Source organism: Protopterus annectens, chromosome 8.part0 (genome assembly GCF_019279795.1).
Source record: "Protopterus annectens isolate FY-2018-M chromosome 8.part0, PAN1.0, whole genome shotgun sequence".
In the NCBI taxonomy this organism is placed as follows: domain Eukaryota; kingdom Metazoa; phylum Chordata; order Ceratodontiformes; family Protopteridae; genus Protopterus; species Protopterus annectens.
The window spans coordinates 1,387,319,720-1,387,391,808 of record NC_056741.1 but is presented as its reverse complement, the minus strand read 5'-3'; positions in this window follow the sequence as shown (position 1 = coordinate 1,387,391,808).

Here is a 72,089-nt window from a genome sequence, read left to right as displayed (position 1 = left end):
GTTTTGAAGTGGGTGCATGATGGTACAGAGGTAATTGTGGGTGGGAGGGAGTTCCATAATTTGGCTATGGCACAAGAGAATAGTGCTTCACCAGCAGAGTTATTGGCTTTAGTGATCTGCAAGTGATTTTTGTTGCTGGATCTTAGTGGTCTAGTGGTGTGATAGGGTTGGAGTAGATTCTGGAGGGATGGGACATTTAGTGGATGGTTTACTAGTTTGTGGGCGAGTGAGAGTTGATACCAGTGAAGGAAGTGAGGGAGTTAAAGCCAGCCCAGTTCAGCAAGTGAGAGACAGTGGTGACTACGGTAGGATGCCCCTGTGGCAAATTTGGCGATTTTGTTGTAGCAGGTCTCTTGCTTGTTTAGATCACATTGCCTTAGGTTGGTATATATTGGAGAGGCATAAAGCAGGGTGGAGATAAGGTGGGAATTTGCTATTGAAATCTTTGCTGCTTTGGTGAGAAATTGCTTATTTCTGTATAACGCTCCTAGTTTTTTGTGGACTTTTTTTATGGTCATCGATATGTGAATGTCAAATTTTAGTTTATTGTCTATTTCCACTCCTAGCAATTTAGTGTGTTCAGTTGGGTATATAGTGGCGTTGTGTTTTGCTGTGATGTTAAAGTGAGAGTTGTTTTGAGTATGTTTGGTGGGTTGGAAGATGAGTAGTTTAGTTTTGTTTGGGTTGAGTATTAATTGGGCATCGGACAACCAAGTTTCAACAGAGGAAAAGGCTTCCTGTGGGACTGTTTGCAGTTTGGGTAGGGACTGGGCTGAGCAGATGATGGTTGAGTCATCTGCGTATTGTATGAGTGTGCCATGTTTGGTGCCAGAGGCTAGATTATTGGTGTAAACAGAGAAGAGTAGGGGTCCAAGGATGGATCCTTGGGGAACCCCTATGGAGACAGGTAGTTGGGGAGATATGTCATTCTGCCATACAACGGACTGTTGGTGGTCAGACAGGTAACTCTGAAACCAGTTGGTTGATGTATAGCGTTTGCTGCTGAGGATGTGCTGATCTGGTTTGTTTTCATAATGGTGATAGGAATGGTGAAGGGGATATGTGTGTGGCTTCCAGGTGTGTGATGGAGTCTGGAAGATCTGGAATCTTTACTTAGAGGTGTTTTCACAGGTATTTTTGTGCCCAAAGCAGACTCCAAGGAGTTCTTCTTCAGGTGGATTGCAGTTGGAGGTGTGATGGGGATAACAGAGTGGTTGGGAGCATGTTTTTTGGAGGTGTGATGAGTTGGTGTATTTTCGAGATTCCCTGTAGACTGCTCTGTCAGGGGTGCTGGGTGGGCAAATTGGTATAGCTAAGGAGGTGATTTTTTTTGAACTGCGATGCAAGGTCCGAGTTCCTTATCATGGTGAGGCCTTGCTGAATTTGGTTCTAATGGCTGCTAAAGGGAAGATTGTTAGAGAGTGGGGGCCTGCATCTGGGCCAACTGTTCTAGAGGTAGTGAATGTGTTGACAGAGATGGAATGGCAGGGGTGGGGTATCTGGAAAAAGGCAGAGCAAATTGCATAGAAGGAGATGGAAGTTGTGGGAGCAATGCATTCAGGCAATGTTTTGGAGGGTGAGATTTAGAGGAGGGTGGGAGTTGACTGCGTGGTGATTGACTGACAATAGCTGAATAGATTATGGGTGATGTATAGTGTTTGTTGCTGAGGATGTGCTGATCTGGTTTGTTTTCATTTGTGTGGGTGTGTGGTTGCCTATGTCATGGCTGATAATTTGACAGAGATATTTTTTGTTTTAGAAAAAAAATATGAAGCGGTTAGCCACTAACAGTACTAAATGGAACAGTGAGGGTAGACTGCTGACTAAACCTGATGAAATTCTCAATTTAGTGCTAAAATATGGCTTGGATATCTTTGCTAGGTTGGTGGCAACTCCTGGGGAAAGAAGAAGAAGCCAGTCAAGCAGGACTGGTGATCATTGTGAGTCTCAAGCCAGAGTGGGAGTGTGGGTTTTGTAAAAGTGGCTAAAATTAGAGTGAAATTACACTCACTTTCTGCATGGTGGATAAAAGGGCCACTCAGAACATCACAAATCATTAGTGAAAATCTGGAACACTCATTCTCCTTTGGAGAGAAACAAAGATACAGCATTTTGTCTAAAGATTTATACTCAAAGGAAGAATGCAGCAACGATGGAGATAATGTAAAAAAGGAGGGGAGGCATTATGGAATACTATTTTGGCTTATAAGTGAATAATGTCTTCTTAAGTACAATAGCTAAAATTAAAATATTGATATTACTAGGGACCATCAATGTGTCAAATAATGCTAAAGGGTCCATGTGAGGAACAGAAAAAAAATTCTCCCTCAAGGAGTGGTGTGGAAGAAATTATACAAAAACTGTGGAGGTGTGAGTGAGCTAGCCAAAATCTCTCACAGAAACAAACTAACACAGAAGATGTCTGGGCACAAGGCAGCCAATCAAAACAAAGAAAAAAGGAATGTCAGTGAGACCACGTGCCAGTGGTCACTAGACTGGAACCATATATATAACTAAAGGGTTTCTGTTTAGTGCTAGGGGTAAACCCATCAGACCGCCTTTGTATGGTCTTTTGGTCTCTTTCAGGATGATCAAGACTTGTGTAGAGAAGGAATGATTGTTATAAACTGAAATGATATACAATACACGGCCATGTTTTTGTGTCAGTAAGGACTTATAGGTTCATAGGTTCATACTAGGCTATCTGCCCTAGGGCATTTATAAGCCTAGCCAGAATGTGTTTGGCTTTCGCCACCCATTTTAAATTTATTTTGCTATGCCCTTTTTCGAGGTTAGTATACTGTGCCTCTGTCTAACAGTGACACAGAAGTGATACCTGGGTTTAACCTACGATCTCCCATCCACTCATCAAGATTCCTCTTGAAGAGAGTCAATGAGGGACTCTGCCTAACCTGGACTGGGATTTTATTCCAGAGTGAAGGGAACCTCTGGGTTATGAATCTGTCCCTCCAGCATGTCCTATTTATTTCAGTGCTGAGGTTCAAGTCTCTCGAGCGCGTAGCTTGATGGGATTTGGATTTTCTGAGGTGCAGCATGTCCATTAATTCCGGGTTGAACATGGCTTTATACGTCAGGCACAGATCGCCTCTGAACAAGCGGTATGCCACTGAGTAGAGCTGGAGTTTCTTTAACCGGGCAGCATATGGCATCTGTTTGAGCCCTTTGATCCTCTTGGTGAGGTACTTTTGGGGTCTTTCCAGTTGCTGCAGGTGTCTGGTAAGGTACATCCCAAAAGGGGCATTGTACTCAATTATGGGCCTGATGACGGATGAGTAAAGAGGCACGATGACCTCCCCTGATCTAGATGTGAATCCCTTCATGATTAGGTGGGCTATATAAAATGTTTTTCTAACCACTTTGGCCATGTTGTTGTCAAATGAGAGATTGCTATCAACTTGGGTCCCCAGGTCCCTAATTACTTCTTCTGTACTTAATGGATTGCCACCTATGTGGTAATTTGCGGGCACTTTGTTTTTGCCAAAGGGATGACTATACACTTTTGGCATTTAGCTTGAGGCCATGGCTCTGGCACCAGTTGTCTGTTTCTATGAGGCCCTTTTGGAGGATGCTTGTGTCGGCTGGAGAGTCGATTATGGCGCCCAGTTTGCAGTCATCTGCGAACTTGGTCACCCACAGTCCTTCCGTGTTGGCCTGTACCTCCGAGAAATATATACCGAACAAGAGAGGTCCCAGGACTGAGCCTTGTGGGACACCACTTGTAACTGGTTTGGAGTCTGACATGGCTCCAGCAATTCTAACCATGTGGGTTCTGTCCTTGAGACAGTTTGCAATCCATCTAGTGACATAGGGGTTTATATTTAAGCTGGTGAGCTTATCTATAATGCCCGAGTGGGGTATTGTATCGAAGGCTTTTGCGAGGTCCAGGTAGGCTGTGTGGACCACCTTCCCCTCGTCAATGGCCTTGGTATCTGTTTCAAAGAAATCAACCAGGTTTAAGAGGCAGGATCTGCCATTAACAAAGCCGAACTGGGTAGGATCCTGTGTCTGTAGGTCCCCAATATCTTTATTTATGAGGTCCATGATGATCCTTTCCATAGCTTCGCAGACCAAGCTAGTCAGGCTTATGGGATGATAGTTTCCAGGATCCGTTGAGGCACCACCTTTATGGAGAGGGACCACTGTTGCTGTACGCTACTCTTTGGGCACATATCCTGTAGTAAGGCTGAGATTGAACAGTAGTTCTGTGTTTGGGTTTAGCTCTTCTTGGAGTTCATGTAGGACACAGCCCGGGACACCGTCTGTTCCCACTGATGCTGTGTTTTTTGCTTTGGAGAGGGCGGCTCTTACCTGAGCATCTGAGATGTCAGGGGGGCAGCACTCTGCTGGGATAGATATTTGCCCTTTTGGTGGGGAGGGGGGGAGAAGTTTGCGCTGAACCTGTCAGCTAGGATGTTGACAATGTCTGTGGGTTCAGTGTATTTTTTGTCATTTCGGACTAATTCTGAGCATATCTGGGAATTACCACCCAGGTTCCTAACATAACTAAAGAAAGCCTTGTGATTATCCTTAGTGTCCTGTGCAATTTTTCTCTTGAAGCTGGCCTTAGACAATTTTATGAGTGCCCGTAGTTTTTTGCTAATGCTGATCAGTGATGCCTTCCCTTTTTGGGATTTTGCTCTATCATTTAGTAGCTTCCTCCTTCTATTGTATAGTTTGTTTATGGCTGGGGTCCACCAGACAGGACGCCTGCCTTTGGAGGATTGGGTCTTGGTTTTATTTGGGATCGATGATCCATGCATTCCTGAAGGTGTTCATAGAATGCGTTTATAAAGGATTCTGCGGTCTGGGCCATATTTTCCACAGGCCCGGGGGCTTTGAAGGATTCCACCTCGGTTTTGAGGAGTGTGAAATTTGCTTTAGAGAAGTTTTTCACTGTGGTTTTCTGGACAGGGGGTGGGGTCGGGATGTGAATATCCAGTGAGATTAGTTTATGGTCTGATCTTACCAGTTAGGGATACACTTCTGGTCAGGAACATAGAGTCCCCATGTTGGTGATGATCAGGTCCAGTATGTTCTCCCCTCTTGTGGGAGTGGTAACAAGTTGTTCCATAGCATTTGAGTTTATAAATTCTAGGAACCTTTGGGCTAGAGTGTTGGAGCTAGAGTAATGCTCCCAGTCTATGTTTGGGTAGTTGAAGTCGCCCAATATAATGGTGTTTGGAGAGACCTTCATATTTTCCAGTGTTCTCAGGAAGGCCAAGTGGGGTTCCTGGGTTTGGGAGGGTGGTCTGTAGCAGGCTATAAACTGGAAAGCAGTTTTACCCACTGTTAGTTGCACATGGATAGTCTCTGATGCTTCGTGCTTTGCCACCAACCTGGAGGTGTGGGTATCTTTGATGAATATCGATACTCCCCCTCCTTTTGTGGTTCAGTCCAAGTTTTGGTGCCAAAAAGCATGGTATGAGGTACAACCTGGTAGTGCTGGGGTGCTCTCGGGAGCCCTGAACCAGGTTTCTGTTACTGCACAGATATCGATGTTCTCCATGCTAAGGAGAGTTTCGAGTGCATGCATCTTGAGGTTTAGACTTCTGGCGTTGAGTAGCATTACTCTTAGTTTCTTATCCCTTGTGATACCTATGGAGGTGGGTTTGTCTTTTGAGCCTTGCCGAAAAAAGGCACTATGGGGGTAGCAAGAGCCTTTGCCAATATCCGAAAGCCCAGGGGTGACAGGTGCAAGCCGTCCCTAGCGAAGCATCGTGACTTGTCGAGCATATCATCCCAAGCTGACAGGCATTGGATCCCCTTTGAATGACACCAGTACTTAAGCCAATTGTTGAAATTGATCATCTTGTCTTCATATTGTGGCATCATTCTTGGTGAGGGTAAGATGCTACTCAAGGTCAGGGTCATACCGGCCTGAGCTACATGCTCAGAGAGCTCCTCTATGTCTCTTTTCATGTAGTCCAGGGAGGTACGTCCCAGGTCATTCACACCAGCATGGACAATGACTGAGTCATATTTGTACTTGCCTTGGAGTGACCTGAGTGCTTGTGTTATGTGGCGGATCCTAGCACCCAACAGGCTGCTCACCGTGATCCTCTCCTTGTTCAGCCTGGTGAGCGGGACATCAGTGTGCCTGACGATAAAGTCACCTATTACAAGTGTATCAGGTGTGTTGTTTAGTCTTAAGGGCTGTGACTGTTTGGCACACTGGCTTTGTGAGATATGTGTTGCACGTGTTTTGTTTTGGGGTAGCGGTTGCTTGGGTGTCTGCTTTGGAGGTCTCTGCTGCTTAGGCAGATCTTTATTTATGTACAAGTAAATTCATGGGCGAATACTGACCAGATTCATTAAAAAAGATGATACCATAGTTGTCTCAGGCATAAATAAACCATTACAATTAGAGTGTTTTTGTCTTGTTTGGCTTTCAGTATTATTTAATTCAAAGGAAATTGAATGAAGCCATAAAGTAAGGCCTGAGCCCACAGAAATCGAAAGCATTTATCTTTCAAAATGTCTTGTAAGAAATGAGGAATTAGGTTTTGACTTGATTTTGATATGAGTGATAGCCAGGTATAACTCTCAGAGACGGCCCATCTTCTAAATGTCCTAAAATGTCTGTGGATCAGTCTTCCATTTATGGGGAAAGTTTCCACCTGCTTAAAGCATCTGCTGGCTAACTCTGAAAAGCTAGGTTTAGACTGCTGAAAGTTGAAGGATGTGTTATAAAGCTTAGTTGCAAAATAAAAGTACCATCTTGCAAAGTTAGAAAGATCAGTTTCCTCTTTGTTTATATACCACATTACTGCAGTGCTGCCTATATTGATTTAAAGGTGCCCTAGGTGATAAATCTTTTGAAAGTCTGTCAAGGACCTGGTGACTTCTTTCATCTCCATGAGGTTGATATGAACACATCTTTTTTGATAAAACAAGTTGCCCTGGACTGCTAGACTCTTGAAAAGGGCTATACAAGTATATCTGATAATTTTATTTTCAGATGTGATACTTTTGTTAGAGGAAGTAAAGTTATTCCTATAAATACGTTGGTATAACATCTGCCCTCCACAGTAATTTTTTCTTGACATACTGGAAAGTAGGAACTGACATCTTTAGTGCTCCTATAGACTGGTTCTACAAATTTCCAAGAGTCACTGATTAGTTCTCAAGAGCAGCCTTGCATAAGGTACTAGAAATCTGCAATACAATACAATACATATCATAGGGCTCTCAGAGCTAAACATTTGAATGTATGAGACTTGAAACTACAAGTTGCAAAACAGCAAAACTGAATGGGGCTAAACTAGGGAAATTTTGTACTATTTCAAGATTACTGTATTTTGGAGTATTCCACTTCTTCCAAGTGCCTCATTCTTGGTGTTAATATACAGTAAGTAGTGGGGGCGGAGGTGCAGCCCCTGCAAAAAAAAAATAATTAAAAGGGAGAGCAGCGACTTTTCATATTTGCTATTATCCTTTTGAATTGCTGAATTCCTGTTTTTTTCTTCAGTTTTATAACAAGGAGCCACTCTCAGACATGGTCTTGCTATGATGGTATTTTGTTTTTAAAATTCTGTCGAGACTGCTTGTATGTGTAGTTGTTTGTCCAGAATAAGAACACTCTTCAATGGTACTTAATTTTTGACTGTCTCTAAAATTAGTTTGAAGTGTGAAGAGGTCAAGAGGGTCTCATGTATTTCACTGTTACTCCTAGAGACTGCAAGAGGAAAATTACCTGATTTACACTGTAGCATTCTGTCAGCAACTACCAAGCATTTATCTAGAGAAAATATGATAATAACGCTTTGCTTTACAAGTTGTACAAGTACTGAAGCCTAAACATTTGGTAAATACTCTGGGCTATAAATCACCTAAATAACAGAAATAAAACCTGAATTTAATGGTAAGCCACATGAAAGCTTAGGTACTTTTTGAGTTGGTCTTAATGGAATGTGAAGAAAGGTGTATTCCATATCTAGGATCTAGGACTGCCATGTAAAAATGCTATTCTATTAGTGGAAGCAGAGTCTTCAGAGTCTCCATCCTAAATTGCTGTTATGTTTATGAATTTGCTCATTTCTGACAAATCTAGAACTAATGACCTTGTAATGAACTAGACATAACACATTACCTATAGAAGAAACCTTGACTTTTCATTGGGGTACCCATTGCACTTTTTTTTCTCATAGTAGTTGACCCATTAACTGTAAATGCTAGTGTACTTGATGTGGTGTTGTCTATGAAACAAGTTAGGTTTGTGGTTTCTGAGCAAACCCTCTTGCATAATATATTCTTCTCATCAGTAAAATGCATTGGTCTATATTATCTCCAGTCATAAAAAGATAACTCTAAAATATGTCTCCTAAGGGTACTGGAGAAAGGGAGAAAAAAGTTTACAATAATTTGGTTGATTAATGCCTTGTGATGCCCGTGCACTGACCAAGTAATCAAGAAGCCTCAATCCTTACCACTAACAAAAGTAAGGGCATCCACATTGGGAGGATGACAAGTACACACACAGTAAAGTGCAATTTCCCTTAAGAGCAGAAAGAGATAACGATCAGTCTGGGGCTGGTTTCTCACTTTCTCTCCAGATCCCCAATAAGACTCCCCAATGGCACAGCTATAGGGTTCAGATCTCAGCTGAGTAGTCAAGCCAAAGCCTTCAGTACCCTCTCTGTCTAACCAGTGCTTTGTGCTACTGCCCAAGTAGCTGACACACACACACACTTTGAGATATGAGTTATGTACAAACATACAGGCACTCCTGGGGAAGGCTGGCACAGGTTCTCTGGCTATGCCTCCTTCTGTGTAGACTACAAGGTAGAAATCACTGCCACCAACTACTCTTATCAGCTACTAATAAGGCCCTTCCCAAAGGGTGACCAATTCTACTGTGTAATATTATTGTAATCCATTTGGTAACTGTGACTGAGACTTGAAGGTTATTTTGGAGTGGCCTATACAGTATCACCAACTACATATAAGTAATCTAAGAGCTTAAATTATCTCTACACAAAACAGCTGTAGTTAAAAGGTTTAAAATATTTAATAATAAATAATAAAAACACAAGACAATACTGATTGATTCAACACAGTGACAATAGAGAGTTCAGAAATCACAGGGAATACTTTAAAACAACATTATAGGACAGTCTGACATAAATATAGAAAACAGCTACACTAATCTTACTGTATTTCTATCTGTAAGAGAAATCACTGTTCTAAATAACTTACAGAGCAAGGCACAGTGCTGGTGAGTTGTTAACAGGCCTGAAGACCAATACAAAATGCTATACTTTCTTTCTGAGATAGCCTTTAAATTGATAATACACATTACTGCTGAGTCATTTCAGATTACATCATTCTTGTCACTTCTCTGATTTAGTTCCCAGACTAACAGAACTCAAAATTTAACATCTTTGTGAACTCATACAAGCCAAACGGAGTCACAAAGGCAGACCTCTCTCTAGCACTAGGAGTCAAGGGCACCTGTCAGTAACCCTTGGTAAGATCAATGCTGGTAAGATACTTAGCCCCATCCAGCTGCTCTAGGGCTTCATCTGTCTTAGGCATGGGGTAAGCACCTAACTCTGTGTGACTATTTAATTTCCTGTAGACCACACAAAACCTGGTACTGCCATCCTTCTTTGGCACCAGCACCACTAGGGAGGCCTAGGGACTGTTAGACTCCTGAATACCCCATAGTTCCAACATTTCCTATATCTCCTCCCTCAGAGTCTGTTTGACACTCTCTCAGGCACCTTGTAAGGGGCCTGCCTAATACGCCTTTGAGTCCTGTATCCACCTGGTGCAGCACCAGGTGGTTTCCCAGTGAACATGTCCCCAAACTCCTGTAACACTGCTCGGATTTCTAGAACCTGTGTAGGAGATAGCTGCTGGGATATTGCTACCCCTTCCACTGAGGTGTCAGTCCAAGCCTCACTAAGGAGATCAATCACCAGATCTCCCTCAGACTCTTCCTGCAATCCACTGCAAATACTCAGCACAAGGGTCTCCCTATCATGGTAAGGTTTCATCATGTTAACATGGTACATTTTGTGCTCCTGCCTCCTGCCTAGCAGTTCCACCATGTAGTTAACATCACTGACCTTCCTTACCACCTTGTAGGGTCCTTCCCAGGCTGCTTGCAGCTTGTTGTGTCTGACAGGAATGAGAACCATTACCTGCTACCCTACAGCATATGCTCTAGCATGAGCATTCCTGTCATACCAAACCTTTTTCTGCTATTGGGCTTCTGACAGGTTCTCCTGGTCCAAACCCATGAGTTCCCTGAGCCTTGTCCTGAGGTTTAGGACATATGCCACAACAGACTCCTGGTGATATTCACACTCACTCTCCCACTCATCACAAATTAAATCTATAGGTCCCCTCACCCTATGCCCATACAACGACTCAACGGGTGAAAACCCTGTGGATTCCTGGGGAACCTCTCTATAAGCAAACAACAGATGGGGCAAATATTTGTCCCACTCCCTCTTAAACTGGTCTGCAAATGCCCGTAGCAGGGACTTGAGTGTAGAGTTTAACCTCTCACCAAGACCATTAGTCTGGGGATGGTAGGGGGTGGTCTTTAGGTGCTTCACCCCACAGTACTTCAACAGACAAACCAGAAGATCTGACATGAAATTGGCACCTCTGTCAGTCAGTATTTCTTTTGGGAAATCTACCCTGCTGAAAAGCTCTAAGAAAATAAAGCATTTGCCACCTTTTCTGCCTCAATGGAGTATAACCCACTGCCTCAGGGTATCTTGTAGCATAATCTACTACCACTAGATATACTTTTCCCCTGTGGAACTTGGGGTACTCAGAGGCCCCACAATATCCATAGCTACCCTCTTAAATGGCTCCTCAATCACAGGCAAAGGCATCAAAGGAGCTTTCACCTTGTCTCCTGTCTTGTTTACCTTTTGGCACTGCTCACAGGTCCTGCAGTACCTGTTACATCTCTGGAAATTCCAGGCCAATAAAGGTTCTGCATAATATGTCTTGTTGCATGTTTTATGCCCATATGACCTGTAAAGGGAATATCATGGGCTATGGTTAGAAGTAACAGATGATAGGCTATGGGTACTACCAACTGCTGTATTCTCTCACCCTCTAGCCCTCCCTCAGGGGTCCACTCTCTATACAGTAACCCTTTGTCCCAGTATACAGATTCCCCCTTCTCTTGAGAATCAGGTACCTCATTTGCTACCTGCCTCTGGCTTTATAATGTACAGTCTGAGAGCTGAGCCTGTCTCAACTCTCTCTTAGTAGTCCTTCCCAGCTCCCCTTCCATAGGAAGTCTGCCATCCTCTGAAAGCAGTGCCTCACTGTCAACCTGGGTACTACCACTCATCTCTGCCCTTGCAGTCACTCTGTCCAAGGGAACATCAGTACCAACAAGCAGTTGTGGCTCACCTTCAGTCTCACTGCTACAGGGAAGCTCCCTCCCTGAAGTAATCACCTCACCAGTCCTGGCTGCAAGTGTGTGGTCTGTCTGGGTCTCTCCCAGGCTACTAGACCCACATGCTTGTCTCCAAGCCTGACTGTGTGTAACTGCATAAACACATGGTACTGCATTATCAAAATCCTTCCCTATCAGGACATCTGCAGGATGGTAGGTTGGTACCCCTGTTATCTCAAGACAACCTACTATTGGCATTTTGTCTTTTCCACTTAGTGACTCTCTCACCTTTTGTTCCCCACCTTGCCTCCATGGACATCTATATGCCACATGGGCCCACTGGTTGCATTCAAGACATTAACCCTAGGTCCTGGATGTGTACCTGGACTAGTGGTTTCCCCTGCTACTGGCAGATTCTATTGAGACTGTCTGAGCTGCCCACTATGGGTTCCCTTAGACCCATAAGCAGCGCTGGATGTCCCTTTCCTGTGTAGGGATGCCCGGCTTGCTAGGTATAGGTCTCCCTTCTTCCCCAACTCATCTGAAGTAGCACATTGTCTATCAGCTAACCAGATCCTCATGTACTCAGGCAAAGTGCTAAGGGTTTGTTCCCTCACCAAAAGGTCTGCCAGCCCTTCAAAAGTGGTAACCTGACATCTACTCACCCACCTATGAAAATAAGAGCTCAGTTTAGCAACATGTTTACACACACTTTCATCTTCCTTGTGATTATGCTCACAAAACTTTTTCCTATAGGTTTCAGGTGTTAGCTTAAAAAATTCTAGCAAACAATTCTTTGCAACATTATAGTTTAAAAAAGTCATTGTCACACAGTTTGGACAAAACAGTTACAGCTTTACCATGGAGTAAGGGGATCAGGAACCATAACCAGAGCCCTTGGTCAACATTATACTGTTTATATACCCTCTCAAACATATGAATAGATCTATCAAAATGATCTCCTTCTGTAAACTGTGGAAGAAATTTACTGACCTTTTGTGCTTCTGGGATCCAGTTACTCCTTTCCTCATTACCTCCATGACTCTGGTGAAGAGTCAGCATCTCCTTTTCATGTTGCCTTTGCCTCTCCTTCTCCTCAGCTTCCAGGCATGGCAGTTTCTCATTTTCCTCAGTCTCTAGATGCCTCAGTCTCTCTGCTGCTTCTATTTCCAAATGTTTGGCCTGTAACTCAAGTCTCTTTAGCTCCAGACAGATTTTTAAGTCATCTGTAGAAAGGTTGAGCTGTCCATTCTCTGAGTGTTGTACATCTCCACGGTCAGTCTGATCATCTTTCTGGTTGCTATTCTCGGATGCAGCTGTGACCAAAGTAGCAATCATGTCTGCCTTAGTCAAGTTCCCATGCACCAGTCCTTTAGCCTGGCACATCTCAGACAACTGGCTCCTTGTCAGCTTGTCATACTCCTCTGCTGACATGCTTGCCTGCTCTCCCTGACTAACTAAGCTAACATAAAATAAAAAACAATTGTGATCTGAACTCTGAATGTTCATTGCATGGCTGATTTAGAGTACAAAAACACAAACACCTTCAGTGATCACTGTACACAAGCTACAGGAATTAACTATCCGCACCACTACAAGCCAATTAATATGCAATGTGGCTATCTCACCACTATTAACCAATTAATATTTGATGTGGATATCCCACCACCGCCAAACAATTAATATGTGACACCCATGTACTGGCCCAGTAATCAAGGAGCCTCAATCCTCACCACTAGCACCAGTGAGGGGTGTCCACATTGGGAGGATTACAAGTACACACACAGTAAAGTACAATTTCCCTTAAGAGCACACAGAGATCACAATCAGTCTGGGGCTGGTTTCTCTCTTTCTCCCCAGATCCCCAATAAGACTCCCCACTGGCACAGCTATAGGGTTCAGATCTCAGTCGAGTAGTGAAGCCAAAACCTCTAGTACCCTCTCTGTCCAACCAGTGCTTTGTGTCCTTGCCCAAGTAGCTGACACACACACACTTTGAGATATGAGTTATATACAAACACACAGACACTCCTGGGGAAGGCTGTCACAGGATCTCCAGCTATGCCCCCTTCTGGGCAGACTATAAGGTAGAAATCACTGCCACCAACTACTCTTATCAGCCACTAATAAGGCCCTTCCCAAAGGGTGACCAATTCTACTGTGTAATGTTATTGTTATTCAAATGGTAATTGTGACTGAGACTTGAAGGCTATTTAGGAGTGGCCTATACAGTATCACCAAATACAAGCAAGTACGCTAAGAGCTTAAATTATCTCTACACAAAACAGCCACAGTTAAAAGGTTTAAAATATTTAATAATAAAGAATAAAAACACAAGACAATACTCATTGATTCAACACAGCGACAACAGAGAGTTCAGAAATCACAGGAAATACTTTAAAACAACATTGTAGGACAGTCTGACATAAATATAGAAAACAGCTACACTAATTTTACTATTTTTCTATCTATTTCTAAGAGAAATCAGTGTTCTAAATAACTTACTTGCAGAGCAAGGCACAGTGCTGGTGAGTTGTTAACATATCTGAAGACAAACACAAAATGCTAAACTTTCTTTCTGAGATAGCCCTTAAATTGATAATACACATTACTGCTGAGTCATTTCAGATTACATCATTCTTGTCACTTCTCTGATTTAGTTCCCAGGCTAACAGAACTCAAAATTTAACATTTCTTTTTGATCTGTACCTGCCAGGTAGCCACAGCAATAAAAGACACTTTACTTTTGAAACCTAGTAATTATCTCTGTCTTAGGACAATAGAAAGAATTTCTAGCTGCAAACATCCTGTCTCCTAGCTTGAGATCACACAGTCATAAAATCCTTTACTTATCAGCTTTCTTCCAGCAGGGTGCACTGTGGTTACATTTTTGAAGCTCAGAATATAACACAGTTTTCTTACATTTGTCAAACAAGCCTGTGCATCATGTTAATATTTACAAGGACATAACATTATTGACAAAATTCTATCTCGCTTGCCTGGCAGCCTTTCAGTTTATCACATGCTTATACTTGCTTTTTCTTCCTGAAATGGAGTTGCATTTCATCTGCTTCCATTTACACAGTCTTTGCCCATGAGACTGCTAGGAGAGAGTTCTCTAGAGAAGCTTTGAAGATCTCATTCTATTGTTGGTCAAGAAAAATCATCATCTGGCAGTTCAAATAAGTGTTCTGCTGCTGCAACATTCTGCAGTCTGAATTCAGCATCATGCTTATAAAAGTCTGTCCTGAGCCACGTAAGTCTTCTCAAGACTAACCATGACAGAGCAGCTGTTGATAAAGTATCACAGTATCATAGACATATATTTGATTATAAACTTCATTTGTCATCACTGAAGCTACACAGTTCTCTAACATTAACACTATTTTATGACAGGTCTAAATTGTCTTGAATTTGCTCCAAAATGCAAGTCTGATATTGAACCCATAGGGGCCAAATAATTCAGTGCTTCATGAGAAAAAGAACAGATGTGTACTTGTTTTGACATATTTAAAAACAAAACAGTGTAAGAAACTTCTCTGTGTGGAAGATTTTCAGTCCATATATCTCTAGTTAATCACTGTATATTAATCAGATTAGACAATAGTAGTAGAAGTACTGATCTTAAATTCATCTTAAGTAAAAAAATAATAATAAAAATACATAATTTGAAATATTGTACAGAATTACTAAGTATTAGAAAATAATCCAAGCAAGGCAGCCAGTCTGTTTCCAGTCAAAAATCCTTTAAGTACACGGACAAGCGATCCAAGTAAAACAAAAATAGAGTAATAGTTTCCTCACAAGCTTTCTAAATATATATATATGTATATGTATATATATATATATATATATATATATATATATATATATATATATATATATATATATATATATATATATATATATATATATATATATATATATATATACTTTTTATCAGAAAAGGGAGTGGTTTATTGTGCTGCAAAACAAAGTGTTATTGGTACACATGTTAAATTCACATCCCTTCCCCCATCAGTGTGGCATTCAAGCTGTTCCTCCCCTACTTAGTAGCTGTCATAATAATATAACCCTTATGTACTTTAAATAAAATGTATAATGATGTGGTACCTCTTATTTAACTAGATTATTATGTAGATTATTAAGTCTGTGATTTTATCCAAGATGGAGATTACTTGCTGTTTTGCCATATTTAATGATCATGATTCTTTATCAAATAATGAAGTCACTAGAGGAATAGCCTTAGAATTAGGTTTTGACAAAGAGTTGTCTGCAGAATCTGTCTCAGGATACATAAATCATATCTATATATGGATGTTTTCTACATCCTGTTACACTTTTTGGTGCTGGAATTTGTGAACGGGGCACTTACACTAGATATTACTTTTAAGAAATCCTGTAATGTAGAATACACTGCTAGGACTATTCATCTGACATCTGGGAGATTAATCATTTTTCGATATTTTCAGTTGGAAATGAGGGCTGCCTTGAGTGCCAGCTGAAAAATCTTCCCATGAAGTATAGCTATGAAATTTATTTACCATAACACTAATTGTCTGAGTAGTAGTTTTATTAATGGTAAATCATAATATTTATTTTTATCCACGTGTTCTTCCTTTCTTGGCCAGAGGTTTCATCACTTGTGCTGATATCTTTGTGAAAGTTAATGTTAGCCTTGTCCCAGAATTTCAGGCGTGATCTTGAATTAATTTCCTTGTAATGAACAAGTCATAGAAGACACTCATATATAGACAACATTAGTAAAAGCTTTCTTCTCTTCAAGCCATTTCTGCTAATTGTATATCTGGAGTATGACAGCTTCTATGTTGCCCACTTACTAGTCTGAGTGGTCTCCCTTGCAAAGGTGGAAGGATCAGATTCCTCATTGTTTGTTTATGCACCGTGTTATTGTAGAACAGTCCACTGAAAATTTGTCCTTGAAAACCAAGGCCCAGCAAATTGCCTTCAACTCCTTCACATTAATGTGAAGTAACTTGTCTTGGTGAGACCAGTTGTCATGTATGAAAGTTTGTGAAAATGGATTCCAAAGCATATTCCAAAGAATCTGTTGTTAGATATATAATGCTGTTCCAATGGAGGTGTGCCATTTCTATCACAAAAATTCCTTAATATACTGGGGAGTATGACTCATCATATCCACTGAATCTGCTGATGATTCCAGAGATTCCTGAGAGGACATTGTGATTTTTTGAGATGCAATCTTCTACAAGGATAAGCTAAAAAAGACGTACCCCAACAGTGTCAGAAATATTCTTTCTGCAATGGCTTGTTGTTGTGAAAATGCTATCAGACCATTTCAATGATGTTTGCCTTGTGAATCAACAACATTCTTAAGTAGTTAACCTGACTGCTACTAGAAAATGTTACTGTCCCCGAGGAGGTTCTAAAGGACGTCTTGCAATTTATGTTATTCCCAAAGACTGTAACAGTAGTACTGGCTGATTTGTGTGTTGTGTGTTAACCATTGCCAAAAACAGAAAATTCCCCAAAACCAGTGTGCACAATAAACCAAACTATAAAAACACTGGCAGCTTCAAAAGAACAAACTAAACCGACTTTAGCGTAAAGTATTTTATTCAACGCTTTCATCAACCAGACTTCATCAGAAAAACAAATACATCTTACAAACAACCTCTTTATATACTTAACACCATCCAATAGCAACAATGCTTTTGCAACTATCAATCAATTGTCCACATCAAGAAAAATTATTGTGTTTTTCTTTCTAAGATATACAGCCACTGGAGCAAAACATCTAGAGGCTGTAGAAAGTTCAAATGGAATTTGAGATAAGTTCTGCGAAGTTGATCACTGGGATGTGAATATAAACATTTTCCATATCTGGTGTAGCCATGTCAGAGTCTTGTTCTGTGAATAAGTAGAGTCTTTGCAATCAACATCCTGAATGATTTTTGGTTTATGAACTTGTTTAGTTAATAAATCTAGAAATGGCTTTAGGTCTTCTACTTTTTTGAGCCATGAACAGTTTAAATTAAAACACATGGCCTCTTGGACTGGTAATTGTCCTCTGTGCTGCTTTATTTTATCAGTAATCAATCAAATGTAAAAACTTGCTATACTTGACGTTGAGATGTCTGGAGAACAAACTACATTTGTGGTCCCTGTACCAATTCTGTCATAGATATTTGCTGTACTGTTTGGTAAACTCATTTGTCTATGGTTATTTCCTGCCATGTAGAAAGAGATGATGATGATGATGATGTTGTTGATGATGATGATGATGATAAATGGAGCAAATAAACTTCAGATAAACATATGAGTATACCAGAAAAAAATTTAGATCTGATGAAGCACCATTTGCTGGTGTGAAAGCGCTCATCCTTTACTCTGCTGTTTTGTATTTTTATTTTATTTTATTAAAACATACATCCTCCTACCAGCTTTAGAAAGAGATGATGCTGAAATTTCCTCAAATGAAAACAAGGCTAGGGAAGAGGAAGAGAGAGCACTTCAATCATTTGGAAACTGGATGATTATATTCACCTTTTCTAGAATTTAATTTGTAACTGGTTAGCTGGGTATATATGACTACTTTTTTCATTAATCAATCCACCATGGAATCCTAGCAAAAGACCAGCACTGGCCTTCATATACACTTAAAGTAGATAAAACCCATATATCATGCTTTACTGCTACAGTGTCTCTCTCCAAAGAAGATAATTTGTGGTTTTGACAGAAGACATGTAAACTGGAAGAGAATCCAAAGACTGAAATGAATTATATTTTTGGTCAGTATCCTGGAAGGAGAAGCAATCTACCTGCGTCATGCAAAAGTCCTTTATACCACTGGCATAAAAGGGGAAGGGCTACTTTTACTTTTCTTTTTATTGCCTCCAGCCTTTACCAGCAGCTGTGGAGGTTTAAATCTCTGTGTTCCAACTATAAGGAAATGATGACCAGAGAAAGGGACAAATGAAAGGTTTTTACTGCCACACTGCAGCTTTCTTACCCTACACTAAAATATTTTCCAGCAAAGGTGTTTGCCTTTGAAAGAATGCCACATAGTAAAAGGGGAAGTTGAGGTCTAGCTTGAATAAGGAATGTTGCTACGCCAACTCATCCACCACACAAATGTCTGTATCTAAACCGACCACAGGTGACACCAACTTAGTACCAATAATGATGTTATAGTCTTATCCTCTGAAAGCACCAAGTCAGAGAAGAAAATAGAACATTTGGACTTTTAATAAACAAGTCATATCCGTCTTCTTGGAAGCCATCTCACTGGAAGTACATTCTGTGTAGCAGTACTGGAACTAGAAGACTTGAACTTTTTACTTAGTTCTTCCCTTTAACAATTCTACTTTATAAACTTTGTCAGACTTCGTCCTTCTACCCTATTTCTTTTCATGCTCTCTCTTATCCATAAGTTATAATATAATTTAAAAACATTACTGTGTAAACAGAAGGTTAATCACTGACTAGTCACATTTCAACATTTTATTTCAATTTACATGAAAATCATTGAAATGCTATGTAATGGTACAGTAGCATGAGCCACTATGCAGAAGACAGCCCTAGTGTTGGGCCTGTGGTACTGGGAATGATGAGAAGACCTGAATCAGTATCCTAGCAGTGCTGGCTATGTAAGACCATTTCATGTACTAACAGAGGTTCCATCAAACACTGATGTAAGACCAGAACTGGTCATAGAAGAGATAAACAGCTAATGAAAACTCCAGCTAGAAAAGGAAGATGCAAAAGATAGGTTAGCCTAAATATTATGATTTAGCCTTATGGTGACCTTTCCCAAAGTACAGCAAGTTATCTAAACAGTCATTTATCATTATATCCCCTGAGTAGGCATTTCTCAAGAACAAAGCTTCCTGGGGCATATTTAGACATTTGATAAATAACTCTATTATGCTTTTCTTACCTTAGCCACCTTTCTATCCTCTCTCAATTCCTTATTCAAGTAGAAAAACACAGAGAAACTGAAATCCACAATAGGTGATTTGATTCCTAGGACATAACAAAACACCCTTTTATGAAGCCCTCCTAACCACTTGGCTCACCTAAAAATTGTAAGACTACTAAAACTAATGAGCTTGATGCTTGATTTCACTAATATGACACATATGCTTTGTTTGAAACATGACTCAAGCTTGAATCCACCATTCTCATAAAATATTGTAGCTTTAATAGCAATGTAACGTCTTTCGTCTTTTCCTGGTTAGGGGTCACCACAATGGATCACCGGTCCACAAATTGATTGGCAGTGAATTTTTATGGTGTTGAGTTGCCAGCTCGACACCCAACCTTCACGGAAGGCACACCTACATGCACACGCACCTACCTGCATGTCTTTAAAGCTCTCTCAGCCACAGGGAGGACATGCAGACTCCACACAGAAGGAACTCCAGCCAAGAATCGAATCAAAGAACTTCTTGCTGTGAGGCGACAATGCTAACCGCTGCACCACCATGGCCTACAAAATATTGTAGATTTAATAATGAGACAAAAAAACAATGAAAATAAAGTTCTGATGGTTACATTTGACTTTCAGACATCCCCGAATAACTCCTGTCCAGATTCTGAGATGTATAGACTAGGCTGGTATGTAACAGAGGTTCATATCAAAAATCACTGTAAAAATTATATCTCGTCACCTTGTACTGAATAACCTCAATCTCGGACAAGTAATTAAGGATTCCACTCAGTAAAACCCAGTGTTAACCACTGTCTCATTCTTTTGTATTATTAACAACAGAAAGGATGATGCTGTTGCATTCTAACTACTCTGTAACAATCTTAGTGAACACTGTTTTATGCCAATGTTGTTTGTCTTTTGGCTTTTTCCCGGTAAGTGGTCACCACAGCAGAACTCCGGTCCACTAATGATTGGCAGTAGATTTTTATGAAATGCTGAGGTGCCAGCTCGACGCCCAACCTTCAATGAAGGCACGCCCATTTACGCACACATGTCTTTCGAATGCTACCCAACCGCGGGGAGGTCATGCAGACTCCACACAGAAGTCACTCCCAAGCCAAGCCAAGAATAATCTAAGAAAAAGGCAAAAACCTCCTGCCTTAAATCTCCTACAGAATATTTGCTTCTGTCCGCATAATGCATTGTCTTACCTTAATGAACCCACTAGAGTGCATTATAAGGGAAATAAATGTGAGCATCTCAGCCATTTCTCTTATTTTTACCTTTGTTATCTGCAGAATAAGCAGTGCTGTCTCAATGAAAAAAAAGAGCTGATCGATATTACTTATCAAAAGTTAAGAACGTGCTGATTGGGAGAGAGAATGAAACTGGCGGCATCCCCTTCTCTTAGGCAGAGGTTTTTGCCCTAAGAAAGGAAAGATGGAAGGAGATCTGGGAGGGCCCAGTTTTATATCATCATCATGCTAGACAATCCCTTCATCTAGTCCAGTAAAGCAAGACTCAGGTTGAACTCTCACTCTCTCTTTCTTTTTGTCACTCATGATCACATCTGAAGTCATTTGTGACCTCCTTAAATGTGCTAAGCATTTCAGAAATGTTTTTCCTTGCAACCCATCCTCCCTTATAATTCTTCTGTTACTTCTATGGTTTCAACAGTTCTACTTTCAGTGTTTCCCTTCATTTCTTTTTCACCAGAGTCACGGCAAGGTAAGCATGCACTCACTCTCTGAAATAGGCAACCCTGGTACTTTTTCCATGATTCGGCATTTCCTAAAACTAGTTATTATATTATTACTTATCCCTGTAGCCCACATATAAAATCCTTCACTGTGCTGAATATTTAACATTTTCATTTAAGAATATGATGTGCTTTCCACAAAGCAGCAGGGCTACAGATATATAAAGACATACACATATACACACACATACATTATGTCTCACGTATGTTGTTTCAAGGTTACCTCTTAACATAACATGACAGCTGAAATACACTACCCCTAGATGCTTAGTGCCCCTCACAGATCATTCATTGGCCTCATCATTTTTCCCGATTCACCATTATTATTTTAATTTGAGCAGGTAGGTGGATTAGTCCATAGCCCCTTTTGAGCCATTACATGTCTGTATTAAGTAAAGAAACACATAAAGCAGAGACAATGAGCATGGTTATTGAAACATGGAACTCCATTATCATAACTTAAATCTGTGATAATGCACCCATAACAGCTAAATGTAATAAAAGTAGAAACCTCGACTTGCAGAAAGCAGCAAAAAATCCAGACAGTGTGAAAAAAAACACAATATTAGTTTCCACTCTGTTTAATACCCGCTTTCATCAGAAAGACTTCATCAGAATACAAACTCAAATAAAAACACATTTGAGTTTGTATTCTGATGAAGTCTTTCTGATGAAAGCAGTTATTAAACAGCGTGGATGCTAATATTGTGTTTTTTTCACACTGTGTGGATTTTTTGCTGCCTTCTGCCAGTTGAGGATTCTACTTTTGTTGTTATTTCCTCAATGTGTGGTTATTACTTTATTAGCTAAGTGTAATATTTGACCATTGGCATGATTATAATTTTTAGTGCATTTATGTATAAACAAGAAAAAGATAGACTATAAGTACAGAACACTGAAGAAAGAAAAAAGAACAAGTATTAACTGTAGGAAGAAATGTACGTTATGATGAATAATTGTTCTAGCCTAAAATATCAAATACCTATCAATATTTTCCCAGCACATGAATAGTAAAATTTTGAAAATTTTAAGGAATTTTCCCCAATAAAGTGTATAATTAGTGTTCCTGCACATTATACACAGTGGTTAAAATACCAGTTGCTGTCATGCAATTAAACAGAAGCATTTGTATGCTTCAAAATATAAACAAAATCAGTGGCTAAAATTCACAGACATATAACACATGGTACAGCGCTAATTCAAGCAAATAGTATCCGTGTGCAGGGTCTGGGCTATTTTAAGACAATGCCAAAATCATGTCTGGTCAACCATCAGTCTGCTCCACCTCCCACAGCAATCTCCATAAATGAGCTTTGTTTTCATCTATGAATCCAGGACAGTTTTTAATAGTTACAGAACAATTCCTTATTAACTGAAGCCCTTTAGCTAAAATTATCCTCTTGAAACTTTGCAAATAAAATACTTGCATTCATTCAACAAAGATGACCAAGTTGCTTGTAAGTGAGACAAAGTACTAAGCTAATCAAATGAGAAAAGGTATCTTATAAATGTGAAAGTGTGGACCTGAATCAAAAGGTGAAAGATCCAGAGTTATTTATTTTATACATTAACTAGATTATTGGGCTGGAGCAAGGAACTTGTTTGCAATCACAACTTTGGGCAGCAGACAAAAACAACAAATCTGTGAATCTGTATATCACAGCAATCTTTATATTACTTTGGACTGTCTAGGTATTTTTACAGGATGTAAAAATGACGGCAATGTGGACTGAGCTCTGATGTTAGGTGGAATGGAAGTGTGTTGCATGTCACAGAGACATTTAGAAAAAATGCTTTACTTCCATTCTAGAATGGATGTGGAAATGGATTTAAGGTACCTGTTTTCGCAGGTATAAAGAGGATTCTTTTTTTTATTTATTTTTAACTCCTTTAATGAATTATCATGTAAGACACAGGAAAACACGCATTCATATAAAAGAAAACAAACCATATTAACGTATTTCCAGTTGCAAACATTATACATCACCTATATTCTTTTATATATTTATCATCAATTCAACATTACACAAATTTATCAATTCCTGCCTTCCCTTAAACTTCACTCGTTCTCTAAAATATTATTCAGTGTGTATTCTCCCACAATTTCCATTTTTTTCTGTGTAATTTTTTCCTACCCTTTTCTAAAGATCCAATTTCCAGTTTATTATCTCTGTTACAATATTCAATACTTCAAATACAAATGGTTTAAACTTTGATTTCCATTTTTCTAGTAATTGCTTTTTGGCAGCTACCAAAGTTAAACTTAACAAGGTCTTACTATGTCAAGTAAATTCAGATCCTATATTCCAGCTAAAAAAAATAATTTCCTTAGTAACACCTATTTGCTCACCCAATATGTCTGACAGAGCACTCCATAGGGAATTTTTAAAGTCTGCCAACTTATTACACTCCCAAAACATATGTTCTCAGTTACTTTTTTCACAACTCCAACATTTGCCGTCTATCTGAAGAAAAATAATTTAGATCCTGCTTACCATATAAAATACCTGTGCAAATACTTTCAAGCAAAAATCCTATATCTTCTAGATTTTGTCGCATATTTGGGAGTCATTCGTGTGTTCTACCATTGTTTCCTTGTGGATTGCTTATCCGATCTCTCTTCTCAATCTTTTCTAAACACCTTTGATTGATTCCTGTAGTTATTGTGCAGTATTTTATATACCCTACTAATTATTCCTTTTTTAACAGCAGCTTCTGTTCTAGATTAAATAAATTCTACCAGTGCAAATTTTTCACTTAGGATTCCCTATCCCTTTTTCTTTGCCTATACTCAGATATCAAAAACTGATAAGAAATGCAGTTTCTAGTCTGCAATCCAAATGTCTTCTTGGTGTTTTTCCATTCTGTTACCTTTCCCTCTCTAGTTATCTGCCCCCAATACCTTTGTTCCTTTGGCAGTTTTCCAGCCCCCCTCTTGCCTATTCTTTGTACTCTTAAATTGCAGTCATTCCTACCAGCAAAATCTCCTTACTCCATTCTTGTGTTGGCTCAGTTTTTAGAAAATTTCTGCTACTTTATGATTATAATATTCTGTGTGGCTGTTATTATTTGCCTTAAGGATCTGCATCCCAAATCCTACTTTCCCCTTTTTTTCTTGAATATCCCCCACGTCATCATCATCATCCCTTTCTACTTTCAGTTATAGCTTTCTGATTGTCTTATGCATATAAGCCTTAAATGTGTAGCTCTAAAATTTCCCTTCAAATCAGGTAATACTATTCCACCTTGTTCTATTGGAAGGATCAGCTTCATTAGGCCAGTCACTGAACATTATGCACCCTTTGGCATGTATGTATCCAGACACATGCAACAACTGGAATGCCCGCAGAGATACCTTACTAAAAGGATGCAAGCCCAAAGTGTCCTAGATAGACTGACTCAAAGCCCTGTCACTATACTCAGTATCCTACAGACTGCTAAGAGGTGACCTGTGTCTGCGATACAAAGTATTCTCTGACCCATCACTGATGGCTTTACTGCACATCAGCAAGTCAAATGGCATCAGAAATACTTGGTCTAGGGATTGAAACCTCTTCTGAAACATCAGTAGAATGGTTTGGAGGGACAGGTATATTTAGCAGAGCTTACTGCTGCTGTAGTACAGACACCCCATCCACATAAAACAAAGTTCATCCCTGTCCATATTCAAGCACAACTTAGACTTATAGATGGGAAACAAAAAATGTACCCGTCGACTGTGCCCTCTACTGCTAATAATGGACAGAGGCAGCTCCTAACTGCTTTATCCCATGCATGGGTCCTCTCAAATTATCTATGGTATGATTCCAGTTATCCTCATCAGGGGTAATATAGAATTATTGACCAAGGCATGGGCAAGCCAATCTATAACCAAGTAGGATAAGATATTTTGAGCACAAAAGGGAAACTGGCTAGGCTTAAAATGGCCTTCAAGGGCAGCTAGCCTAGTAGATATTTATAAACCTATGAATTTACCCCATTTGACCTTTAGCCTCCCAGAAAAAATCCTTCAACTCTTTATTAATTACTGTCCACAACTTCACCACTGATAAAAATATGCTTGACCTGTAAATAAAACTAAAGGGACTAAAACGATTTTTCACTGCTTGTATCTTGTTATCCATATTCATAAACAAGAGCTTCTAGTTTCTCGGTTTTTGTATTATCTTTTGTTTAGTCTCTTCAGACATATCCTTAGCTACCATTACAGAATTCTTTTTAATCCATACTCCTAAATACTTCATTCTATTGTGTCCCCATAAATATTGGTATTGCTAGACACATTTATGTGTGGGTATATAGTTTGTAGCCATAACCATTGTTTTATTTTCATTCATTTTATATCCTTTGACTTGAAACTGTCGTACGATGTTCCACAACACTGAGATATCTTTTTCTGGATTTATTAGGTACAAAATAATATTGTCTGCAAATAAAGCCAACTTTTCTTGATTACCATATCAATTAGACTCTCAAAGTTCTCATTATTTTCACTGCAAACACCATAAAATATAAAGCAAATAACAAAAGGGAAAGAGGACACCTCTGCCTTGTTCTGCTCAGACACAACTTGTCAGAAAGGAATCCCCACATTTTAACTGTTGCTTCCCATCCTTTATAGTGTGTGTGCGTGTGTGTGTGTGTGTGTGTGTGTGTGTGTGTGTATATATATATATATATATATATATATATATATATATATATCCTCCTAAATAACCTTATTATTGTATGAGGGGAATGCAAAGAATGCAAATGTTTCCATTGCCCAACCCAGGAATTCACAGCTTACACTGTCAAATGCTTCCTCTGCATCAAGACCCACCAACAACAGTGGTATTTTCTTACACTCTGCTTCCCTCTGGATCATCATTGTTGTGTTACTGCTGTCAAATGGTTGCATCCCCTACACAAAAAACATACTGATCCATATCTATCAATTTTGGCAACACCTTTGCCATTCTTTTAGTTACTATAGACATAAATATGTTATAATCATTATTTACAAATGAAATGGGTCTATACGAAGCTGGGTCTGATGAGTCTTTATAGTCTTTAGGTATTATAGCCACCACAACTTTCTTCCAGGATGCTGGTACTTCCCCACCTTTTAAAATACTATTAGAGATAATCTTCCGGATCTTTACCACTTTCTTACCTCCCAGCTTCCAAACTTCTACAGAAATACTATCTATTCTTGGAGGCTTTCCTGTAGACTGATTGTAAGCCACTGTTTTTATCTCAACTCCTCCTATCGTACCTGTTAATTGTTGAGCCTCATCTACCTCTAACTTTGGCATACTTAAGTCTTCCACAAATATTTCCATTTGTGCACTTTCCTGATTTCCACATTTTCTTGTTTTACACTAATTTTCATAAAATTTCTGAAATATCTGTAATGCCTCTGCAGGATCTCTGGTTATTTTTCTTGTTATAGGCTCCAAAAGTTTGGCAACAACCTTTTTCAGTTTCTGCTGCCCAAGTCATTTTGGCAAAAGTTTTTGTGTTGTCAAGATATTATCAAAAAACAGTTGTTTAACAGAAATCTTTCTAAACTCATGCATATTACCCAGATATTCCCTTATTCTCTTTAGCACTCTGCAATTGTGCCTCTTCTTATTTTATGAGATTCACCTTATTTTGCAATACTTTAACCTTTGTCAGCCTCTTTAAATAAATCCTATTACTTCTTAACCATGTCTCTTTTTCTTTTAATTCTACCTTATTCTTAAACTCCACTTTCCTTTTATCTCCTTGACTATCTATAACTTCTGAAGAAACTTCTATCTTCCCTAACAACTCTCAAATAATTTCCAGTTCCAGTTCCTTAAATTCCTCTCTTTTTAAGACATAGGTGAGGAAGTGCCAGTGTCTCATTTCTACTTCATCACCCTGCATTTTAACTTAGTTGTTATTGGCCCATGATCAGAAATAGTTATTGTTTGTGTGTCAAATTAAATGCACATGTTCCTGTCAAATATAATTTCTGTCTAGTGTAGTCCAGTTATAGTACCTTGGGTAATAATGTGTAAAATTTCTCAGAGTTCCTACTACTGAATTCAAGTCTTCAATAGCAAATATTTTCATAAATTTCTTCAGAAAATCTACCCCGTTTTGTTACTGCTTCCCTTCTAGTTCCCCCCAGATACATCCTCACTATTGCAAATCAAATTCCAGTCCTCAACAGTAAGTAATATTCTCTGCTGAAAGCTGATAATTTCTCCCAAAATGCTCTTATACTCCATAATACCAGTTTTTTGGTGGAATATAAACACATGCCAACATAATCCTCCTTCCTTGCCAGTAGCCTCTACCACAAATCTACCATTATCTATTTTTCCTCTTCTGTTACTATTGGAGCTCTTCTAGCAATTAGTATAAGTACTTTTCTTTTCCTTTGTCCCTGAATCTCTGCTGAATATCCCTCCTGAAATCTATACGTTATCAAATTCACATGCTCATTCCTTTCTAAGTTTATCTTCTGTAACATTATTTTCACTCTGCATTTCTTAGTATAAGTCAATACTCTTTCCTTTCTGTCTATACCTGTCGGATGATTTATGTTCCATAATAATATAGCTAGTGTGATCATTACATTATGATAAGAAGTTATTATTCCTACCTATTTTATATATAACAACTTTTTAAAATGTCTATGTCATGCTTTTGTGTTACATGCACCCACTAATGTTTGGCAGGTTGATCTTTTATATAGTTGTCATTTCCATTTGAACCTATGTCACATTTTACAAAACTTTTTGTTTTAATGAAAACCCTCAAACAAAAAACAAACACATCCTCAGAACCTAACTTCAACACATAAAACTTACATACATCTTCAAATAATAGAGTTTAACCCTCCTAAAAGGAACAATTATCCCAAATTTAACCCTCCTAAAAGGAACAATTATTCCAAATTGACAGCTTCACACACAGGCATAACCTAACCTTAAATTAAAATTATCCATGCTTCTTGTCTTATGTAATGTTATAACCTTCCCAGGTGTTGAAAAACAGCTTGATGCTTTCATAAAACATTAGCTTTTAGCCTTAAAACTGCTCTGGCTTTTATCACAGCTCATTTCCATGGAAACCTAAGAATAAACTGTACATCTGCCTTCGGCTACAGAGTTCTCAAACTGAACACTTATTTGCTAAAGGAAAACTTTTCATTGCATTCAGTATTATCTTATTTACTTGCTTACAAAAAAATGTTATTAGATTAATCCAAGGGCCTTAATCCACATATTCACCTCTGCAAAAATAAGAGAAAACATATAATTTCTACATATATTATAATTTGTGCACTTTTACATCTCATCCTCCACCTCAACAACCCAGGATCCAACATATTAACTTAAACATGTTTTTGTCCAGCCTTTCTTCATTTTTCCATTGTAATGCCTATATTTCCTAAAACTAAAAAAGAAGAAAAAAGTAGTTGCTTACTTTAGTATCTTTATCACATACAGCAATAACTGAAAATGCCTTACTACAAAGCATGCAATTTACATCATGAAATGTTTTATACAAACACAAATACTGTTAAGAACAAAAATTGTTTTAGTTACAGTTACTTTTTCTCCTTCCCTTTAATGTCCTTCCAAACATTAATGACATGAACTGTGGTATACGCTTTTCAGTCCCGCAGGTTTAATAGAGTCAACAAAAATCCAGTCTTTCCACTTTTTCTTGCAAAGCTACACCCAAAAAATGTGACTGATGTTTTATAATCTCACATTTATTCACTAATTTTAGTATTGCTCCACCTCCCAACCTTAGAATCTGGTTCAAGTCCAAGAACTCTCAATTCTTCTATTCGATTCCTATGTCTTTTTTTGTCTCTGAAGCATCTTCCTTTGGAACACTGGACAACATTTCACTGGTAAAGTCCCTCTATTTCATTTATTATCAGAAGAATGAGAAGCAGAGTCCCCTTATGGTTGCTGGCTTATAGCTTTGCATTTCCTCCTCAGCCTCTTCTGTATCAAAATGACTTTGATCCTCCAGGAAAAAATATTCTGAAGACAGCTGTATACAACAGCTTAAATCTCACATCTGTTTCTATATATTTCCTGACTGTTCAGATAAATTTGTTTCTCTTCTACCTGGTGTACAATGAATAATCATTTTATACACATATTCTGCTGTCTCAAATTTGTAATATGTTTCCCTTCTTCCACAGTTTTGTCAGGATCAACTCTTTCTGCTGTTATGATTGTATTGTTACTAATACAGGTCTTGGCTGCTTTCTCATTGCCAGGTTTAGTGCATACACACAATGTGGCCATTCATTTAACATGTCTTGTTGTGGAATACCAGTCCAATTATTTATTTAAGCTTTCATAAAATTAATACAGTCTATTCCTTCCAGTTTCTCTATTACAGCAGAAAGTCTTAGGTTTTCCCTGTATACTTTGTCCTCTAACTCTACCACTTTTTAAACAGATCTTCTTGAGCAGTCTCTTACTCATCAAGCCTTTTCTTCATTTCAACCTCTGATTTTGCAGTTTTATCAGTTATCTAAATAACTGTTTAAAGCTTCTTCCATTTTTCCAGCCTTTAGTTATTTGATTTGATATGCTCCTGCAATGGTTGTTTATTTTAATCAGCTCTGAGTACATTTGATTTATTTTTATCTCTAGATTATTGTAAGCTATGTCTTACACCAAAGCTGGAGCTTGAACTGCTTTTTGCTGAACAGCTGCAGGATTTTTCCGATTCAGTGTCTTCTCTTCACATTTTATACTTGATTTTCTTTCAGGCTGCCTAAGTTTCTTCTTTGCTGGCATTCAGGCAGTGTACTTACTAGCCAGTAACTGAATTACTAAATCTGGCAGAGTTACTGGCCCCTTCCTCTCTACTTCTTTTTTCACACTGGGTGAGCTGAAATTAAGCTGTTGATCAGTGTGCAGCCATCTTGAAAGTCAGGCCCATGGGTATCATGTACTTCATTTGAATATCAAAGAGCAGAAAGAAAAGTGTCAGCTGAGCACAGAAAAAAGTAAGAGAGGAATAGGAGCATAGGCAGGAAATGGAGGGGAAACATCAAGTCAGGTGAGCAGTAGAAATACCTTGAGTATGAATTCATCCTCAAGGACGTTTATTTTCTTGGAAGTCAAAAAAGATGCAGCAAGTGGGAACATTATGTAAAGGACAAATGTAGAGTGAATTCAGAAGTCAGTAAAGTTGTGAACAAGCTCTCAGATGTACTGTAGACACTGATTACAGAGAACAAAGAACTCAGATCACATTTAAGTACAGCAGAGGCCAAGATTTATTAATAGACCATGAGGACAGATTATGCGGAAAGAAGCAGTACTATTCTAGAAAACTCAGAGGGGAAAGACTGTAAGGCTTACATAAAACACCAGTAGCTTTCACTCTGGACTCGTATTCCAGAGGCAGACATCCACTTAGAAAGGACACATTGTACCACTTGGATACCAGGTAGGTCTGGACCAAAGAATCCAAGATCAGTTCTTGTCCGTTTCCCCTGATTTGAATTAAAAAAAAAATACTGCCCCAACTGTGGAAACCGGGGCTACATCTAAGAAGTAGCCCAAACAGAATTTATATGGATCAGGATTATTCTGCTACCACAAGGTGGAGAAGGGGCATTTTTGTTCAAGTACAGATGTTGTACAAAATAAGGTATTACTGTTTCAAAGCAATACACCCAGCTTCACTAAAGATTTTGTTTCCCAGAGGGCGTGAAAACTTTTTGACACCTGAACAGACAATGGCAGCTTTGACAGGAACTAAGGAGTATTCAGTGGCTGAGAGTTCAGAAGTATCACAACAGTTATCTTCAGGAGGAGACCAGCAGTCAAGAAATAATGAGGATCCCAAAACATCAGCACTGTTCCCACTATTCAAGAAGTATATGGTTCTCAAGGACCAAGTGCCAGCAAATGGGTGGAGGCATTAAGGGACAATGACTACCAGAGATACTACTTGAGTGTAAGAGTGGACGCTAAAAGTCTGAGGCCTAAACAGAAGGTGATGTGTATGACAGTAGGTTAGCCAAATGTTTAACAGCCTAACAAAAACCTTATCTTAATGGGGGGGACAGAAAACATCAGCTTCATGTTGTGAGTTTGTTGTGAACACTGGGAATTTAATATATATCTACACACACACACACACACACACACATATATATATATATATATAAATATGTATATATATATATATATATATATATATATATATATATATATATATATATATATATATATCTCACTCTGCTTAAATCTTACGCAAGTGTTGTCTTTATTAGAGTAATAGTGATGAACCACAGTATATACTGGTAAAGAAGAGCACTGCTTAATTATTATAAACCTTGAAGAGAGGAAATTAAGAGGCTTTAGACAGATGTTGCAGATATATTACTGTGCTCCCTAGCATAATTGATATCAAATGTATAACTTGAATGTTAACCGTCTCTTCCCTGATATTCAAGGGAAATGTGAGCCACAGTAGTTAACTAAGCTGCCCTCAGCAAATGTTCTCCTAATGAGTCTCCTGCCTGAAGGAAAGTATTTCTAAAAGTTGAAGATATTTGTTAGCAGTTTTGTACTGTACTTAAGTAATAATGTTAGTTTGAATCAGAAGAAAGGACAGGAGTGCAGGGAAGTAGTGTTAAGTACAGCAAATGATAGTAGTGAGAGTTAACGGTTTACCTCACAGGAGTGATGGTTCTGCCTAAAAATGGGGTGCTCTGGTTGTATACATCTTTGTGACTGTAAGGAAGCATTAATTTAGGGGGAAGAGGGAATGTAAATTTTTCTGAGAGGGGATAGACAGTAACTACTGTTTTTGTTATTATTCTCCCTGGAACAAGAAGGTGAATACCTGGGGGGTGGTTGGGAGACACATGAAGAAGACATCACAAGTGAGGTGATACACTAAAGGAAAAGAATAACTAAAGGCTGAGTAGAAAAATTAAGTTGAAAGGAAGTGGGGCTCAGCAGTGAAAAAATTAGGTTGGAGAAGGGTGACTCCCAAAATGGCTGTAGATTGATCAACAACTCAATTTCAGCTCTCCCAGTGTGAATAAAGAAACTGAAATAAGAGCTAGTAATTCTGCCATCTTGAATAAAATTCAGTTACTGGCAAGTAAGTACACTGCACGGATGCCAGCAAAGAAGAAATTTAGAGAACTTGAAAGAAACTCAAATAGAAAAGGTGACGAGAAAACACTGACATGGAAAAAAAAGCAGTTCAAGCTCCAGTTTTGGTGCAAGAGATGGCTTACAGTAATTTAAAGGAAAAAAAATCTAATTTACTGATCAGCACTGACCAAAATAAATGAAACATTGAAAAAGTATATCAACTCAAATAAAAGGATGGAAAAAACAGAAGACACTTTAACAAGCTAGTCAGATGAACTGATAAACCTGCAAAAATCAGAGGATGAAATGAAGAAAAGGCTGGCTGAGTATAAGACGTCTGAAGAAGAGCTGTTTCAAACAATGGTAGCGTTAAAGGACAGACCATGCAGAGAAAACCTGACATTTTCTGTTGTACCAGAGAAACTGACAGGAACAAACTGTATTAATTTTATAAAAGCAGAAACACGCAACTGAGCTGGTAATCAACAACAGGATTTGTTAACTGAAAAGGCACATCGAGTGAGTTCTCCAAACCTGGCAATGAGAAAGCAGCTGGTAAAAATTTTAAATGTTGGGACTCACTACAGTGAGTCTCAAACTACGGAGACTGAATTGCTGAAAGAACAGACATACATTTACTAAGTCCAAGGTTTCCATCTCCATGAATATTCCCTTTTCTCCAAGGTTTGATGATGTAGGAGTTGATATGTATACATTTGTGGGGTGAGGGAGCTTTCAACCCACATGGGGGAGGTGCATGATGAGGTTGCTTCCCCCTGCAAAAAGTAGTGTTTAGGAAAAGAGAGATTTTCAACATTCGCTCTTCTCTATTTTCAGTTGTTTTTTTTTTTTTTTTGGCAAATCAGCACTTGGCATTTGGAGTGTCTACATTTCAATAGGGAGCCAAGCAGCCAAGACCTGTATTAGTAAAACATTTTTTGTTCTTAATAGTATTTATATAAAACATTTTATTATATAAACTGCATGTTCCATAGTAAAGCAAATTTGTGTAGTATGTAGTCAGGGATATCTTAAATGTTGGGGTGAGGGAGAGTCTTTTCAGTGATTGTTGCATGTGATAAAGATATTACAAAAAACAGGCACATTTTTAGTTTTAGGAAATATAGGAATTGAAGTTTATTACTATGCTGTAATCTTGGACTGTTGGAGTGGGGATGGGGTATAAAAATGCACTGATTATCGTATATGTAGAGCTGAGGTTTTCTCTTATTTTTGCACAGCTAGGTGTCTCTTTCAATGCCATTGGCATAATCTAAAAACAAGTGTTTTCTGTAAGTACATAGGCTTGAAAGATAAGATAAAAATGATGAAGGCCAAGATAAGTACTAAGTTTCTTGCAAATGCAATGATATTAGCTTTCTTTCTTTAGCAAATGTTCAGCTTTGTTAAGAAGTCTGCAGCTAAAGGCAGTTGCACATTCTGTTCTTATGTTCCTATCATGGAAACGAGCAGTCTGCAGGAGTAAACAATTAATTTTGAGAACTCTGAGCATTGTTTGCTCAGGGGAATGTCAAATTTAAAGGTAGAAGGGTAAGCAGTTCAGTAAAACTAAAGTTTGAAATTATTGGAAATAAATAAGAGATGGCAGTTTCCCTAGCAGCCTTAATACAGCGATGCATTAATACAACAGTGTATAATTGAGTTTTATTTAAAGATAGCTACTGCACTTTTTCTTAAGACTAAAAGTTAATGTTTTCTGAAAGCATACAAGCATTTTTTCACATCTGTGATGGGAATAGAGATAAGAAAAGAACAGACAGCAATCAGTATAAGTAGGAGTATAGACTGTAATATGCACTTTAGCATGGGTAACCTTAATTTCAGGTTAGGTAATGCCTCTGGGTCCACCTGTCAATCTGGGGTAATCATGCCTATCAAGAGGGTTAAACTTCATTATCTGAAGATGTACATAGTTTTGTGTGTTTGTTCTAAATTAATAGGTTATGGGAGTGTTCTGAAAATGTGTTTTTTTTTGTTTGAGTGTTTTCATTAAAACAAAAAGTCATGAAAATGTGACATTGGTTCTAATGGAGACGACAAGAAAAACTGTGTAAAAGATCAACTTGCCAAACACTGGTGTGTGCATGTAACACAAAAGTTGCAAATACACATTGAAAAAAAACTGTCAAGTATAATATGAGGGAACAATAACTTCTTATCATAATGGCTATGCTATCCATTTTATTTCGGAATGTAAATGCCCTTGCAGATATAGGCAAAAAGATAAAAGAGTATTGAATTATATTAAGAAATGCAGAGTGCAAATAGTAATGCTACAGAAGACACATTTGGAAAGAAATTAGCATGGGAATTTGATAAAGAAATGATTTGAGTACGAATATTCCGCAGAATATCAGGAACAAAGAAAAAGGGAAGTAAGTATACTAACTGCTAGAGGAGCACAAATAGTAACAGAAGAGGGAAAAAAGATAGATAATAATGGTAAATTTGTGGCAGTGAGGGGCTACTGGCAAGGGAGGATGATTATGCTGGCATATATTTATCTTCCACCTAAAACTGGAGTTTAAGAAAATTTGGGGGAAAATAATCAGCATTCAGCAGGAAATATTACTCATAGGTTGGGACTGGAATTTGATTTGCAACAGCGAGGATGCATTTTGGGGGCCTACAAAGGAAAATACAACTAAAAAGGGTAGAGTTCTGAAGAAATCTATGAAAATATTTGATGCAGAAGACAAGACTTCAGGAATAGGAACTCAAAGAGAATTTATACATTAACCCGAGGTACAACAAATGGGCTATACTCGATTGAAATTAAATTTTGCAGGAACATGTGCATTTAATTGAAAGCTTCAACACACATTCAATAGCTATTTCAGATCAGGCATCAATAAAAACTAAGATAAAATTGCAGGGTAATGAAGTAAATATAAGACACTGGCACTTTCCCACCTACCTGATAAAAAGAGAGTAATTTAATGTATGGGCAGTGGAAATTATTTGAGTGGTATTAGGGCAGACAGAAATTTCTTCAGAAGTTATAGCCAAAGAGAGGGATAAAATGAAAATGGAGTTTAAAAAGAGGGTAGAAATAAAAGAAAGAGAGCTATGATTAACAAGTAATAGGAATTATTTAGAGGGGTTGACAAAGGTTAAAGTATCGTAGAATAAGAGGGATCTCACAGAACAAAAGAAGCGCAGCTGCAGAGGGCTAAAGAGAAAATAAAGAAGTATCTGGATAATATGCATGAGTTTACAAATATTGCTATTAGGCAGGTGTTTTTTTTTTTTGTTTGTTTGTTTGGTTTTTTTTTGCTAACTCCAGAGCACAAAAATGTTTAGTACAATAACTTATGCAACAGAAAGTAGAGTTGTTGCCAAATAATTAACAGTTAAGACAGGAGCAGATGAGATAAAAACAGTGACGTAATCAAGTTGCAGAAAAGTCTCCAGGAACAGATGGTATTCCTGTGGAAGTTTAGAAGTTAGGGGGAGGAAAGCAATAAAGATCTGAAAGGTTTTATTTAACAGTTTAATGAGGGGAGGTACAAACATCTTGGAAGAAAGCTGTGGTGGCTGTAATACCTGAAGATGGTAAAGACCCATCAGACCCAGCTTCATATAGACCCATTTCAATTTTAAACCATGACCACAAAGTGCTTATGATTATACTAATGACAAAGGTAATGCCAAAATGTATAGATATGGGTCTATGTGGTTTTGTGGAGGACAGGTAAACATTTGACAACATTACTGGAACAATTATGACCCAGAGGGAAGGTGAATGTAAGAAAATACTGCTGTTTTTGCCATGTGTTGATGCAGAGAAAGTATACAACAGAGTAAGCTGGGATTTTATGAGTATGGCAATGGAAGCATCTGTATTTCCTGCTACAAAAATAAGGTTAATTAGGAGGATATATGACGTTTCAGTGTTACGAAATAAAGTAGGAATGGTTTCTCTCTCATAAGTTATTTCAGAACAAAGAACCAGGCAGGGGTTTTGTCTCCTTTGTTATTTGTTTTATATTTAGAGCCACTGGCGAAGAAAATAAGGGACTCAGAAATTCAACAATATATGATAATCTGAGGCAGGGCCGTCACCTGGAAGTGTAAATCGTGGCCTTAGATGATTATCATTGTTGAAGTAACACCACAGCCCCAGGTGCAAAAATGGGAAAAAGAGGTTGTGGATGAATACATGAAATTGGTATGATAATCAAGAAAATTTGGTTTAAATTGCAGATGATATTATTTTGTAATTGTTAAATACACAAAAAGACATTTCAGTGTTGTAGAAAATTATGAGACAGTTTCAAGTTTTTTTTGAGATATAAAATTAAGGAAGATAAACAAAGGCTTTAGGTAATTTATGTATACACATATGAATTGCTTCACCAATTCTCAGGTTTATGGGGACACAATAAGATGAAGTGTTTAGGAGTATGGATTAAAAAGGCTTTGGTTATGACAGCTATGGATACATAAGAAGAGACTAAACAAAAGACAATACAAATACTGAGAAACTGGAAGTTCTTGTTTATGAATATGGATAGTAAGATAAAATGGTGAAAATATCTTTAGTCTATTTAGTTTTATATGCAGGTCAGACATATTTTTGTCACTCAGAGGACAGGTTGTGGAGAATAATTCATAAAGAGTTGAAGGAATTTATCTGGGAGGGGAAGAGGGCAAGTGTTAAATGAGATAAGCTGATGCTTCCAATAGAATAAGGTGGTTTATGATTACCTGACTTGAAGGGATGTTTTAGAACTACACAGTTAAGGCTTATATACATAACACAAGCAAAAACATATAATTTAAAGTGGAAAAGGATGATGACGAAGCAGGGGGAAATTCAAGAAATAAGGAGAGAGTGGGATTTTGGATGCAGATCCTTAAGGAGAATAACAGCCATACAGAATATTATTATTATGGGGTACGTACATGCTAGTTTACAAAGTCCATTGAACATGTGGTAGAAACAGACAAATATAGGTTTTGTAAAACTGAATTGGAAACATTCGCACACCTCATTGCTGCTTGTGACATACTAATGGCAGAAGGACTGTATGCTGAAAGGCATAGTAATGTGGCAAGACTGTTGCACTGGGAATTGTGCAAACATTATGGTATTGAAGTGGCTGAAAAACACTGGAAATATGAGCCACAAAGCATCATAAAAAATGATGAAGCCTGCATCACATGGGATCACCCATTACCAGCAGTTCAAAAGATAAGACACTAGAAAACCTGATAGTGGTCCATGAAAAGAAGACAAAAGTAGCATTGATCAGTGAAATCACCACACCAAGTGACTACAGTGTCTCACATACAGAGAGACACAAAGTCATAAAATATCAGGATCTGCAGGCAGAAATGAGAGCAATGTGGAAGAAAGATACCCAGACAGTTCCAATAGTAGTAGGAGCGACATGTCTTATAAAAAAGAATCTACAATCATATTTAGATATATTGCCAATACATGTAACCCTGTACGAATTACAGAAGGAGTCATTACTGGAAACATTGTGGGTGCTGCAAAGAGCACTTTTGGCTGACATCAAAGATTGAAACAATACAATTTCATGAACTTTAATCGTACTTTGACTTAGGAATGGGGTCCATTCCTGTCATGGTATTAGAAACCCAAAAAGATTTGGGGAAATTAAAAAATACAGAATATTATATTCATAAAGTAGCAGAAAGTATCCTAAGAACTAAGCCAACATGAGAATGGGCAAAGGAGATTTTTCTATTGGATGACTGTAAGTAGGGGGTACACATAATAGGCTAGAAGGGGGTGGAATTTACTGGAGAAAACTGGCAAAGGAACCAATGTACTGAGAACAAATAACTAGAAAAAGAAGGAAAGGTAATAGAATGGGATGAGGCCAAGAAGACATTTGGACTACAGGCTAGAGACTGCCTTCCCTACCAGGGATTGATATCAGAGTGTAGGTAAAGAGAAAAGATTAAGCGATCGTAAGTGAAAGAACTACTCTTGTAGAATTTTTAGTTGAATCTAGAACAGAAGCTACTGTTAAAAAGGGGTAATTAGAAAGGCATATAAGATATTGCACAAGAACTATAAGAACCAATTAGAGGAGGTTAGAAAAGATTGGGAAGAGAGACTGGATAAGCAATTTACAATGGAACAGAGGGAGGACATATGTATGGCTCCCAACTAGACCCAAGTATGGTCCAAATCCTAGAATGTTTAGGATTTTTGCTTGGAAGTGTTTGATAGGTATTTTTATACCCCAAGCAGACTCCAAAGAATTTTTTTCCCCCTGCAAACGGCAAATGTTGGAGTTGTGATGGTGAAGAAAAAGGTAACCAGGAACACATGCTCAGGGAGTGTAATGAGTTGGCCGATTTTAAAAATTCCCTATAGAATACTCGGTCAAAAATGTTGGGTGAGCAAATCTGTAAAACTGAGAAAATTATTCTTTTGATCTGGGTCTTAGGATCTGAATTGCCTAGACATAGTAAGGCCTCTCCTCTTACCTCTAGACACAAACACTTGTGAAAGATGCAAATACACAGCCAGACTGGAGGCTAAGCGCTCTCAACCCATGACTGTAACAGACAGTCAAGAGGATAAGGGACACACTTGTATCACACCACCTGTCACACATGAATCTACAAATCAAGCGCCGGCAAAACATATGCATAAATACACAAAAACATATTCGGAGGCACTAGGTACCAATCTGAAAAAGAAACAGTGCCCTCCAAAGCAGACAAGCAAGCAACCTACACCCCCAAACACAAGCCAGAAAACACATAATTCACCTCAGCAGTGTGCCTCACAACAACCCTTAAGGTAAAACACCATACCTAACACGCTAGTAATAGGAGACTCTATAGTAAGGCACACAGATGTTCCACTCACCAGGCTGAACAAGGAGAAGGTTACTGTCAGCTGCCTGTCAGGTGCTCGGATCCGCCACATAACACAGGCACTTAGGTCACTCCAGAACAAGTACAAGTATAATGCTGTCATTGTACATGTTGGTGTGAATGATCTAAGACGTACCTCCCTGGACTACATGAAAAGAGACATTGAGGAGCTCTCTGATCATGTAGCCCAAGCTGGTATGACCCTGACCTTGAGTAGCATACTACCTTCACCTAGAATGATACCACAATACAAATACAAAATGATCAATTTCAACAATTGGCTAAGCTTCTGGTGTCATTCTAAGGGGATCCAGTGTCTGTCTGCCTGGGATGACATGATAGACAAGCCTCGCTGTTTTGCCAGAGATGGGTTGCACCTGTCACCCCTAGGTTTTCGAATACTGGCCAAGGCTCTTGCCATCCCCATAGTGCCTTTTTTAGGCAAGGCTAAAAGGACAAACCAGCCACCGTAACCAGCACAGGTAACCAAAAACTAAGGGTAATGCTACTCAATGCCAGAAGTCTCAACCTCAAAATGCACACACTCGAGGCTCTCCTCATCATGGAGAAAATCGATGTTTGTGCAGTGACGGAAACCTGGTTCAAGGCTCAAGAGAGCACCCCAGCACTGCCAGGTTACAATTCATATCATACCTTCCGGCCTCAGTTACCGGATCGCAGTACAAAGGGTGGAGGTGTATCCATATTCATCAAGGATACCCATATCTCCAGGTTAGTAGCGCAGCATGATGCCCCAGAAATCATCCATGCAGAACTATCAGCAGGCAAAACCACATTTCAAGTCGTAGCCAGTTATAGATCGCCCACCATGTCCCAAGATGCTCACTCTGCATTCCTTGAGACATTGGAAAATATAAAGGTCCTACCCAACACCATAATCTTGGGTGATTTCAACTACCCTGGTATAGACTGGGCGAACTACCAATATTCCAACTCCTATGCTCAGCGATTCATAGAATTTATAAATTCAAATGCCCTTGTACAACTAGTATGTTCCCCCACTAGAGGGGACAACATATTGGATTTAATCATCACAAATATGGGCGCCCATTGTACCACACCCGTTATCACTCCCTCCTTGGTCAGATCCGACCACAAACTGATAACCCTGGACATCCTCACCCCTCCACCTCCCCCAGTCAAAGAAACCATAGTCAAAAACCTTTCCAAAGCAAACTTCAAACTACTTGCATCCGAAGTGGAAAGCTTCACCATTCCCTTGCAGAAGGATAATGATATCCAGGATGCGGAATCCTACACCAAGGCACTCTATATGCATCTTCAGGATTGCATGGACCCATCTGATCATGAAAGGGGTGCTATCCCAAATAAAATCAAGACTCCTTCCTCAAGCAAGAAGAAACCAGTCTGGTGGACCCCAGCCATAAACAAACTTTACAATAAAAGGAGACTTATAGAAAAAAAGGCCAAATCTCAAGTAGAAAAATCATCCCTGATCAACATTAGTAAGAAATTGAGGGCCCTCATCAAGTCAACTAAAGCTAATTTTGAAAAGAAAGTTGCCAAGGATGCCAAGGATAACCATAAGGCCTTCTATGGCTACGTCAAAAACCTAAATGGCAACGCTCAGGTCTGTTCTGAGCTAGCACAAAATAGAACAAAATACACTGACCCTTCTGACATTGCCAACATCTTGGCTGACAGGTTCAGTGCAAAATCCCCCCCCCCCCTCACCACCTACAGGGCCTATTACCATTCCAGGGGATTGTGTAAGTCCAATTATTACTGATACGTTGGTTAACAAGGCTCTATCTAAAGCTAAAAACACTGCCTCCATGGGACCAGATGATGTCCCAGGCTGTGTCATACGCGAGCTCCAAAAGGAATTAACCCCACATCTTAATACCCTGTTCAGTCTCAGCCTCTCCACAGGATATGTACCCATAGAATGGCGCACGGCAACGGTGGTCCCGCTACACAAGGGTGGGGCCACAACTGACCCTGGGAACTACCAACCAATAAGCCTGACCAGTCTGATCTGTAAGGCTAAGGAGCGAATCATTATGGAACTCATAAATGGAGAGATTGGGAACCTCCAGTCGCTGGACCTCACACAGTTCGGCTTCGTCAAGGGCAGATCATGCCTCCTGAACCTGGTGGATTTCTTTGAGATAGTTACTCAGGCTATAGATAAGGGAAAGGAGGTACACACGGCTTACCTTGACCTTGCTAAAGCATTTGACACCATTCCCCATTCAGATATTATTGATAAGCTCACCAGCCTGGGCATAAACCCTTACGTCACAAGATGGATCGCAAACTGGCTCTCAGACAGATCCCATAAAGTAAGAGTAGCGGGATCTATGTCTGAATCCAGACCTGTAACGATTGGTGTGCCTCAGGGCTCTGTCCTGGGGCCCCTCCTGTTTGACATATACTTCTCAGAAGTACAGGCAAGCACGGAAGGGCTGTGGCTGACTAAGTTTGTGGACGACTGCAAACTGGGTGCTATAATAGAGTCTCCAGCTGACATGGAGATCCTCCAGAAGGGCCTAAATGAGACTGATGCATGGTGTCAAAGCCATGGTCTCAAGCTAAATGCAAAAAAATGCAGAGTAATCCCCTTTGGAAAAAACAGATTACCCGCAAACTACAACATAGGAGGTAATCTCCTGAAATCTGAAGAAGAAATAAGGGATCTAGGGACCTAAGTAGATAGCTTTCCTTTGATAACCATGTTGCCAAAGTGGTTAGAAAATCCTTCTATGTGACCCATCTGATCACGAAAGTGTTCGCATCAAGATCTAAGGATGTAATGGTGCCCCTCTACTCTTCCCTCATCAGACCCATTATTGAGTACAATGCACCAATTGGAATGTATCTGGCTAGACATCTCCAGCAGCTGGAGAGACCACAGAGGTACCTAACCAAGAGGATTACTGGCCTCAAACAGTTGCCCTATGCAGCACGATTGAAAAGGCTAAGACTGTTCTCTGTTGCATACCGCTTTCTCAGAGGCGATCTCTGTCTAACGTACAGAGCCATGTCCAACCCAGAATTGTTGAACATGCTTCATCTTAGCAAAACCAAATCTACTCGAGCTACACGCTCTAGGGATATAAACCTCAACACAACAATGAATAGAACATGCTGGAGGGATAGATTCCCTTCGCAGAGACTTCCCTTACTATGGAACAGGGTCCCAATCTACATAAGACAGAGCCCCTCACTATCACTCTTCAAGAGGAACCTTGATGAGTGGATGGGTAACAGAAAGTTCACACCGGGGATCACACCAACAGCACTACTAGATAGGAGCCAAGGGTACTAGCTGCTAGTACAAGGGTCTAGGGAACTACTAAAGGAGCGGTGAATACCGCACAACGTGGCTGGGCTAATATATGTCTTCGGGCAGATAGCCCAGTACCAACCTATGAACCTATGAACCTTGTTAAGTTTAACTCTGGTGGCTGCCGAAAAAGCAATTACTAAAAAAAAGCAGTCAGAGTCTAAACCAACTGTATTTGAAGTACTGAATATTGTAACAGAGATAAAAAAACTGGAAGTGAAATCTTTTAAAAAGGGAATGAGAAATTACATAGAAAGAAATGGAAATTTTGTGAACAATACATGAATAATAATGTTCAGGAGGAGGTGGAGTGAGGTTTAAGGGAAGGCAGAAATAGAGCAATTTATGTGATGTTGGACTGATGATAGTTATAAAAAAGCACATATGTGTATGATATATGTAACTGGAAACATGTTAATATGGTTTGTTTTTTTTTTTGTATTAATGCATGTTTGCTTATGTCTTAAGTTATAATTTAATAAAGGTGTTTTAAAAAATTAGGTTGGAAAAATGGGAGTAATGAGCTGAATGGCGGAGGTAGGCTTATACTGATAACAACTTCTAAATGTTGCAGTTAGGGTGAGCCAAACGATGAGCTGAATGTCATAAATGGGATGGGGGTTGGTGGACCAAGGTTTGTCTCTAGATGCTTATGTACTGTCCTCTGTGGTGGGGGGAAGAGAGACAGGCGATCCGGGTTACAAGGGCTTTTGCCATCACATAGGAAGGAAAAATTATGAACATAGTTTATCTGTTAAACACTTTGGTAAGCGTTTTGCATCTCTTTCAATTTTTAAGTTATCAATGCAAAGAATAACAAGGGAAACAGATCCAGAAAAGGAGCCGGCAGAAGTAAAAGTAATAAAAAAGGGAAGTAGAGAAAGTTTATTCAAAAAGTTGTATGAGAGAGAAAAAGAGAATCCACAGCAAGTAAACTGAAAAAAAATGCAAAAGAAAGGTATTGGGGGAGAGACTGAAGAAGAAAAGTAGGGATTGGGGAGCAGTGCAGTCAGAGAAAAATAGGTGTTGGGTGGCGAAGAAGGCAGACAGTTTAGGTTAGATTAATGGGACGTGCAAATACTTCGAATTTGAACAGAATAATGAATCCCACTAGGAGCGCTAGGGTAATGAATTGCATCAGGAAAGAAGACACAAATATATTGTTGTTGCATTAGACACGTCTGCAAAAAGAAAAGCACAGTAAACTGGGCTAAGGGGGTACAAGATGTTAGTACAGGATAGCTATGAAGGAGCATGAAGAAGAGGAGTGGTGCTGTTAGGCAAAGGAAGGGGAATTGTGAACTAGGAAATAATACTGGAGGATAATGAAGGCTGCTTTGCAGGCTGGAATGGTACATACCGGGGCATAGGCTGGCAATAACCTCAATATACCCAAGGGTAACATTTGTAAAGGATTGTTGGCAAAGGTGATCAGTTTCCATTAGCATATCCTTGTACTTGCAGGGGACTGGGACATGATTTCTATCCTGTTGAAATGACCAGTAGAGACACTTGACTAGAACTGAGAAAAGGATGAAAAACTTCTGAAATCTCTTGAGTTGGTTGATGTCAGGAGAAAAACTCTTGAAGGTGAGGACAATGACAACATGAATTTCAGCGCAAAATGGCAAACCTGGGTGTATATTGACAAGTTTTTTATGCTGAGGGAGAATAAGGTGAATGCAGGAACTATATTGCTCTCAGATCATGCATTAATGAAGACAAGGGCAACTTCCTCATTCAACTGGGTAATGGAGCTGCACTGGAGGTTTCCAATATATGAACTGAGGAGAGGAGTCTTTAGCAGGGAGTTGATGGAAATTCTGGAAAAAGTGGATAACAGATGAAAGTGTACCAACCTCTCAGAACTGGGATGATCTGAAGAATGGTGCAAAAGAAGAGATTTAAAGGAAATTAAACATACAGAGAAAGACAGACCATATTATAAGAATGACAAGATGGTAACAAATTAGGTCACTGCAGGGCAGGGTGGGGAAGCTAACTATGGAAGAGCAAGACAGGTTGAAGACCTCAAAGAAGTTGGTGCAGCAATAAGAGGACAGGAGAATACTGGCACAGAGAGATGCAGTTAAAAAATATAGCAGGGGAGGTCACCTAAAACAATCATGGCTTTAGCAGCTAGACTGAGGGAACAACAAGCAGAGAGAATGATGAATAAAATTAGAGATGCAGAACATCACAGGTTATTGCATGACCTGAGGGAAATATTAGGGATATTGTTTAACTATTACAAAAACATCTATAGCAGGCTGGAGACAACAGACTGGGCCATAAAGGACATGGAGAAATTTACTAAGGGGCTAAGACCACCAACGTTGGACAGACAAAGGGAAATAAAGTTATTAGTATAAATCACCAAATCTGAGGTTAAAGTGACCAATAGACAAAAGAAAGACACCAGAGTCAAATGGGTTTCCCAATGAGATTTGGAGGGAGGAATAGGTGAGATGACAAAACTTTGGATGGAATTGGTTAAAAGTGTTTTCCAGCAACAGAACATCCCAGGTTCATATAAAAAGTGCATAATATAAGTTATACCAAAGTATGACAGAGACTGTACTAAAACTGTATCTTATCAACCAATTGATATTGAATCATGATTTAAAGGTGTTTATGTCTACAGTGACAAAGAAGTTTGTACCCCTAGTTGTAGACCTGGTAGATGGGGACTACCATGGGTTCATGGAGGGTGAAAGAAACTTTGACAATATACTAAGAATGCTTATGATCATAAAGGATGCATGCCAAACAGGGAGGGAGGTAGCAATAATATCATTAGATATGGAGAAAGTCTCATAGGGTGGAAAGGCCATACCTATTTTTGGTACTGAGAAGGCTGGGATTCCCTAAACAGTACACAAACCTGTTAAATAAAATGTATGAGGGCACAGAAGCCCAAATTAAAATAGGGCACAGTTACGGGAACCATTATATTGACAAGAGGGACCATGCAGGGCTGCACCCTCTCATCCCAGTTGTTTGCATTATACTTGGAGCTGATGGCAACAGTGAGTAGACAAACAGACCGGCTTGGTTATAGTTGTGGTGGAATAGATCTAGAATAGCTCTAAATGCTGATGAAGTGATTGTAACACTGGGAAATCTTGAGGATAACCCTGACAAACTTTGTGTAATCTTCGAAGGATTTCGTAGATATTCAGGGTAAAAAGTAAATAAAGAAAAAAGTAAGGCTATAGGAATTAACTTAATGAGGAAAGAGGGTATGATAGCAAAAAATTCCCCTTAGTCTGGAAGGAGGAGGATGTTAGACATTTGTGGCTATGGTCGAAGCCCTCATTAGAGTTGTCAGTGCAAAAAAAAATCATATGATGATGAAATGGAGAAGATGAACTCCAATCTAAAGAAATGGAAATCTGTTAAAATGGAGTTGGATTACAGGGTCCAGGTACTACATTAGCAAGTGATGCTGCACACCCTATACCTGGGTCAGTCCTTCTGACTTCACCTCACCCAGACAATAATCATGAAGTTGAGAAATTGGATAAAACAGTTTTATGACTGGAAGCCAAACCAAGGGTTGACTGGCAAGGGATAATGCTGCTTAAAGAAGCATCAGATTTAGGAGTGTCTGAGCTTTGTCTATACTGGAAATTGTTTCTATCTGCATACTGGCACATATGCCATTTTCTGGAATACAAGGCAAACTGGAACCAGATGTTGCTAGATAAGTATGGGTAGTTGGGTGGCAAAGGGTTCAATGAATGAGTCAACCATTACTGGATGCAGTCAGCAGTGAGACGAGAACGATGTGGTAAAACAGGTTGTAGAGAAAATGTAGATAAGACATACTACCCATAGGAGCATATAGGAAGCAGAGGTTTTCATCACAAATGGAAAAGTCTTGGAAAAGAGTTAAAATTCTTAGACCAGATGATTTTGGGAGACAGAATGCTGATTTGGTATGAAAAGCCAAGGAAAATATAAGCTCCCTTTACTATCAGACATTAAGGCTTGAGGTTATAAGCACTTAGCTTATTAAACAAAAGCAGAAGGAGTGGTCAGAACTGGTAAGATAGGTTATAGGGATAAGACAAGGTGGCAAAGTTGACAGGGGAGGACTCTCAAGCGTGTACAGACAACTGCAGGGAGAAAACATGGAGGAGGCCCATAGCATGAGGATAGACTGGTCAATGGTGCTAGGCACAGCAAGAGATAAACAAGATGGAAGCAAATTTGTCTTAAGTTAAGAACTTTGCCTGGAAATGTTTACAGAAGTATTTTCACTCCCCTGAAAGGATTAAGCAAAATATAATCTATCACACAGCACAAATGTTAAAGGTGTAATGATGAACAGAAGGGGCGTTGAAAGTACATATTTTGGAGGCGTTGTAGACTAGAGCAATTCCATAAGTAGTTAAATGCTTTGTTGAAAGGCATAGATGAAAACAGCTGGTGTGCTGATGGAGGGGACACAAAGGGAATCATAAATACAGTGGAGATGACCGGGAATATCTTGCCTATAGCAAACAAACAAACCCATAACAAAAACCACTGGAAGATTAAGGGTATCCCTAAAATGGAGGATATCAAGGCTGGTCAGAGTTGTGAGAGAAGATGAGGAGGCAGTTGGTAGAAAGGAACACCAAAATGGAGATCCAGGTGGTCCCCAATGATTAATTACAAGGAAGGATTAAAAATGCATGGTGATAGAGAGTTGTAGAGCAGAGGGGAACAGAACAATGAGTAGCAGATATAAGTTGAGGCTAACTGCACCAGTCATGTATAAGCTGACGCTAACTGCACCAGTCATATATAAGCTGAGGCTAACTGCACCAGTCATATATAAGCTGAGGCTAACTGCACCAGTCATAGTGCATACAGTGTCAATAATGTAAATAGCAGGGCAGTTTTACTCTATTTTCAAGCTAATGGCTGGGGGGGGGGGGGATTTAAAAGATAACTTCCTAAAAGCTTGTTTTATGTAGTTTATACATTAAAGAGTGATTAAAACTAAAAACTGAAAATGCACAGATGTTTATCAGTAATATGGAATGTGAGTTGTGGTAGAGCCAAAGTACACAAGAAAGAATGGACTGTAGTTAAAGTTAATCTAAGAGCGGCACACCTCTGTCATTGCGAAAGTGCACCATAAAAGAGGATTGCACAATAATATGAATGGCTTTAACCTTTAATAAACTTGTTTGGGAAAATAAAATAACATTCACTTTTAGGATTTTTGATGATGACAAAAGATACAGAGGTACGATGTGGTGATAGGAATTGGTTTATTGACAGATCAATTTAGAAATAAAAGTTTGTAAACTCAAGAACATATGCATAAGGATGTTTTTTTTTTGCTAGAATAGCAATGTTCAATTTCATGGAAATGAGAAATTTTATTCAATGAGACCTGCACATTTTTCAAACTTGGTTCACAGCAAACAAACAAAGTTATGGCTTTTTAATTTCTGGACATTAGGAGACTCATAATATCCATTTTTTATCTGTCTTTGGTCAGAAATTATGATATGTAAGCAATAATGCATGAAGGGTGTGTACCACACAGGTACTACAGCACTCTTAAAAGTACTATTAGGTATGAGCCTCAATGGTTCTTAACTGGAATCACATGTGGTGGTTTATCACAAAGGATCCATTGATGATGAGTTGCTAACAAGCTTTATCCTGTAACACTAGGTTTAATTTCCTCAGTATTCATTTGTCTTTTAAGATTTTGAGCAATTCATTTAAACAGACAGTGAACCCCTAGTTCCCCAATGAACACAGACATTGTGCCTTGTAGGTCATAAGTGGTTAAAACATATATAAAATTAAATGCAGTCTCATTGCTTTGTCATTTAGCAACACTTCTGTACTAAACTTTTAGAAAACTCAGCTTTGTGATAAAGTCATATTTCTTCCACGGAAAGAAAAAAATGCTCAATGTAGTAAAAAACAATTATATCTTTAGTTAAAGTTACTTTGCATTTTTTGCTTATGTTTATCATGTTTGTCTGACTGTGTTTAGTCAAAAAACTATTTTCAGAGGAGGCCTAGGGAGGAAAGCTCTAATACGTTACAAATATTTTTAAACAGACATTCAGTAATACACATTAACAATTATACATATATAGAATACATTCATATGAAAACAGAGACCATGATTATAGTAGAAAAGAAACGTATACATTAATAGATATTGATTGGATGTTTTCCTTATAGTGATTACTTGCTTTTCTCTAGAACAGAAATTCTATTGGGGGAGTAGTTTTTTAAGTTGTTAAGTGCTGGGCAATTTTCTGGCTTGTAGAGAAGTCTGTGTATTGTAGTTAGTTAAGAAAGAGCTAGGTGATGTGGTTGTTCTACCCAGTTTAATTCTCGAAAGGCTAGGCAGTGGTATATTCTATTGTTAGTTTACTGTAAATCTTGCTATTTTATTATAAAATTGCTCAAGTATGGACAGTTAGTGAAGGTCAGCGAAGTTTGGTGCAGTACACAGAACAGATAGAAGAAAGAAAGTAGAGGCTATCCATCTTCTAGCTGTATCAGTGAGATATTTTTTCACTCTGTATAATGTACCTATGTTTTTCATGAGCATTTTTTAACCACGTGATACATGGTGGTTGAATTTGCATGATTACTCACATAATTTTATGTGTTTTTTTGTTTTTTTCTTTTTGTTCTGTCATAGCGTTGTTGGCAAAGGAAAGGCAAGAGTGAATAGTGAATAGTGTTGATTTGGTAGAGATGTGTTTTAGGGTGAGGAGCAGTAATTTAGCTTTTATTAGATTTAGAAATATTTGTGCATTATTTAGCCATATTTCAATCAATAGAAACAACTATTGTGTAAGGTCTTGGACTTTACAGAGAGATTTGGCAGAGCATAGCAAATTAGAGTTGAATCATCAGCATATAGTAGCGAGGATAGCATTTTTTGTAGCAGTGTAGTGGCCATTGATGAATATGTTGTAAAGTATGGAGCCTAGTACACATCCTTGTCGGACACCAGTACTTACTGGCAAGAAGACAGAGAAATCATTTTTCCATTTCACTGCTTGTGCTTTGTTTGAGAGGTAGTTATGGAATCACTGCAGTGAAGAGCTGCTGAGCCCTAAAGATGAGAGTTTATGGAAGAGCTTCTGGTAAGAGACAGTACCAAAAGCTTTTGATAAGTCTAGGAAGATGGTGGAGACTAAGCTTCTAGCATTTCTGTAGGTGTTGACAGTACTAACAAGGTGCAGCAAAGCAGTAGCACTGTGGTCAGAATGGAAGCCATGTTGTGTTGAAGACAGACTTTGGTTATCCATTAGAAAGTTGAGTAGTTCTGTGTGAATACATTTTTCTAATATTTGTAATACAGGAGATACGAAAAAATGATGAAATTATATTAAGTGTTAACAGAAGTATGTTTAAAACTTTTAATTTTATTATGTGTCTTTTTAAAGGTAGCAAACAAAGTGAAACACTCAAAAAGGATTAAAATATACATGATTATATAAGCATCTGAAATGTATCCTGTACTTATTTTATGCTTACAAAATTTATGTTGCTTTAATTTGTCCAAGTATTTGGGGTTTCTTATACCATGATGGAAATGGACACCATTACTAAGTTCATGAAATTAATATTCTTTCAGTCTTTCATATTAGCCAAGAGTGCTCTGCTCGGCATTAACATCTGTCTGTCTATCTTAAGTCAAGGGGGTCTTCCCTTAGATCATTTTTGTCTGGACTGTCAGCATCTTCTTTTCTTCCTGTTTGTCTGAGTCTTCTAAAGCAGGTTCCAGAACATCATCTTGTGCCATATCCTCTTCAAATGCACCTTGCTTCCTCTGTAGCTCTGCCTTCTAAAGCAGGTTCCAGAACATCATCTTGTGCTATATCCTCTTCAAATGCACCTTGCTTCCTCTGTAGCTCCTCCTTATGTGAACCCATTGTCCCATCATACCGCAATGTTACCTGTGTTAGGGTTGCCACTATTTCCTGCCCTTTCTCTTGATGTACAACTTCAACTGGACTTTCACACTGTTTTCCTACATAAGGGTCTAGAAAATCACCATACTGCAAGTCTTCTTCAAATGCCTTCTGCTCCACCTGCTACTCCTTAATCTGGAGACCTATTGTTCCAGCATGTTGCTACACTATGTGCTGGAGCCTCCTCACTAATTCTCTTTTCTACAGTCTCCCTTTGTGATATTTTTTGAATTCCAAAATTATCTATATCTGGATGCCCCTACCTGTATTCCTTCTCAAACATCTTTGGATCTGCATTTTATTGTATTGATTAGATTGCTTTTCTCCTTTGTGTACACACATACATATATATATATATATATATATATATATATATATATATATATATATATATATATATATATATATATATATATATATATATATATATATATATATATAAAATGAGAGCACCATAACAGACGTCTTCTTCTTTCCTATGACCATGTTTTTTATACTTTTCAAAAAAAACTCTGTTTTTTTGTTCTTTAAATTTTTTTCACTTCTTTTGCCGCTTCTTTTTCCAGGCAGCCTAATGTTTCTTTGTCTACATAATATATATTGTTTATTCTGCTGTGTTAAGGAACACAGACTTTTGTCTGTAGCTTTTGACAGCTTTTCTTGTGCAAGTATTTTTCATTCCTCCAGTTTTTCTCTAACTAATCAGGACTCAACATTTCAAGTCCCAGCATTTCAATAATGATCCCACGAGTATGTCCTTACTGACATTAAACATAAGATCATTACCATTCTACAAGGTGTGTATATTTTTGTAGATCATCTTGGAAAGAGTGTCTTCTTTTACTGAAGTAATTATATTACCCAGTTTGCAACCATCATCTTATCTGATTATCCATAACCCATTTCTCACTTTTACACCTGAAAAGAATTGTCAAAAATGTAGTAGCTCCCATGCACTGAGCCATGAAGATCTCTGGTAGCCTTTGTCTGGACAAGCAGGTATCCAGCCTATCTTGATTTATTGTGTCCTGTTTCTTAACAAACATTTTTTTTCGCATTGAATTATAAACAACTTGACATTGGAAGTTTTCAATTGGTCTCAAAAGTCTTAGGAAGGGCAAGATAAGCAATATGCCCTGCCAATTCTTTTAGCTCTTCAAAGAATGCGGCAAGTTTTAAAACACAAAATCATGCAAAAAAAAAAATACATTTTTCATGTCTAAAGAAATGATTCCCCTTGTTATTGTGGATAAGCTCTCTTATGATTATCTCCATGAATTTCAAAAATATTGGACAGACTGATGAGTCTAATGCCACCATCTTTGTGAACTGGTACCATTACAGCCTACCGCCACAAATCAAGGATGTGCCCATGTGCTAACATTTTTTTTAATGTATCTGATAAGGCTTAGATAGGTTTCCTTGATTCCATGTAGGGAACCAACAGGTATGCTGTCTGGTCCCATGGAAAGTATGTTTTTAATTTTTACCTACAACACAAAATTAACATGCCCATAGTTATATAAGGATGCCTTCCTTTGTCTGTATACCGTACTGACATATTTCATTGTTTTGTCAAAAAAAAAAAAAACTCAAGTGCATCCACTATGTCCTGTGGCTGGGTGATCACATTGCTGTTATAATGTTACACACACAATTTTCATTTTTAATTTTTTTTCATTTATATAATCTCTTATTATTTCTTTCACTTTTTGAAAATAATCTGAGATTATAGTTATATGTTGAAATTTTGCTAAAAAGTTAGTTATTGCTATATTCTAGCTACGAAACGCCTCATTTTTCTGTTGTATATCTTATTTATTTTGCAATTCCATCAAAAGGTATTTTGTTGAATTTGACTAAATATTTTGTCTTAATGGAATGTGCACATTAATGAAGAAGTTTATATCACAAAACTTATGGATAGTATCCTGAGTATAGTAACCATCTAAAATCTTGGGACACACTTTGCCAAGTCCCAAGATGTGGAGACTGAATGCCTGAAAATATGGACTTACATATACCAAGTCCAAGGCTGCCATTTCCTGGAATATTCTCTTAGCTCTGAGGTATGGTGATCTTGGAGCTGATATATATATATATACGTTTTGGGGGTGAAGGGAACTTGACCATTTTTTGAAAAAAAAGAAAAATGTGATGGTCAATTCATCCTTTTCCTGCATTTTCAGTCTTTTTTTCTCCAGCCATATTTGAACTTGGCATTTCAAGTCCCAGCATGCCAATAGGGAGCCCCTGAGTACACTTATTTGGTTATTAAGGATAGTATCCCAGTGTTTCCATAAGCATTTTATTTATTATATCATCAATATCATAGGCATTGTCTAGGAAAGATGACTTATTTATGACTGAGTTTATTTTTATTCTTAGGTTAAAGATGATTGTACCAAGATCTGAGCAGAAATATCATGTCTGTTATATGATATCTGTGTTTGGTTGTCAACTATTTGTTTCAATTTGTTTTGATTAATATAGGGAGTTAATAATTGGGCTTATTTATGTAATGCTGCATAATTTACCCAATCAATACTTTGGCAGATAAATACTCCATAAGCACTGTTGTTCCATTGGTTTTTCTGTCTTGGAGTTTAGTCAGGAAATTCTTATGTTCTGTGGGGATATGAACTGTGCACAGTAGATTCTTTTATTATTGTATTCATTTCTAGAGTTGATTTTTTTTTTTATTTTGGCTTCTGGTTTTAGATGTTTTTAAATGATAGTAACCACTGTCACCTATCCTCATCAGATCTGTAGCAATATAAGGTGATATACCCTGAAATATACATTTGTGTTTTTAAACCATAATTAAATAATGATGCAGTTATCAAAACCCTTCAGGCAGATGAAAATTCCCAGTCACCCATTTTATAGGTTCATAGGTAGGTACTAGGCTATCTGCCCGAGGGCAGTTATAAGCCTAGCCAGAGTGTGTTGGCTTTCGCCTCCCCATTAATTAATTAACTGAGCCTCTGTCAAGCAGAGCCAATGAAGTGATCCCAGGGGTGCATTTTCTGTTACCCATCCACTGATCAAGATTTCTCTTGAAGAGTGTTAGTGAGGGGCTCTGCCTAATGTAGATAGGAATTGTTTTCCAAAGCATGGGGAGTCTCTGTGACAGGAATCTATCCCTCCAGCATGTTCTATTTATTGTTGTGGCGATGTTTAGCTCACTAGAGGGTGTGGCTCGCAGTGACTTGGATTTCTTTAGGTGGAGCATGTCCATCAATTCTGAGTTGGCTATGGCTTTGTAAGTCAGGCAGAGATCACCTCTGAGTAAGCGATATCCCACTGAGTACAGCCAGAGTTTTTTTCAGTTGGTTGGCATAGGACATATGTTTGAGGCCAGTAATCCTCTTGGTGAGGTACTTTTGTGGTCTTTCCAGATATTGGAAGTGTCTTGTGAGGTACATCCCAAATGGGGCATTGTACTCTATGATGGGTCTGATGAGTGACAAGAGAGGGGCACTATAACCTCTTTATTTCTAGATGCAAACCCTTTAGTAATTAGATGGGCCACATAGAAGGATATCCTAAGTACTTTGGCAATATGATTGTCAAAGGAGAGATTACTATCTACCTAGGTCCCCAGATCTCTTATTACCTCTTCTGTATTAAGGGGGCTGCCACCTATGTGGTAATTCGTGGGTGTTTTGTTTTTCCCAAATGGGATGACTATGCATTTTTTGGCATTTAGCTTGAGGCTATGACTTTGATACCAGGTGTCTGTCTCAGTAAGGCCTTTTTGGAGGATGTCCGTGTCAGCTGAAGAGTCAATTATGGCTCCCAGTTTGCTGTCATTGGCGAACTTGGTTAGCCATAGTCCTCCTGTGCTTGCCTGTATTTCTGAGAAGTATATGCTGAACAGTAGGGGTCCCAGGACCGAGCCTTGTGGGACACCACTTGTGACTGGCTTAGAGTTGGACCTGGAGCCTGCTATTCTTACCACGTGGGTTCTGTCTGTAAGCCAGTTGGCAACCCATCTTGTGGCGTAGGGGTTTATGTTCAGGCTGGTGAGTTTTTCTATAATACCTGAGTGAGGAATGGTGCTGAAAGCCTTAGCGAGTTAAAGGTAGGCTGTGTGAATCACCTTTCCCTCGTCTATGGCCTTGGTGACTGTCTCAAAGAAGTCAACCAGGTTTAGTAGGCATGATCTGCCCTTAACAAAGCCAAACTGAGCCGGGTCAAGTGTTTGGAGGTTCCCAATGTCTTTGTTAATGAGTTCCATGATGATGCGCTCCATAGCCTTGCAGACCAGGCTAGTCAGGCTCATGGGGTGATAGTTACCAAGGTCAGTTGTGGCCCCTCCTTTGTGGAGCGGAATAACTGTTGCTGTGCACCATTCTATGGACATGTAGCCTGTGGAAAGGTTGAGGTTGAACAACGTGTTTAGGTTAGGGGTTAGTTCGTTCTGTAGTTCATGCAAGACGCATCATGGGACACCATCTGGCCCCAATGACGCTGTGTTTTTGGCTTTTGAAAGGGCTGTTTTCACCTGTGTGTCTGCGATTTCCGGGACACTACACTTTTCCGGTATTTTTATGGACCCTTTTGGAGGTGAGAGGGGGGGGTGAAGTTTGCACTGAATCTATCTGCCAGGATGTTGGCAATATCAGTAGGTTCAGTATATTTTGTGCTATTTTGCACTAGCTCAGAGCCTATCTGTGAGTTGCCACTTAGATTCTTGACATAGCTAAAGAAGGCTTTGTGGTTATCTTTCAAATACTTGGCTATTTTTCTTTTGAAGTTAGCCTTGGATGATTTTATGAGGGACCTTAGTTTCTTACTGATACTGATCAGGGATGCCTTTCCTTCTTGGGATTTGCTTTTTTTCTGAACTAGTTTCCTCCTTTTATTGTATAACCTGTTTATGGCAGGGGTCCACTAGACTGGTTTCTTTCTCTTAGGGGAGTGAGTCTTGGTTTTGCTAGGGATGGCACGATCCATGCATCCTTGTAGGTGCTCTCATAGAGTGCATTTGTAAAGGATTCTGCATCTTGGGCAGCATTATCCTTTAGCGTGGGGGCTGTGAAACTTACCACCTCTGTCTTAAGTAAGGTGAAGTTTGCATTAGAAAAGTTTTTCACTGTGGTTTCCTTGGTTGGGGGTGTTGGTGGGGTGTGGACATCCAAAGTGATTAGTTTATCGTCTGATCTAACCAGTGACAGGTTGACCTCCTGTGTGGAACACCTGTCGCCCATGTTGATGATGACCAAGTCCAATATGTTTTCACCTCTGGTAGGGGAGTTTACCAGCTGATCCAGGGCATTTGAGTTGATAAATTCCAGGAAGCGCTAAGCCTGGGAGTTTGTACTCAAGTAGTTTTCCCAGTTAATGGTAGGGTAATTGAAATTGCCCAATATCAGGGTGTTTGGTAGGACCTTCATGTTTTCCAGTGTCTTCAGAAAGGCAGAGTGGTGGTCCTGGGTCATGGAGGGTGATCTGTAGAAGGCCACAATTTACATTGCAGATTTGCCCGATGTTAGTTGCACATGGATGATCTGAGGTATCATGCTGCACCACAAACCTGGAGGTGTAGGTATCCTTGATAAATATGGAAACACCCCCTCCTTTTGTGTTTTGGTCCGTGTTCTGTGGCCAAAATGTGTGGTATGAGTTGTAGCCCGGTAGTGCTGGAGTGCTCTCTGGAGCCTTGAACTAGGTTTCAGTTACTGCACAGGTGTCGACGTTCTCCATACTGAGGAGTAACATGCATTTTGAGATTTAAACTCCTGGTGTTGAGTAGCATAACCCTCATTTTTTTATTTGTGCTGTTTATGGAGGTGGGTTTGACTTTTGAGCCTTGCCTATAAAAGGCACTATGGGGGCAGCAAGAGCCTTGGCCAGTATTCGAAAGCCTAGGGGTGACAGGTGCAAGCCATCTCTTGTGAAGCAATGCAGCTTGTCGAGCATGTCGTCCCAGGCTGACAGACACTGGATCCCCTTTGAATGACACCAGAAGCTTAGCCAATTGTTGAAATTGATCATTTTTTCTTTATACTGAGGTATCATTCTTGGTGAGGGCATGATGCTACTCAGGGTCAGGGTTATACCTGCCAGGGCTACATGATCAGAGAGCTCTTCCATGTCTCTTTTCATGTAGTCCAGGGAGGTACGTCTCAGGTCATTCACATGAACATGAACAATGACAGAGTCATATTTGTACTTGTTCTGGAGTGACCTGAGTGCTTGTGTTATGTGGCGGATTCTGGCTCCCGACAGACAGCTAACAGTAGCCTTCTCCTTGTCCAGCCTAGTGAGTGGGACATCAGTGTGCCTGACTATAGAGTCACCTATTACTAGTGTGTTAGGTATATTATTTCGCCTTAAGGTCTGTGATTGTGCGGCACATTGATTTTGTGTTTTATGTGTTGTCTGGTTTGTGACGGGAGGTGCAGGTTTTTTGGGTGTCTGCTTTGGAGCTCTCGGATGCTTTTGCAGGTTTTTATTTAGAGCTTCCGAGTATGATTTAGTGTATTTATGTGTATTTTTTGCCAGTGCTGGTTTAGTAGGTCTATGTGAGGCTGGAGGTGTGGTGCAAGTGTTAACCTTCTCCTCATGACTGTCTGTTCCAGTCTTGGGTGGAGAGACCTTAGCCTCCAGTTTGGCTGTATAATTGCATCTCTTGCATGCAGTGTTTTGTGGTAGGAGAGGGTTGTCTGTGTACATGAGGCAGTTTTAACATTGCCTCAGGATACCTAGGTTCACCAGCTGGACTGGAGAGTACACCTGAAGTTGCCCTTTGGTCATGCCTGAATAGTAGGGTGAGCTGCTTAGTCACTTGGTTGGTGAGGGGTGGATAAAGAGCCTTGTCCTGCTGGGCAATCAAGTGTTGGGGTAAATTAGTGCTTGCTATTAGGTCTGAGTAAGTGCTGGACTGTAGGATGCTTTTTGAGTGCTTAGGTTGAGAGACTAGTTTCAAGGGAAAAACTAAAGAGGAGACTTAGTGGAGCCGGGAATAATTTAACCGTAGCTAACCGGCACTGCTCAGTGCGCAAAACCGTGCAAACACAGTTTTTAAACTACTAACTTCTGGGCTGGAACCACTCTTCCAAGGACAGATGGCCGCTCAACGTTCCCCTCTCTCACAGGTGAACAGAGAAACTTCCCTCTATCCAAGTAAGGCATGGGCAACTCAGAAACTTGTAACAGCCCTGAATTCAGCACTAGCCTGAAAACTGGACTATACTAGCTTAGATGGGTAGGAAACAAGGAATGTTTTTTTTTTTTTTTTGTTTGTTTTTTGAAAAGATAAGGCAAAAACAATAAAAAGTGCATTTAAAACAGCTTTAAACGACTACAAGCGATCAGAAAAGGTTATCGTACTTTAGTGTGTAGCCTACAACAGTTAAACAAATTATTTAAACAAAGGACGACTTTTTAAAAGTGCAGGCAGTCAAATAAGTACAATATGTGAAAAAACAAGCTTTTAAATCACAATAAATGCTGGAAAATCAACGTTTAGGTGGAAAACAGTTAAGTACAGCAAGAAAATACAGAAAACTGATACTTAATCACTCCAAAGACTCTCTTTTAAGCTAGAAGGCTTGTATCAGTTTAAGGCTTTCTAGTGCTTTCCAGTAGGTTAGTTACAGGAATGACGGGAAATAAGCACAGATGTGGTCTTTTAAACCAGAAAGTTGAAAGAGATGGACAGCTTCCCAAATGATCAATAAACTACAATTCCTGGGCCAATAACCACTCCTCTTGTGGTAGACAGGCTACCTAGTACTTACCACTCCAACTGATAAGCTAGAAGGCTCCACTCCAACACAAAGGCTTGGGGGGCTCAGAAGCTTACAAACTGTCCTGGATACAGCAATTCTGTACCTGGACTAGACTAGTTACGGGAAAGGTGGGGATCAAGCGCAAACATGGGCTTTCAAACCAGAAAGTTGAGAGAGGTGGAAAAACTGCCCAAACGGCCAATAAACTACAATTTCTGAGCCAGAACCACTCCTCTCATGGTAGACAGGCTATTTAGTGCTTACCACTCCCACTGATAAGCTAGAAGGCTTCCCTCCAACACTGAAAGGCTTACGGGACTCAGAAACTTACTAACAGTCCTGGATACAGCAACTCTGTATCTGGACTAGGCTGGTTACAGAAAAGGCGTGAAACAAGAGCAAGTGCAGCTTTTAAACCAGAAAGTTGAAAGAGATGGGAAAAAACTGCCCAAATGGCCAGTAGCTACAATTTCTGGGCCAGGAACCACTCCTCTTATGGTAGATAGGCTACCTAATGCTTACCACTCCCACTGATAAGCTAGAAGGCTTCCCTCCAACACAGAAATGCTTGGGGGGCTCAGAAGCTTACAAAGAGTCCTGGATACAGCAAATCTGTACCTGGACTAGACTAGTTACAGGAAAGGCGGGGAACAAGCACAAACACAGGCTTTTAAGCCAGCAAGTTGAAAGAGATGGAAAACTGCCTAAACGGCCAATAAACTACAATTTATGGGCCAAAACCCACTCTTCCCATGGAAGATAGGCTACCTAGTGCTTACCACTCCCACTGATAAGCTAGAAGGCTTCCATCCAACACAGAAAGGCTTGGGGGCCTCAGAAACTTACCAACAATCCTGGATACAGCAACTCTGTATCTGGGCTAGACTAGTTACAGGGAAGGCAGGAAACATGCGTAAATGCGGCTTTTAAACAAGAAAGTTGAAAGAGATGGGAAAAAGACTGATCAAACGGTCAATAATGTGCACGTTCTGGGCCAGGAGCTACTCCTCTTGTGGTAGATAGGCTACCTAGTGCTTATCACTACCACTGATAAGCTAGAAGGCTTCCCTCCAAAACAGAAAGGCTTGGGGGCCTCAGAAACTTACCAACAATCCTGGATACAGCAACTCTGTATCTGAACTAGGCTAGTTACAGGAAAGGTGGGAAACAAGCGCAAGTGCGGCTTTCAAACCAGAAAGTTGAAAGAGATGGAAAAAAACTGCCCAAAATGGCCAGTAGCTACAATTTCTGGGCCAGGAACCACTCCTCTTGCAGTAGATAGGCTACCTAATGCTTACCACTCCCACTGATAAGCTGGAAGGCTTCCCTCCAACACAGAAAAGATTGGGGGACTCAGAAGCTTACAAAGAGTCCTGGATACAGCAAATCTGTACCTGAACTAGACTAGTAACAGGAAAGGCAGAAAACAAGCGCAAACACAATCTTTTAAATCAGAAGGTTGAAAGAGATGGAAAAGCTTCCCAAACGGCCAAAAAACTATAATTTCTGGGCCAGAAACCTCTCCTCCTGTGGTAGATAGGCTACCTAGTGCTTACCACTACCACTGATAAACTAGAAGGCTTCCCTCCAACACGGAAAGGCTTGGGGGGGCTCAGGAGCTTACAAACTGTCCTGGTGGACTAGACTAGTTACAGGAAAGGCAGGAAACAAGCTTAGAATTGTTAACTTTTCTGAAATGTAACAAACGTACATTCATCTTTGTTTTTTTTAACTTGTATATTTTTCATTGTTTTACCTTTGAATTTGAAAAGATTTAAAATGTACTGTGGGATGGATAATTTCCTGTTAAACACTTGCAGTCTCCAGGGAGAAAGGTAATGCACATCAGGTCTAAAGCACACTTTCTAGTTTACATCTCACTCCAGGTTGGCAGGTACTATAATAAATGAAATGATGTGGAACTGTTTGCTTTAAATATATTTGCATATTTATTTTAATTTTTATTTATACTTAATTATATTTTGGAGTAACATATCTAAATTTATTTATGCTTCATTTTAGTGAAATATATTCTTAGGAATGTGAAATAATGTACTTTGAAGTTTATTAAGCAAGTGGGACTAAGGGTGCTTTTAAAAAGGGAGCGGTGATTGATGTCATTGGGGGAATGAGATTTGATTTGTTTGTTACATGTATTTAAATTGCTACTTTGAGACTGCATTTTATCTGATGAAGTTCACCAATGGATATGTAAAGTGGAGAAAAGCGCTAATGTTTTTATGAAAAGGTTTTATAGTGTTGTTATTATAATTAAAGTTTTACAAGGAGTTTCTTCTGTTTTTTTGTTCTTTTTGGCTTTAATGCAGTTTCGTTTTTTTTTAGTTTGTTTTGTGCTGTTTTTTCATTTGACAAATTGTTGTCACCATATGAATGTGTTAGGATTTCACCAAGTAAATGTTTTTCCATGTTTACTTCTTTGTTCAATAAACATGCCATATCCTGCTGCAAACCAAAGATGGAGGGTCTTCTTATGCTGATCACTACATAGTGAACAATGAACATGAAGTAATTATCTTTTTATTTTATCAAAGCTGATATGTCCCTAATTTTGATCCCAGTCAGGCATGACAGTGTCATGATCTCCTTACAAATTCCAGTGAGGTATGCATCAGTTTCACATAGAGTCACTGGTTATTTGACTGTTTTTGGGACTGCCAGTTTGCAGTGTCTTCCTTCTGGGTTTTCAGTTTTAGCCGCAGGTATTTTGCTGTTATGGACTTGCCCCACTGTCATGGTCACTATGTGTTTGCCTTACTGTTATGATTGAGAGTATTGTACAATATGTTGTGTTATTTTTGTTGAACTTGTGGCTTATTTAGGTACAGGTGAGGCATTTCTGAGTCTATTCATTGGAACTTGTGCATAAGTAGAGAGCTACCTGTATGTGTAGTCACAGAATGCTCAGCTTCAATATTCTAGATATAATTACATTCCTCAAAGACATTTGAGGTCATGTCAGAAAAGGCATGCATTTTCTATGATCATAAAGTATTTCTTACACTGCTTGAAATAACCATTATCTATCAAGTTTTGAAAGTTATCTCATCAAATGCTAGCACATACTGTTTAACATAAAATCCTTTTATATAAAGTGCTTCTTTTTCTCCCATAGATCCACACCTTACAAATAATAAACTGTAATACAATATGACATAACTGAACATAATTTCAGAACAGCACAAATCTTCCTAGCATCCTTTGTACAAACAGTCATTTTGAATGCATAAATCCTCAGTTCATACAGTCTGCTCTGACAAACCCAGCCATCAGCTGCTTTGAAACCTCAAGGTCACTCACAACCATTCTTCAAGGTGGCTGGACTGATGGCCTGACAGAAAATATATACAGTCCTCCTCCTCCAACATTTGCATTAATAATTCAGTAGTTAAAAAATAAATGTTACCTATCGTCCATCTGTCTCTACTCACTTCTAGCTCTTTCCATTCTGCATGCATTAAGGACCTTCCCTACACTAGCTACCATGTGTCCACTTACAAATATCCATCCTTTCCTGCACTGTTCACCATCATTGTTCTACTATATGCTATTCATGGTGCCATCAGCTTCAAAAGTAAACAATTATTCAAAAATGTTGCTCCAGTGTGAGAGCATGAATTGGAGCATTAGCAGACTGACCATACATGATGTAAACTGGTTACACAAAAGAAGCTTAATACATCGATAAGTATAGTTGACAAAATATACATATTCTAGCATTAAAGTTCAGCAGTTCCATATTCAATACTATTGTATCACCTCTGAGGGAAACTTACCCTCATAGAAGTGCAGAAAACATTTCTACTCCTTCTAACTTCAGAGTACTGATGTCAGCATCAATTCAATGGCTACCTTGATTAAGCCATCTGCATTATTTCTTAACCATCACTCAATTTTTCTTTTCTTTCACTGCACTCTACAGGTTGAAAATTAAAAAAAAATGAAATGCCAGCCTCCATTCATCAGTCTTCTGAACATACTTACCTGAAGTATCTATTTTCCAATGAGTACTTTCTCTCAGCACAGCTGGCAATAAGTTAGCATCTCTGCCTTCCCTTTTATTAAGTTAGCTCTTTTCAAACATATCAGCAAATTCACTCTTGAAAATGAACTGTGTCCTCACTTATACTGGTATTACCCTCACACCTTTACCTTGCCTTCAACCCTGCCCTAACAGACGTTATGACCCTCACCAACCACCTCTGCCATTTTTTCTTTGCCACCACTTCCACTTAATAATTATCCTTCACATAAAACCTATGACCAGCTTTTACACATTGAGAACAAACATCCACCTCCTCCTTTTCCAAACAGCAACTCTTTGGGAATAATACTGGAGCAAGGGAGGGGACCCACTGACCAGGAAATTCTAGAAACATTCTGTACGGTTTTGCCTTGGTATGTACAGTACAAGTGAAAAAATTGTCATTATCCTAACTTGCTTCTCATCATAGATGACTCGTTTTTTGGTACTATATTCATACATCCAGATATCTGGGGCTCCTTCTTAAAAGATCACATCTTCCAGTTCTGTGTACTCAGTCTACCTTAAAGTGCACCCCATCTGAGCCCCCGGTAGTGGTAGTTCTACCAAACTTTCAATAATAAAATATCACTCTATTTCAAATAATTTGACAGTCATCCAAACCTCAGACTGTTTTTCTAGGGTCAGAGATATATATACACACACACATATATTTTTTCTTGGAGTATACTAGTGGATGTTACATATTCTATAAAGAACTGGAGATATTGAAAATGTATCTGCAACAATACTTTAATTTTTTCCCCACATCCATTGCTAGTGTCCGTACCATGTATTAGCTACTGTCCAAGTGCAATTTCTCAGTCTCCAAGCAAGGAAGAGAAGAAACATGGCATTCCAGTGTGGCACCATCCTACTTAGAGTCTGTGACAGTAAAACAGTCTGTGATGTTCCTTTCAAGCTAAATCATACACCATGTATGAAAAAAATAATAGTGGAACTAGACAAGTGTTTTCAGCTATTGCCTAACACAGAGCATATTGCAAATGGTTGGAGATAACGTACTGCGGTAAATACATAACGAGGGATCCACACTTACTAGTTTGTCTTGTCATGCACTTCTTGGAAATCAGCCTTCTCACCACTTGGGAGAATGCTGTCCTTCTCCTGTTTTATTTTGTTTCAGCAGGGCAGGAGGTGACAGTGGATGTGTTCTGTGTCTTATGATAGAGAAGATTCCAGCAAGCCTTATTACCTTTCCATTTGGCTTTGTGACGTATAACACAATAACAAACTTTTGTCTTTCTTTTCTGAATTATCACTCCATACTGTCTGAGAAGACTGTGGCTGCAAGCTGTCGAGTTACTGACACTACAGGAAACTATCCCAGTAAAACTCAAGAATGCTCTCCCCAAAGTTAGGGTGGTATGTGGCTCCATCCTTGGACATGGCTTTTAATTTAGAGTGCTTGATCTTTTCTGTCCTTTTGGTGGGGATACCTGGGCTTATCCAAGTCATCTAGAAGCTTTCTGGTAAGCAAATGTATTGTACTACACGGGATAGACTTTCTAATTAGGTGGAATAATCTTGGACCTTCCAGACATTATTTATAGAGATTATATATGGTATTTATGAAGAACTCAGAGTCCATTAGCATTAACTCAAGTTTCATCCTGAAAGTATATTGGAATTGTCTTGAAAGCAGTCTGTTAACCTTTTTTCTTTCCAGGACAGGAAGAGCTCTTCATTTCACTCCTAGACTTGTATTGCCAATGCAGGTTCTTCTTGAACATGGTATATAAGTTCATTAAGACAGAACACGTTACTCTTCCTTCCTCCATGGAGAGAGAGTGAATGAAAGAGGGAGGTTTTCAGTGGCTAAGCAACTAGTAAATTACTAACTCAATGCATTACAGTAAGTAGTCAAAGGCCACTCCACCAGAAGTGTGGGTACTTCCAGTGTTTGCTTCAAGAATACTTCTATTGCAGACACTAGCCCCTTAATCATCCAGTTCACACTTTCAACAGGCATTGTTGCTTGGACCATGTCTCAGAAGTCAGACACCTCTGACACTTTAGTGTAACAGGATTTGGCCTTCTGTTCTTCACCAAGTAGCCTTTCTGTAGCTCCAGCCTCTCAGAAGGTTTAGTTTTACTGCTTGACTTTCTTCCAGTCATTAATCTTTTGCAGAGCCTTCCTGATAGCAAATATAACAATTATGCACTCATCATCACAGATGCTCTGTGCAGGAGAGCTCTGCAGTGAGTCAGTGGGTAGATACTGGTTATTGTCATACAGTATCCATAGGCATGACTGTACTCCCGCCATCCAATTATTATGTTCTGTATGTTGGGACAGGATATAATGTATTATACACTTATGGATGTATTGTGGAACATTAATACAACTGGCACAAGATTCTTTTGTGCAAAACAGGTTTATGCACATAACAGAACTTAAAGGCTGGAGTCTTGCCAAAATTAAATTTACAGCTGTGGTCTTCAACATAAATCACAACACCTTTATCAAGTTCAGATGCTGAGTGTAATTTAAAACACGTCTCTAGTTCTGGTCTTCTCCGTGCAAATAGGGTCCACGTCTGTTCCTCTAGCAAACTGTCATTTTTTGAGATTATGTCCCTTCTCCAGCACCATTGATCTGGACCTTCAATCTTCATATCTCCTTTTGTAAGGGGAATTTCTACCTATTAACTCTATCAAGCGCGTGTGTTTTTCTGAATTTCTGACTTGGGCTATACAACCCCTTCACTTGTAAACCTCTACAGACATCTGGGACTAATTGTCAGCATTATTCTCATTCCCATTCCCCTTAAATGGATACAGAATTTTGACTTGCACAATATACACACTTTATTGGTGAAAACTACTAGACCATATTGCATCTAACCCCCCCCCCCCCCCCCACCAGCTTGAAACCATTGGTTTCTGGCTCCTGAAATGGTTTGTGTGTCTTTGACAGGCCATCTGCATTGTGGTAGCTGAAACAAAGCCAGTGTTGCACTTTCATTTTGAAGACTTGAAATGGCAAGGCCTATCTACATCACTTCATTTTGCTCTCTTTTTGTTGGTACAGCCACTATAGGTAATCACAGTCAGAGATGAGGAAAAGCTCCCTACCTAACAAGTACTGTATACCAATGACCCAAGTTCCCATTCAATAGCTAAGCACATGCATTCACATATGCTATGAAATGTTTTATGAAATCAGGTGATGCCAGCATAGGTATGGCATATAATGCTCTTCATTTGCTGGAAGATATTTTATGCTTCTATGGTCCACTTGATCTTCATTAGCATCTTTTACTGGTCAAACTGGTGAGACAGCATGTAATTGTGGCAAAATGTGGTACACATTTTCTATAATATTGGCAAGGTTCAAAAAGTTTCCTATCTACCTCTCACATACTATAACAATATTCATATACACAACAAATGTGGACACTTTTGGGGAAAACCACAATGTCAGAGTGTGTGTACATATGATACCATAGCATCTTCTTACAAGAGACCCATTTGCTCTTGAATGTAGGAATAGTAGACAGAAAAGTAACAGAGTTTGGGATTGACAGAGAAATTCCAGCAATTGACCCAGTACATAGTTTTCCCTAAGAATATAGGCTGTAGACTTTTCTTTATACAGACTCATACCCTGAGGGCAGATGTTTTCAGTCCAACCAGTATGTTGTTCTCTGAAGTTGTTACCATTTGCACTGATGCCATAACTGTGCATTTCAAGATGGAAAGATTTGAATCTTTGAGTTAAAGGGCTTGCTCTTTTCCAAGACAGATTTACATGGGTTCAAGACCATTTGTCTCTGTTACTCAGTCATCAACTGTCCCACTCACCTGTATATCACTCGGCCCTGTCAGCTTGCCTCCCTTAGGAGTCACCAGTTTATACTATACTCACTGTAAATTGTTACTGAAAAGAATTCTTTATCTTAACACATCTAAAAATAATCTAGTACTTTTGTGAGACTTTAACTTTGCCATAGAAAAGGTGACAAATCCTTCTTCTAATATGGCTTCTTTCATTACCCTGACATTTTAACTACAAAGGCAGTTTTATTATTAAAAGCCAGATCAATTAGACTTCCAATAATGCAGTCAATGGAATGACATGTTGATTAGAACTTGTCCATTGTGAAAACAAAAAAATTGTTAAAAACAGCAAGTAAAAGTCATCTAATTGGGTAAACAAATGGTTACTGGATAGTAATTGCACTGTATGGATACCTACAAAGAAGAAATTTGGAAAACTAAGAGAAAATCAAACATAAAAGAAGAAAGAGCTCTGGTTAGGAACAGCCTTCCAACTGTTCAGCAAAAAAGCAGTTCAAGTTGTAGCTTTAATGCAGGAGATGGCTTCCACTAATTTAGAAGAAAAAATAAATTAAACTGACTCAGATATTTACATAGGATCATAGGAAGTTACTAGGCTAATAGCCCTAGGGCCCTTACAAGCCTAGCCAAGTTCTACCCACATTTCCACGATCAGCACCTATTGCCCCTGTCCAAGAGGGACACAAGTGGAACCCCCAGGGTGAATTTATGGTTACCCATCCTATCGTCCAGATTGCGTTTGAAGAGGGCCAATGAGGTGCTCTGTTTGACATGAAGTGGGAGTCTGTTCCATAGGTGTGGTAACTTCTGAGAGACAAATTTGTCCCTCCAGCAGGATCTATTAATGTCACATACCAAGTTAAGGTCTTTAGAGTGAGTAACTCATGTACCAATTGACTTGCAGATATGCAGCATTTCCAATAAAGCAGGGTCAGAGATTGCCTTATATGCAAGGCAGAGATTGCTTCCGAGTATTCTGTATGAAACAGAATAAAATGACAGTGATTTCAGATGTTCCACATAGGACAGATGCTTAAGACCTTGAATTTTCCTTGTGAGGAACCTCTGTGGTCTCTCCAATTGCTGCAGGTGCTTGAAAAAGTGCATACCAAAAGGTGCATTGTACTCAATTACTGGCCTGATGAGGAAAAAGTACAGGGAGGTTATAATTTCTTTTCTTCTGGAGGAAATGCCCTTAGTTATGAGATGAGCAATACAGAATGCCCTTCTTACCATTGTGGAGACATGGTGATCAAAGTTAAGGTTGCTGTCAACCTGTGTGCCCAGGTCTCTCAGCACTGACTGCATATTTTAGGGTGTTGCTACTGATGTGCATTGAGTTTAAGGCCATGACTTTGGCATCTATCATTTGTTTGCGAAGGACCCTCTTCTAGGATGCTGACATCATGTGGAGATTCTATAACTGCTCCCAGTTTGCAGTCATCAGCAAACTGTCAGCCACAGACCTTTAGTTTTTCCTTGTACATAGGAGAAATAGATTCCAAACAGTAGTGGTCCCAGGATTAATCCCTGTGGAGCACCACTGGTTACAGGTCTGCTGTTGGAGGTGGATTCCCCTAGTTTAACTATATGTGTTGTATCAGTGAGCCAGTTAGCAACCCATCTAATGATATAAGGATTGATACCTAGCTGGGTGAGTTTGGCAATGATGCCTGAGTGGAGGATAATGTCAAAAGCCTTAAGTCTAGGTAGGCTATATGCACAGATTCCCCCTCATCCAGGGCCTTGGTGATGGTCTCAAGGTCGTCCACCAGGTTTAACAGGCATGATCTCCCTTTGACAAATCAAAACTGAGTACAGTCAAGTGTTTAAAGATTACCTATATCTTTGCTGATAAGGTCCATGATGATGCACTCCATGACCTTGCAGGTAAGGCTAGTCAGGCTAATAGAGATACTGGAGAAATATATAAAGTCGAAGGACAAAAAGTTGGAAAAATAGAAGAAACTTTAAGTAGCCATTTAGATGAACTGATAAAGGTACAGAAATCAGACACAGCAGAGAAGAACTGGTTGGCTTTACTTAAAGCTTCTCAAGAAAAAAAGTGTCAAAAAATAATACAGTTAGAAGACAGAGCACATAGAGAAAAACAATGACTTTTTTGCTATATCACAGGAACCAGGAGGAGGAGACTATATTCATTTTACAGAGGAATACATATGCAAATGTACTGGTGGTGTCCCATGAAAGGATTTATTTGAGGCTGCATCATGTGTGTTCTCCAAGTCTGGCAATCAGGAAAGCAGCAAAAACCTATATTGGTGGGGATGCAATTATGCCACAAGAAGCTGCTTCTGACAGACTGATATAGCTGTGATACAGGGGAAATGTGGGATACCAGAGTGTTTGTAAAAGCTGATCATTCACTGTCTGACAGGCAGAGGAGAGAGAGGTTTGTACCCTTAGCCCTTATTTGCCTACTGTGTGAATTTAAGCAAGTCACTTAACCAGACATTGCTTATCAGGGAATGTTGGGTTGCAGGTGTGTGATTTAGGTTGCTGTAACCAGCTGTCTTCAATTTTTTTTTTTTTTACTGTGGGATCAAATATGTTTTAGGATATAAAGCAGACTATGGAAGAGGTGGTGGATTTTGGACAATGAAAAGTGGGCCAGGGAGCTGGAGGGAACTCTGCTTATCAATCTTCTGATAATGTGAAGGCAAATTAAAAGACTTTGCCAGTGGGGTAATTTCCATTATACAATGGCTGGGTGTTAACATCCAAAAATGAGCACACTGATTGGTCAGCCCAACTAGTGTGCCCATTGTACATCAAGCATATACTAACAGAAAAAAAGTCTTGTCACCCAGACTTTCTTCTGTTAATATATGCTACAGAGATCTGGTTTCCTTCCCTTTTCTTAAAAAAAAAAAAAAAACTTACCTATCCAGTATCCAGACACTTCAGAAGTATGAGAGAGATTAGACAAAGAAAATGCAAAGATAATCTGGTGCTTTATGCAATACTGCAGTGGTGGTGCTGCGGTAGCGTTGTCGCCTCACAGTTAGACGTTGCACATTCGATTCTCAGTTAGAGGGTCTTCTGTGTGTCGACATGCGTGAATGGGCATTCCTCCATTGAAGGTTGTGCGTTAGGCCCAGCAAGCCAGCATGTAAAAATCTACTGCCAATCATTAGCGGACCGGAGTTCCACTGTGGTGACCCCTGACCGGGAAAAGCCAAAAGACCTACAATAGAGAAACATACCAGAGTATCCTTTTACTTTCTATGCCCTGTCTCTCTTGTAAGTCTGAATGATCCCAGATTTAATTTTTTTTTTTTTATTAAATCCATCCATCCATCAATCCACAACCCCTTTTTCCCCATTTTTGCACATGGAGTCGAGGTGTCACTTCAATAGTGACAATCATCTAGAACCAAGGTTTACACCACCGGGTGGCTAGCCCTGCCACAGTGATGCTTATTTTATCTGTATAACTAAAAATAAGAATAGCAGTCAAATGTTGACAGAAAAAGTCAAGACTTTAAAAAATATGAATTAAGTTGAACGAATTATTTCAAAACAAGCTGTGCATCATAGCCATCCTTGATTTTTTCAGTACTACAAAGTTCTCACACTAAAGGGTTCTACCCTTCACAAAAGTATGGATCAGCAACATAAACAACACTATGGTATAAAGAAACGTAATATTAAACACTGCCACTGTAGATTCCTCGAAACACATCTTAATAGAAAGCTGCTTATATATTTTGTGTGAACATAATCATTGGATGAAATTTTATCACAAACTGGAGTATTTGCAAAGAATTATTTTCAATCCAAGTTGCTTATTTAAGAGAGAACAGGCTGATCAAAGAACACAGGGATTTAATCTATCAGTAAGTCAAAGTTAAACATAAACAAAACAGGAATGCAGGCAGCCATAAAAAGTTATGCAATTCTCTCAACTTTCCCCAATTTTGACTCTAATTTTAGGTTTGCTCCTCTTAAAACTGGCGTCTGTTAAAGAAAAGGTGATGAACTATACTTAACAAATAATGATAGTAATCAGAGATCTAGACCTCTTTGAATTAATATACATTTTCTGAACTAAAAAAGGCAATGGAGACCTTCCTTTCTCCATTGCTTCCTTTTCACAGCTCTGATGTACTGCGTAAGCATGGGAACTTAAGTCCCATACGCATGTGCAGTACATCAAGAAAGCCCCAGGATACTGGTGAAAACCGCAGAACAGCAGCAAGCCGCCCTTATACAAGGACATAATACTGAAAAGTTAAGTACCTTTTTTCTTAAATAATGTCATTGTATAATATCAATAACCCACAGCAGGTTGTGGGCAATGCTGGATTTACCCACGGTTGGCTTTGTTTGGTCACTCGGGCTTCACCCTTGTGACCAAACCACACCAACTGTGGATAAATCCAGTATTACCCACACCCAGTCATGGGTTATTGCTTTATTGTTGCAGAGGAGGATGCCTGGGTGACAGAAAAAGCCCAGGAGTTGACTAGTGGAATCATGAGTACATTATACTTAAAACAGAGATCACTGTTGGGAAACTGAGATGATCCAAACAAGGTTACCAGAACAAGAAATTGAGAAACGGAAATAAGAAATTTGTTGAAAAAAACTTGTAACAACCATTTTCATAATCTTAGTAAAGAAAAAGCTGCTTTTAAAGGAATTGCTGATGAGGATTCTAACTTAAGAATAATGAAACCTAACAAAGGTGGTGGGGTGGTAATAATGGAGAAAGAACATTACAGAAGAAACATGCTAACATTACTAAGTGGTGCTGGCTATGTGCTGGTTAGTGAAAACGAGATTGTAACTGCCTAGAGAAAATTTGATCTCATAGTTTATGATATGCTCATGCAGGGGCAGTTGAATGAAAAATTATTTTTTTCAATAAACATCTTTATTAAATTATCACATATGACATAGGCAATATTATATTTATATAAATGAAAAACAAACATTTACACCACTTTTGTTGCAAATATTATACATCAGACACCACTGAAACAACTGTAGTTGTAAACATTATACATCACTTATAATCTATCCAGTCATTGTCAGTTAAGCATTATATGGCTCATTCAAATCTTGCCTCTTAAATCTCGTGCCTTCTCTGCTTATATTGTTCCCATAATTCCCATTTTTTCCTATGTAGTTAGCTCCGTCTTTGTTCTAAAGTTCCTAATTCCAGCTGTTTTATCTTTGTTACTATATTCACTTCTAGTAAAGTTGGTCTAGACTTTGATTTCCATTTTCTAGTAATTGTTTTTTTGGCAGCCACCATAGTTAGATTTAGCCAATGTCTAGGCAATAACGATTCAGTATCATAGCTCAAAAAAATAATCTCCCAGTCAATCCAATCCCCTTACCCAGCATTTTCAGTTACAGCAGTTCTCAGGGAACCCCTAAAGTTGGCCAGCTCATTACACTCCCATCACACCTCCAACATTTGCTATCCACCTGAGGAAACATTCTTTGGAGTCTACTTGGGGTATGAAAATACTTACTTAAACACTCCAAGAAAATATCCTAAATCTTCTAGACTTTGTTGTATATTTGGGAGATATCCATATATCCTCCCAATGTCTCTTTGTGAATTGCTTATGCACTTTCTCTTCCCGATCCTTTCTAAGCTCCTCTGATTCTTATAATTATCATGCAATATTTGATATACTCTCCCAATTATTCTTTTTTTAACAGCAGCTTCTGTTCTAGATTCTATTAAAAACTCTACAAGTGGTGGACTTTCATTTAGGACCCCCCTGTTTCTTTCTCTTTGCCTATACTCTGATTTCAATCCTTGATAGGGAAGGCAATCTCTAACCTGCAGTCCAAATAAATTCTTGGCCTCTTCCCATTCTATTACATTTCCCTTTCTAGTTATTTGCTCCCAATACAGTGGTTCCTTTGCCAGTTTTCTCCAATAAATTCCAGCCCCCTTGTCTATTATCTGCATCCCTAACCACAGTCATCCCTATCAGCACAATCTCTTTTATCCATTTTCATGCTGGTTTAGTTCTTAGAATACTCACTGCTATTTTATGAATATAATACTCTGTATGATTTTTTTTCTCCTTAAGAGTCTGCATCCAAAATCCCAATCTTTCCTTATTTCTTCAACTTCCCCTG